The 72,089-nt window shown below is 35.5% G+C and overlaps 5 protein-coding genes across 6 annotated transcripts; 2 read left to right on the forward strand and 3 right to left on the reverse strand.

The window, feature by feature from the left end:
• The first annotated feature begins 21,280 nt into the window (after positions 1–21,280).
• Positions 21,281–29,615, forward strand: LOC142553944 (uncharacterized). Its single transcript, XM_075664510.1, has 13 exons — positions 21,281–21,523; positions 21,891–22,112; positions 23,477–23,606; positions 23,686–23,788; positions 24,300–24,423; positions 25,105–25,170; positions 25,852–25,890; positions 26,296–26,376; positions 26,505–26,552; positions 27,866–27,916; positions 28,037–28,105; positions 28,541–28,786; positions 28,951–29,615. Exons 2-13 carry the CDS (start codon positions 21,963–21,965, stop codon positions 29,200–29,202), a joined length of 1,359 nt encoding a protein of 452 aa, XP_075520625.1. The 5' UTR covers positions 21,281–21,523; positions 21,891–21,962; the 3' UTR covers positions 29,203–29,615.
• Positions 29,616–31,350: 1,735 nt separating this feature from the next.
• LOC142553945 (uncharacterized) lies at positions 31,351–35,715 on the reverse strand. Its single transcript, XM_075664511.1, has 5 exons — positions 35,469–35,715; positions 33,320–33,594; positions 32,229–32,465; positions 31,884–32,101; positions 31,351–31,746 (listed from the first exon to the last, which is right to left on the reverse strand). The coding sequence occupies exons 2-5, from the start codon at positions 33,575–33,577 to the stop codon at positions 31,503–31,505; spliced, it is 957 nt and encodes a 318-aa protein (XP_075520626.1). The 5' UTR covers positions 33,578–33,594; positions 35,469–35,715; the 3' UTR covers positions 31,351–31,502.
• Positions 35,716–55,344: 19,629 nt separating this feature from the next.
• On the forward strand, positions 55,345–58,584 carry LOC142553947 (glutathione S-transferase 2-like). 2 transcript variants are annotated; one of them, XM_075664514.1, is made up of 11 exons: positions 55,345–55,458; positions 55,539–55,629; positions 55,723–55,779; positions 56,010–56,095; positions 56,191–56,262; positions 56,673–56,726; positions 56,839–56,914; positions 57,704–57,765; positions 57,873–57,932; positions 58,191–58,304; positions 58,535–58,584. In XM_075664514.1, the coding sequence occupies exons 1-10, from the start codon at positions 55,456–55,458 to the stop codon at positions 58,299–58,301; spliced, it is 672 nt and encodes a 223-aa protein (XP_075520629.1). In that variant the 5' UTR covers positions 55,345–55,455; the 3' UTR covers positions 58,302–58,304; positions 58,535–58,584. The 2 variants fall into 2 exon arrangements, with proteins under 2 accessions (XP_075520629.1, XP_075520628.1); XM_075664513.1 differs by having other exon boundaries at positions 58,191–58,302; positions 58,532–58,584.
• A 130-nt stretch (positions 58,585–58,714) lies between these two features.
• On the reverse strand, positions 58,715–61,457 carry LOC142553946 (uncharacterized). Its single transcript, XM_075664512.1, has 5 exons — positions 61,097–61,457; positions 60,561–60,724; positions 59,361–60,108; positions 59,176–59,267; positions 58,715–59,082 (listed from the first exon to the last, which is right to left on the reverse strand). Exons 1-5 carry the CDS (start codon positions 61,400–61,402, stop codon positions 58,944–58,946), a joined length of 1,449 nt encoding a protein of 482 aa, XP_075520627.1. The 5' UTR covers positions 61,403–61,457; the 3' UTR covers positions 58,715–58,943.
• An 8,269-nt stretch (positions 61,458–69,726) lies between these two features.
• Positions 69,727–71,820, reverse strand: LOC142553949 (uncharacterized). The gene is made up of 5 exons (XM_075664517.1): positions 71,805–71,820; positions 71,610–71,732; positions 71,227–71,520; positions 71,018–71,119; positions 69,727–70,946 (listed from the first exon to the last, which is right to left on the reverse strand). Exon 5 carries the CDS (start codon positions 70,938–70,940, stop codon positions 70,377–70,379), a length of 564 nt encoding a protein of 187 aa, XP_075520632.1. The 5' UTR covers positions 70,941–70,946; positions 71,018–71,119; positions 71,227–71,520; positions 71,610–71,732; positions 71,805–71,820; the 3' UTR covers positions 69,727–70,376.
• Between the last annotated feature and the right edge of the window lie 269 nt (positions 71,821–72,089).

A 72,089-nucleotide genomic window follows, 5' to 3' on the forward strand; every position in this document is an offset into this window, starting at 1 on the left:
TAGAAGCAAAGAATCAAGGTGGTAAAGCACCCCAATTTAATGAAGTTCAGAAAAAATTGAGGTCAGATGTAGTTCATAAATTTGCAAGGTGGGTGTATGAAGCAGGGATCGAAAACAATGCGGTCAAATATGATAGCTTCAAGCCAATGATCGAAGCAATTGGACAATATGGTGAAGGGATGAAACCACCTAGTTACCCTGAGGTGAGAGAACCTCTTTTAAAGGAGGAGATCAACCATAAAAAGCTGATGTTGAAACAAAATGAACAGGAGATGGCAAATAATGGTTGTACTTTAATAGCTGATGAGTGGAGAGATAGAAAGGGGAGATCACTTATCAATTTCTTGGTGAATATCCCAAAAGGAGCATGTTTTTTGAATCAGTTGATGCATGTAACTATTCTCACACTGGTGAGAAAGATGTTTGAGTTGCTTGACAAGTTTGTGCAAAATTTTGGGTTGAATAATATTGTTCAAGTGGTCATCGACAGTGCATCAAATAATGTTTATGCCGGTTAGAAAATCTAACATACTAAGTTACAACGTCTTTTAACTTTCGTTAATTAGTTTCATTAACTATATTTTTATTCTCTTATTCTTTGCAGAATAGAAGTTGATGGATAAATATCCAAACTTGCATTGGGCCCGTGTGCAGCACATTGTTTGGATTTGATGTTTGACAACATATTAAAAATGCCAGATTTGAAGAGGGCACTTGAGCAGAAAATTAGTGTTAACGGATATATTTACAGTGGAACTATGTTGTTGAACATGATGAGAGAGTTTAACGGCCAAAGAGACCCTATCAGACCAGCTAAAACTCGTTTTGCCATTGCTTTCTTGACTATGAGAAGCTTTCGGCAGCATAAACAACATTTGAGAAAGATGTTTACCTCAGAAAATTGAAGTAGAAGCAAATTTGCAAAGGAACATACTGGTAAGCAAGCACAAAAAATGATTTTGATGCCTTCATTTTGGAATTCCATCATTTATGCTATGAAAGTTGGTGGCCCATTATTGGAGATACTTCGGTTGGTGGATGGGGAGAATAATCCTGTCATGGGTTATTTATACGAGGCAATGGATAGGGCTAAGGAGAAAATAGCAAAAGCTTTTGATAATAAAGATGATAAGTACAAAGATGTTTTTGAGATAATTGACAATAGGTGGCAGTTGCAACTCCATCAAGATTTGCATGCAGCGGGTTATTTCTTGAACACTCAGTTCTTTTACTCAAATTCTAGTGTAGAACAAGATGAGGAAGTGGTTACGAGGTTGTACAATGCAATCAGTAGGTTGAATTTTGATATTGAGACAGAGAGAAAAATACATTACAAAGTTGTTAAAATATAAACAAGCCGAAGGTCTTTTTGGGAAGGAAGTTGCAATCAAAATGAGAAAGGTTGTATTACCAGGTATGAAAATATGTTTCAATGACAACTTTTTCCTTATTTTTTAAAATAAATTCATTGAGAAATATTAATATAACTATTGTTATTAACTAGCTGCATGGTGGAACTCATATGGAGCTTCGACACCAAAGTTACAAAGACTTGCCCAAAAGATACTCAGTCTCACTTGTAACTCCTTTTGTTGTGATCGAAATTGGAGTGTGTTTGAACATGTAAGCTTTTTATAATATTACAAATTTTATTTTTCATTACTGTGAAGTTTTAAGAATTTGTTTTCGTGTCACGTGCCTTGATAAACATATATAAATAAACGCAGCTTCATTCCAAGAAAATGAATAGATTGGAGCAAAAACACCTGAATGATTTGGTGTTCATCAAATATTGATTAAAGTGGATTATGAAAATGAATGGCTGCTAGGAAGACTGGAGAATGAAGAGCCTGACTTTGATCATGATGGTGATGATTTGACTTGGCAAGATGTTGCAAATGTTGTTGGAGTATATGAAGCTCATTATACATTGAGGTCCTTGAAAGTGACCCCTACATCTATGCAGGCCCAAAGGCTTTGAGCCTTTGAGGCCACGTCTACATCTATAGGAAGCTCAAAAGTGACCACATCTAAGTCTAGAGGGAAAAGACCAATAGGAACATCTACTACACTTAATTTTGTAGATGAGGATGAGTTTGACTTTGATGAAGAAAGTGAAGAAGATAATGGCGCCGAACGTTATGCAATTCCAAATGAAGAAGATGGTCTCGATCTTGATGGATAAGATGAAGATGAATTTTAAGTTACGTTTTTCTAGTTTTAGAATGAAGGTTTTATACGCTTTGAACTTATATATTTGTTTAAGAATGAATGGTTGAATTGATGTTAGTATATGCTATATATTATATATTTATATGCTTGTGGCGCTTTAATTTCAAATAATCATCACTACGCGATTCGCTATGGGCTATAGCCACGGGCCACCTCTGCGCTATGGGGCGCTACACGCGATTGACAACTATGGATCTGTGTTTGACAACCGATCAGAAAATCTCTTGATATTCAATTCTTCCTATTAGGAGAATCTCTTTGTCTTCCTATTAGGAGAATCTCTTTGTCACTAGTCTAGACTTGAACTGAGGTTTCTCAATACCAGGGATGCCTTCTTTCCTCTTGAATATTCATTTTGAGCCAACCACTCTATGATTCTTTGGTTTGGGAACCAATTCCCATGCATTTGTTTGAGTGTAATGACTCGAGCTCTTCTTTTATGGCATTAACCATAGGTCCTTGTGTTTCGAGTTCGAGATTAGTCATCTTCAATTCAAAAGCCACTAAACATGAATAAGCCAATACATCAGCATATCTAAACCTTTGTGTAGGTCTTATAGTTCTTCTCTGTATGTCTTGAGCAAGTAAATAGTCTCTAGGTGGTACTGGTTCATTCCTAACTTGCATATGAACCATATTATCATTCAATTCATCATCACAGTCTCCACGGAGTGTAGGAAGCTCCACCTCAACTGACATATTTTCCTTGGAGCTAGCACTTTGTTCCAATATCTTTTATGAATCAACTTGCTAAATTCGGTTTTTTAAATGGTAACATATCTTCTTATGATTGATGTTTTTAGTATTTCCAGGTTCAATGCATCTCAACTTGTAACCTTTTATTCCATTCAGATAACCAAAAAATACACAATTTACTGCTTTAGGCTCTAATTTTCCTTGTTTGACGTGAGCATGTGCAGTGCAACCAAATATTCTAAGTCATTCTAATGATAGTGGATGTCCTGACCATTTTTACATAGGACTAAGAAGACCAATGGGCACATAAGGTGATCTGTTAATCAAATAACAAGTTGTTAATGCAGCTTATGCCCATAAAGACTAGGATAGTCCCAAGTGAGATAATCTTACTCTATCTAGAATCATTCGATTCATTCTTTCTGCTAACTCGTTCTGTTGAGATGTATATGACACTATTAGAAGTTTAAAATTCCAGTCAGATTACACTAATCCTTGAATTCCTTTGTACATAATTCCAGCCCATTGTCAGTTTTAATACTTTAGGCTTCTTCTCGATTTGGTTCTCTTGCAGCACTCGCCATGTCTTGAATTTTTATTGTACTTTATTCTATATAGCCACAATTTCTTGGAAAATCATATATTATTGTCAAAAAATAATGTGCTCCACCATTCAAAGGAACTTTAGATGCTCCCCAAAGGTCGGAGTGAATGTAATCTAATGGTGTTTTTTGTCACATGAAGTCTTTGTGCAAATCTTTCACTTGCAGCTTTCCCTTATACACAATATTCATAAAAGTTAAGCTTTGTAAATGGTTCCTTCCCTAGAAACTCTTGTTTGTGCATTCACCGTAGACCTTTCTCAATATATAAGCCAATCTTAGGTGTCACTTCCATGTGAGACATTCATCTCTTTCAACTAGTGAGGTAAAACCTACAGTTTTCTTGATTGGGAGAATGTATAAGCCATTTGATCTAACTAATGTCACAATTTTTAGGACTTTTTTTTTACCGCCGATGAGCCTTTCTCAGCTTTAAAGGTGCAACCCTCTTGATCCAGGAGACCAAACGATTTTTTTTCCAACTCTAGAAAAATTCTAACATTGGAAAGGGTAATTTCAGTTCCATTATCAAGTTTAATCTTAACTGGAACCTATTCCTCGAACCTAACGTCTTATCATTTCCAAGCAAAACTTGACATCCATTAGTTTTCTCAGGTTTTATGAACTAATTATTATGACATGTCGTATGAAAGAACAACTACTATCTAACATCCAACACTGATCAGTCTTAAATTCAGTGACCCGTAGTAGCTCAACACTCTCATATCCATAAATGGAAACGTCCACTTCACCCTGATCCTTGCACTTTTCATTTTGTTTCTTCCTTTCAGGACAATCATTTATCTGGTTTGGCAGTGAAAACATTTCTCTTTATTTGTTTTATATTTGATCTACTCTTGTTCTGGGCTCCTTTATATTCTATTTTTTTTTTGTTCTTCCTCTGATGTCTTATACCAAATTACGCGATTCTTCGACCACGAAAATCAAACGCGCTCAAAAACAGAGTCACACCCTCAATTAGATGAAACAATGAATCTGTTGTGTTGTCCCGATCTTTTTGAACAAGTAAGGTTGTAATATTTACATCTAAATTACGAAAAATTTAGCAACAAATATCAACGAGGTAAACAATTGAAATTAAAGCGAACCTTCAAAGAACTCGTCTTTGACAATCCGAGTGAAGAACAATCGACAAACGCCACAAAGTATTAAACTTTGATAAGTTTGATTTGAGAAACACACAAAGGTGTATACAAAGTCAAGCTTTGAAATTTGAGAGAAACTTTCACCATCATGGCTATTAAAATTTTCACCATTGTTTCGTTTTCCTTTGACTTCAAGGCTTTATGAACATCTTCATAATATAGAATGACCCTTGCATAATTCATGGTGTTAACAAAGGTTGAATAGGATTTCAGGAGTGCATTCAAAACAATGATCGTTTTATTCCCATCGTCTATTTCAATTCCAATATTCGAGAGATCAAGAATCAATTTATTGAATTCATCAGTGCTCTCTCTTACTGATATGGACTCATTCATCTTGAAACTAAATAACATTCCTTTAAGATAAATCATATCTTGCAGCGATTTGGTCACACAGAGTTGTTCGAATTTAACCCAAATACTTGTCGTATCTTCAAAGAAAACTTCTCAAAGGACTTTATCATCAAGATGAAAGATGAGAGTGCTGAAATCCATACCCAGCATGTCTTCCTTTGCATCAGTCGTGTCGTGTGGGATTCAGGAAGTTTCTTTTCTCATGTGAGAGCTTTGACCACTTTCTATTGTACCATGATAGCATACATCCCCCGACGCCACAACCCAAATTTGCCTTTCCCATTAAATCTTTCTACTTTTATTTTGATAGCCATGATTCTTGAATCTTTCACGCATCAAACCTGACTCTGATGCCAATTGTCGTAATTATTCGATTTTCTTTGGCAGAGATTGTGAACTGATGATCGCAATCTTGATCTATTTTTTCTGTTCATAATCAAACAATCCAAAATCCAATGCGTATGAATAAACGCTTCAATGTAATAGTATGTGAGTGTAAACTATACAAGAACACGCAATTTAAGTGGTTCTGCCAAAACAGCCTACATCCATGAGAGGCACTAATATTTGTTGATCAATTTGTTCAGAGACACAAGAATATTTACAATCACCATTCACACTTGTTCTCTCCACTCATCTACCGAAAGAAAGAACACTATTGAATATGAACTTGTTCTTCTCCATCTCTATCTCTCAACTTGAGCAAATCTTTGTGCTATCATTCTCTATGATTTTTTTGAAATGAAGTGTTGTCAATAACTTTGAACCCGTATTAAATATGCCAAGACTTTCAAGAGTTTATAGCCTCTTCCCAGTTGCCAACCGGCGGAACAACTAACTGATTTGAACTAATACTTATCTGTTAGTTACTTAGTTGAAGCCTTGCAAGTGATTCCAATTGGATTTTGAGACACCCCATCACAACTACACGTAAATTGAGTGAATATTTTTATAAATTTGGAAAATCGTAACTGTGTAGGGAAGTAACTGTGTAAGGAAGTTCAAGTGAGTGATAGAATATCCCTTAGCTGGTGTTGTAGCACCAAGAAATATATTGCAGAATTGTGGGGAAATTATTATGTAAGAAAGTAAAGCCTCCTCACATATTTAAAATAGATTGTATACATGTAATTCATTTATCATATTATCATAAAGTTCACACACATTACATTTTAATTTAACCCAAATGATTTTACTTCTTCATCCTCTGACTTAAGCGCCATAGTTGTCGAGAAATAGCCTTATAATGGATTTGTTTAATGTCCTAAAATCACCATGTATGGCTTAGGGCTGGCAAAACCGCCAAAAATCCAGACCCATCCCAAATTCAATCCCATTCTTGGCCCGAAAATATCTCGACCCGCGCTATTCCCGACCCGGATTATCGGGATTTTTCTCGTCCTGATCAATGTCGAGAGAGGGATCAAGTGTATAATATATTCCTGATGGGATTTTCGTCCCGAACCGATTATATTAATAATAATTTTTAATTTTTTTTAAAAATGTTATAATATTATTAACATATCGAGTTGGGGATTATCATTCTAAATAAAATATTATTAAGCCAAATCTAGTACAGAAATTGACTAACACATTTAAAAGGGATAATCCCATAGATGTTAATTTTATCAATTAAATCTAATTTTTAACTAATTCATCCAAATAAAAAAATCATATAGACAAATATTATAATTATAATATAAATAAGATTATACAAAATAAAATAGAGTTTATCATCATATTATCCAATTCAGCTTAAATCTAGAAGAGCGAAGGGAACACATTATTGTGGTCAAAAGGACTTGGCATATTGATGAGAAATTATAAGTTTCGGAGTTTGACAAACCAACCAGTAGATGAACTGAAGATCAGAACTGAACAGTGACCGAACTGAAAACACAAAACTGATACTAGAACTGAAAAAAATTATCGGACTGAATTATGATTAAGCAGAACTGAATTTAATAAACTAAAGTTCTCAAAACCTTTAATAAGTCTCAAAACTGATGAACAGAAAATATTCAGAGATTGACAAACTGACCGATACCATAACTGAATGAGAACTGGTATATCTCAACTAAAATACTCAAACTGAAGCTAATGGAGCTTTTATAACTGAAAGACATAAGTTATAATTAATTACCAAACTTGACCGGTGTAACTGGTTAGTCGATTATTTTGATTCATGATCAGTTGGCTATGTCATCAGTTGTAGTTTGAATTACAGCAGACAAACTAACAGTCTGTACATGAGCAAATCAGTCGGCGCACAACAGTCTGATACCTCGTATTATTGTCAGAAGAATGTCTACATGGACAAAAAGACGATTCAACGGATACCATTCTTAAATGCATTCAAGGTTACCATTGGAATCGAAGACTATAAATAGGTAAGGTATAACGTACCGTACTTTTACTACTAAAAGTAATTTGCGGAAAAATTTAAAATTTTCTTAAACATAAAATCCCCTTTCAAATTGTTATCAGATCCAAAGTTTGCTAAAGAAATTACTTGTTCAAAGCATCATAAATCAAGACATAAAATCAGAGTTTTTGATCATTTCATAAAAATTTCAAAACGTGGGCGGTCCTCGGGTTTAGCCTCCCGCTCAGTCCAAGCCTGCTCCTTGGTCCCCACCTCCAGCCTCCTCATAAACATCCTCACCTGCATCGATCAAGTCTAGTGAGTCTAAAGACTCAACACGTATAAACTGGGAATAACGAATAATACATAGTAAAATCACATGCAGCTTAAAAATAGAACATACATACTTGAAACTTGAACTTGAAGTAACCTTGAACATTCATACATAACATAGACGTGTCATAACGTAAAAACTTTCATAAACATGATTGCATACTTGTACATACATAAACATACATGAACTTCATTATTTTGCGTAGAGATATGTTTCAATACAAGTGACTCATAACATAATCGTGTGATCAGACTAAACCACAATACTGGGATGACAGGGGCGAACCCACTGCCACATACATGAGATCCACGTTCATGCTTTAACGGGTGGATTGATCCCCGTTCATGCTTTAACGCTTTCCAATCCTGATCTAAACCCGTTCATACTTTAACGGGGTGGGTTGGTCCCCATTCATTAACGCTTTCCAACCCCATACATACATTGGCCACAAGACATTTCGCATACCTCAAAAACTTGAAAAATATTTTCTTTGCACGTCAAACATACTTACTTGGCATTGAGGGATTCGTTGGACTTCGATTGGGGCCGTTGCTGCACAAACTAACTGAATTTAAAATACTTAACTTGCATTGCTTAGACGTAGGTACTCATGCTCACCACCAAACTCCATAAATAACTTAAGATGCTCTAAAACACTCGGGAATTGACCTCATTTAAATCAATGTACTAAACCCTCACACGAAATCCCAAAGCAAACAATTAAGTTTTCCCAAAACATTAAGTGCACGGGCCCCGGGACTGGGTCCGTATATGGGTCCGTGTGTGTGCGCAAAGAAAGTACCAACAAAAGAAGGGGACACGGACCCCGTGCCCAGGTCCGGCTCCGGGTCCGTGTAGACTCGGTAAAATCTGTCGTGCAGAAGGAGAAAGGCACGGACCCCGTGCCAAGGTCCGTGTGGGGGTCCGTGTAGGCTCGCAAAAATGGCACCAAGGATAAAACGAAGGCACGGACCCCGTGCCAAGGTCCGTGTACCTGCGGGAAGTGCAAACTCACGAAATTTCAATACATGCTATGCTTACCATTATAGACTCGATCGTACGGACCATGAACCGACACCCCGAGACCCATCCTAGCATGCCATAACATCGACCCAACTTCGTAAAAGCACCCAAAGCAACGATTTCCACCCTACGACACATACAATTCAAAAACGTGGCAATTGGCACCAACTTGTTTCCTACTACTTCTAATGCATTCGCGTACCTATCGACACTAAACGGCATATCAAATAATATCCCAAAATCATACTACGCATACCTAGACGCAGCAACGATCACCCGTCGATCTCCAACAATAAAATCTCAAGAACCCATCAATACATAATTTTCCGAAAAACGAAGTTTGAGCAGTCCCACGAAAAACGTCATATCTCACACAATTTTCATCCAAAAATTTCAAATTTACTGTCAAATCGAAGGTATCAAAAATTTCTAAAATTTTTGTGTTGAAAATTTTCTCAAAAACGCGACCGAAAAATCGCAGTATTTAAAAATACAGCAAAAAACAAAATTTTAGATCTAAAAATGGTTTCAAAAGTGTTCTAAACATAATTGCTCAAACTTCTACGCATCGCACATGTATTTTTACACATAAATAACAACACACGCATAATATGACGAGATCGATGCAGCAATAACAGAATATACGTCCCTTTTGATGATTTGAAATACCGTAACGACGATACCGAAGCGGAGATGGCGTGGGGGTTGATCCGGGACGAACGTGGCGCTAAAATCTTTGAAGAAACTCAACAAAACTTGCTGGAAATTTAGAGGGGGCGGCTGCACTAGTTCTCCAATAACCCTAGCGTTTTCTCTCTTTTAAAAAAATCTGAAAATAAGATGTGTAGGGTGTGTTGTGTGTTTTAGTGTGTGTAAAAATGTGTAAGTGTGTGTGAGTGTGTGTAACGTGTGTGGGTTTTTAATTAGGAGAAATTAGTGCTAAATTAACTAATTAAAATACTAATTAAAGGTTAACACACACTAATTTAGTCAAACTCCTCAATTAAAATAATTACATACTAATTTTGAAAGTTTTAAACTCTTAAATTACTAACTACATAAATAAGGCTTTTTAAAAAAAAATACTAAAAACTTAATAAATTATTTAAAATGCCCCATAACCAACTTAAAATAAAATAACACGTTTTAAAATTACCAAAAATCGTCCCCGGTCTCATCTCGTCGATCCCGCCTCGAATAATCGCCTGAAACCTGAACTCGAAAAATATTTTAACATGCATCACAAAAACATGAATAATTTAAAAATAATGCATTTAAATAAATCATGCATGGTTAAAACTCAATTTAAACTTAAATAAATGCTCTAATAATTAAATAAATGCATGAGTTATACGTGTATTGAATTCGGGCACTACATAAGGAGTTCAGTTGTGGATAAGAGACTACTTCACGAGAATATCAGTTACATAACCACTCAAAAACACTCAGTTATCAAGTCAGTTGCGATTCATTTTAAAGTTCACGCTCAGTTTGCAAATCACAAATTAAAGATCACACTTCATTGATTTATTCGTAGCAATCAGGTTACCATTTGAGCAATTTAGTTATTAACTGATAAGTTTAGAGAAAAACTAAGAGTTTCGATTTGGAAGTGTTTAAGTCCAAATTGAAGTGAGTTATTACATTGATACTCACGAAAAATTTAGGATCCGATTCCAGCAACTGTCACTAGTCCAGACGCAAGTTTCGAATTTGCCCTGAGTCTGAAATCACAAAGAAGACCGTTAGAAGGGGTCCGGGAGGGTGTCCCGACGTAGCCCCTCTGATGCTCAATTCAGAGACTCGGGATATATGAGGGAGCAGCTAAGGGTGCTGCCGAAAAACAATATATTAAATTCATAATTAGATACCCAAACCTCGTATTTATAGGAGAATACATGGTCCTTTGATGGGTCTGTCTTCCATTTGGGCTAGGGATTGGCCAGGGATAATGGGCCCATCCATGGGGTATCACCAGTCTCCCTCTTCCCAGTCGAACTGAATCACAGGTTCGAAGTTCGATTAGTTGTGTAGAGCCCAAAATCAGTACACGTAAAACACATGCATTTATTTAATTGTTAAATCATTTATTTAAATTTAAAATGATTTTTAGTGATGCGTGATTTATTAAATTGCATTATTTTAAATTATTTTTATGATTATGTGATGCACGTTAAAATATTTCACGAGTTTCATGTTTCAGGCGATTATTCGATGCGGGATCGAGGAAAAGAGACCGGTGACGATTTTGGCAATTTTAAAATGGGTTATTTTATTTTAAGTTAAGGATGAGCATTTTAAATAATTTATTTAGTTGTAGCATTTTAAAAGCCTAATTTGGTTATTAGGTGATTCTAAAATTTCAGAATTTTAAAAGGTATACCTATTGTGTATTTTATTTCAATTTTTAAGATGATAGTATTTTGTGAGGAGTTAGTATTATAGTTAGTGTTTAATTAACTTTTAATTAGGGGTTAATTTTTAATTAAACAATATTAATCACCTAATTTGACTACATACACACCAAGACACACACATACATGTTTTAACACACACAACACACACACACGTATCAATTCAGATTTTTCATTTTTTTTTAGAGAAGAAAACTAGGGTTCCTTGAATCAATAACATCTGCCTCTCTCCTTTTAATTCTCCAGCAAATTTTCGTGAGTTTTATTTCAAGAAAATCGTTGCACGATCGTCCCGGATCAACCCTCGCTTCCTTCCCGCGTCGGAGTCGTCCTTCGGTAACGTTAAATATTTAAAGGCATGTATATTCTGTTTTTCCTGCATCGATCTAGTCATATTATGTGTTGCAATGCTTTTATGCGAGAAAATCCATGTGTGATGTAAATGGTTTGAGCAGAAAATTTTTTTGATCAATCTATGCAACGTTTTTAGATCTTAGATTTTCGTTTTTACTATATTTTGAATTACTGCGAGTTTTCGGTCAAGATTTTGGGAAAACTTTCAACATATAAAACGTAGAACTTTTTGATACCTTCGATTTGATATAAAATTCAAAATATTTGGATAAAAATTGAGTGAGTTATGGTTTTTTTTGTGGGACTGCTCAAACTGCGTTTTCTGAAAATTACGTTATTGATGCATTTTTGAAGTTTTATGGTCGCAGGCTTCGTTGAGGATCGACGGGTGATCGCTGCTGTGTTTAGGTATATCGTTATTGATGTTGGGATGGTTATTGATGTTTCGTTTTGCGTCGTTAGGCACTTGGGGGATTGAGTAGCCGTCAAAATCGTTTTGTTGTCAAAAGTCGTGTTCACGGGTTTATCGTGTCACTAGTGATGTGTGGGTGTTTTGGGACAATTGAATAGGCTCGAGTCAGTGTTATAGTATACTAGAATGGGTCTCGAGGTGTCGATTCATGGTCGGGAGGATCGAGTTAGGGAGATTGAATCACAAGCACAGAATTTTCGTTGGTTCGCATCAACAGTGGGTACACGGACCCGTACACGGGCCGTGACACGGGGTCCGTGCCCTTGTTTCTTCCGAAGTGTCTTTTTATAGAGTCTACACGGACCCTTAGACGGACCCTGACACGGGGTTCGTGTCCTTCTTTTCTTCGAGTATACAGATACAGTACCTACACGGACCCGGACCCAGAGGGGTGCACGGGGTCCGTGTACTCCAGTTTTTGGGAAATATTTTATTGATTTGTTTTGGGGTTTTATGCCGTGATTTAGTACGATGATTAAACGAGGTCAAGTCCAGAGCGAACTAGAATGTCATAAGCTACTTATTCACTTTGGTAGTGAGCTCGAGTACCTACGTCTAAGTATGCAAGTTAAGTGTTGAAATTCATGTGAGTATGTGCAGCAGTGGCCCCAAGCGAGATCCAACGAATCCCTCAACGCCAAGTAAGTATGTTCGACGTGCAAAAGAAAATATTTCAAGTTTTTTAGGTATGTTAAATGTCTTGTGACCAAATTATGTATGGGATTGGAAAGCGGTAAAGTATGACCAAGGACCAATCTACCTCGTTAAATTATGAACGGGTTTAGATCTGGATTGGAAAGCGGTAAAGTATGACCAGGGACCAATCCACCCGTTAAATTATGAACGAGGATCTCATGTATGTGGCAGTGGATCTTCCCTGTCAGTTCAGTACTATGGTTTAGTCTGATCAGGCGTATTTATGTATGGGTCACTTGCTTTGAAACATGCCTCTATGCAAAATGATGAAGTTTAAGTATGTTCAAGTATGTACGAAGTAAGCATGTTTAAGAAAAGTTTTATATTGATGGCACGTCTATGTATGTATGTATGTATGCTCAATCTTATTTATGCAAGTTCAAGTTCCAGTATGTACGTTCTATTTTAAAGTTGCTTGTGATCTTATTACGTATTACTTGTTACTTCCAGTTTATACATGTTGAGTCTTTACACTCACTAGACTTGATCGATGCAGGTGATGATGAATTTGAGGAGAAGAGGGGTGAGGACCAGTGAGCTGGCTTGGACTGAGCGGGAGGCTAAACCCGAGGACCGCCATATTTTAAGTTTTATGAAATGTTCAAAATACTCTGATTTTACGTTTTGATTACAATGTTTAAACAAGTATTTTTTTTCTTTAGCAAATTTTATGGGCGATCTCTTTTAACGCAAATATGTTTGGACGAGATATTAATTTATGATCAATTTGAAAGTTTATTTTATATTTAAGAAAATTTTTATTTTCCGCAAATTTCAAGTAGTTCAAAATACGGTACGTTACAAGTTCTGTGGTCCTCGGGTTACCGAGTGCGAGTTGTGCATTCTTCCCTTTTTCATTATCACTTCTCCCCCACAATTCCTCGCTCTCTCTCATACATCGACTCGCCCGTACGCTGGCTCGCACCTCGCCAACCGAGCCCTCGCCCTCGCCCTGCACCAGCCTCGCCGCTCGCCCGACACCGCCGAGCCCTCTCCCTATCGCCCTGCACACCAGCCTTGCCGCTTGCCCCCTGCAGCCCTGCCCTCGGCCTTTCTCCCCTCGTCCCTCGCCCCACGCCGCTGAGCCTTCGCTGCTCGCCCCACGCAACCAAGCTCTCACCCTACGCCGCCTAGCCCTCGCCCCCTTGCTGCTCGTCGCTCGCCTTGCGCTCCCTAGCCCAACGCCCAAGCGCCTCACACGCTCACTCCTCGCCTTGCGCCCCCGCGCCCAGCGCCTCGCACGCTCACCTCGCCCAGGACACATGCACGATCATCCCTCGCCTTGCGCGCCTGCACGCTCGCCCGCTCTACTGCTCGCCCTTTGCTTGGCGCTCACCCCAGCGCGCACCACGCTCGCCCGGCGTGCACCACGCTTTGCACGAGTGCTTGGCCTAGCGCATCACGCTCGCCCGCACACACACGCCATCACACCAGCTCGCCCTCGTCCTCACACACGCATGCTCGCACCCTCGCCCACTCACTCCTTGCCCCAGCGCGCATCACCTCGCATGCTCGCCATGCCTTCTGCTCGGCCAGCACGTCTCTTGCTCGCTCAATCACTACCACGCTCGTCCAGCACGCCCCTTGCTTTCTGAAGAGCTTTTGGGGGCGTTGCCCCCAAACCCCCACGACCTGACCGGGCAGGTCGATCCTTGCGACCTGACCAGGGTGTTCGAATCCCCGTAATTTTCACAACGACAAACATCGTTCGTTAAAGACAAACCAAATGAAATTTTCTAACATAGTATGCCCTCGTCGCCCCCATCTTCAAGGTCCTCTGCTAAGCTTTTGAAGGAAAATAATTCCCACTTCCCCGTGCCCTTGACTCTTCTGCTAAAATAGTCCTTAGCAGGAAAAATAAAACTTCAACATCCTCACCCTCTAACTCCACTGCTAGGCGATGCCTTAGCAGAAAAATAAAACTCTCACCTCATCATCTCGTAACTCCTCTGGTAAGCCGGGCCTTAGCAGGAAAATAAAAATTATCCACCCTCACACTCTAACTCCTCTGCTAGGCGACGCCTTAGCAGGAAAATAAAAATTCTCCACCTTCACCCTCTAAATCCTCTGCTAGACGACGCCTTAGCAGGAAAATAAAATTCTCCACCCTCACCCTCTAACTCCTCTGTTAGGCGACGCCATAGCAGGAAAATAAATTTTTCTCCTCCCAAACTCCGCTCCTCTGATAGGCGATGCCTTAGCAGGAAAATAAATTCTTCTCCTCCCCAACTCTGCTCATCTGCTAGGCGATGCCTTAGCAGGAAAATAAACTTTTCTCGTCCCAAACTCTGCTACTGTGCTAGGCGGTGCCTTAGCAGGAAAATAAAATTCTTCTCCTCCCCAACTCTGCTCCTCTGTTAGGCGGTGCCTTAGCAGGAAAATAAAATTGTTTCCTCCCCATTTCTGTTCCTCTGCTAGGCGGTGCCTTAGCAGGAAAATAAAATTCTTCTCCTCCCCAACTCTGCATCTCTGCTAAGCGGTGCCTTAGCAGGTAAATATAATTTTTTCCTCCCCAACTCTGCTCCTCTGCTAGGCGGTGCCTTAGCAGGAAAATAAATTTTTTTCCTCCCCAACTCTGCTCCTCTGCTAGGCGGTGCCTTAGGGGGAAAATAAAAATTTTTCCTCCCCAACTTTGCTCCTCTGCTAGGTGATGCCTTAGCAGGAAAATAAATTTTTTCTCCTCCCCACGGAAAATAAAATTTTTTCCTCCCAAACTCTGCTCCTCTGCTAGGCGATGCCTTAGCAGGAAAATAAATTTTTTCTCCTCCCCAACTCAGCTCCTCTGCTAGGCGATGCCTTAGCGGAAAAATAAAATTTTTCTCCTCCCCAACTCTGCTTCCTCTGCTAGGCGATGCCTTAGCGGGAACATAAAATTTTTCCTCCCCAACTCTGCTCTTCTGCTAGGCGGCGCCTTTGCAGGAAAATAAAATTCTTCTCCTCCCCAACTCTGCTCCTCTGCTAGGCGGTGTCTTAGCAGGAAAATAAAATTCTTCTCTTCCCCAACTCTGCTCCTCGGCTAGACGATGCCTTAATAGGAAAATAAAGTTTTCTCACTTTCATAATACAACAACATTCATGAAATGAAAAGAGGAACTTGATTTTATTGAATTCCAACTGTTTATAGGAGAAAATTCAAAGATGAAATGCATCAACGATAAATTCCAGAATGATATTTCCTAAGGTGGTAAGCATTCCAGAGCCTCTTTAAAGTCTTGCTGTGGGGACCCAAACCTAATTCGTCTTCTTAATCATTATTAGGACCATTTAATTAATCTGGGTCTAAATTTTTTTTTTAAAATACATAAGTGCGGAACATAATGAAATCAGTCTGATATAAATATCAACAGTAAAGTACAAATCCTATACAAAGTACATTTATTTCAACTAATGTTCAGTCACTACATCAAGTACTGAAAACCCATCTACTCTAAGTCCGGATCTCCACACTAATCTTGAATCTCTCATCCTCTTCGTGACCCTGATCCTGTCCCACATGTTGTCATGCACACATACAAACACAACAACAGCCGGATAACTTCGGTGAGAATATAATCCCAGTATAAACAACGTACACATGCAATCATATAAACAAATATAAAAGCATGAAACAAATATCAATAACATGTATCAAATCTGAACGACATGAATCGATATAAAACTGTAAATCAAACTCTGACTCCTCATCTCAGACTCGACTCATCTCTAATGTAGGGATCCCGGTTCCTGGACATTGGCACAATATACCGAATCTCAGCGATAGAAGTTGATCCGCTCCTAAGCAAACATCGATATAAACCAACATCCAGTGTCTTGGCACCTCCGCCAAAGACTTGGCACCTCCGCCAATGACTAGGCACATCCGCCCATGACTCGACACATGCTTTGCTATAAATCAATAGACTAAGCATATCAATCTCATAATTGCAAATATCAATGCAATAAAATAAAGTATGTGATTTTGGGAAACTCAAGTCAAATTAAACTCGAGCCGTATCCTCCCAGTTCAACATTGATTTATACCTTTCTCTTGTCGATCTAACGAAGTCGAAGTCTCGAATTCGAACCTGTCAATACTCAATCTGGCAATGAAAATATCGAGGAGTACAATATCAATATACCACTCAAATCAATACTGGATATAATCAGAACTCAATCAAATTCTGTTTCAACGGCTTAACCGCACAATCTCAATATACTCAGCAATACAGATATTAACAAATATCAATCTCAATTGGTAATCGATAACAAACTCAATCTGATATCAAATCTGAATAATCTCAATCAATTCAATTCTGAAAAAGATAACAATTTCATACGGTATCCGTTCTTCAATCTGATTTCGATTATACAATGCCAACAATATCAGGAACAGATAATAACAGTCATATCATGATTCCTCTCATATCAGATTTTTAAATCATATCAAAACATAAGAAAACTTACGTCCAGTTGAAGTCTTTGTCGATAGGAACACGGTATCGAAGTCGGATTGAAAATCGGACAGTTGGATTTAACACAAATCAAATTCTGGAATCAAAGACTTGAAGCTTTTCCAGGGAGAATTCTTGTTCCTTTTCTTCTTTCATATGAAGGAAATGAAACTTTATATATATCAAGTTGCATGCCAAAGATAGGTGGCTTCCTCTTGGTGCAGCACGTCTCGCGCATATGCGAACCCTCCTCGGCGCATATGCGCGAGACATTCTGTCTCGATGCGTGTCTTCTCGGCAGCTCGCGCATATGTGCGCCCTCTCCCGGCGCATATGCGCGAGGTTCTCTGCCATATTTGCGCATATGCGCGGGTCCTGGTCGCGCATATGCGCGAGGTTCTCTGCCTACCTCGCGCATATGCGCCCGGCTGGGTCGCGCATATGCGCGAGGCTCATTCCTCGCACATACTTCAATTCTTCTTTCGTCTTTCTCGGTCCGATCCGTTTCGTCTATAATCGCCTCAATTATCAACAAATCATTTCCGATTACAATAATCAAAATCTCGGGCATTACACTTGCCTTGAGCATTCTCCAAGTAATAAGCTCCAAAATTAAATTTCTCAATCACTTTAAAAAGACCCTCCCACTCTGGGTTCATCTTTCCCCTCTGCTCTTCTTGTACCTTCAACAAGGCCAAGTCACTCACTTCTTCCTTTCCTAATCATGTTAACCTTCATACGCGCCATTTTTCCCTCCTCCCTCACTACCCCTTCACAACACCGATGCGCGATTTTTTGGTCCCTGCACAAGACTCCAACTCCTTTTCCCACAGAAAACTTAATCTTCTGATGATAAATGAAATCTACGGCTTTAAAATCCTTCAGGGCTGGCTGTCCTAGAATTCCATTATACGCTGACGAGGTATCCACCACGGTGAAGGCTATCATTTTTGTTATCCGCCGAGGATCAGTCCCCAAGGATATGGGAAGAACAATCTGACCCAAAGGTAGGATGGCGTGTCCTACAAAACCATACAGCGGGGTGGAGACCGGCTCAAACTCAAATCCTTCCACCTTTATTTGATCCAACGTGCTCTTGAACAAAACGTTTACGGAGTTTTCATTATCAATAAATATCATCGCAACATCATAATTGGCAATGGTGATCGTCACCACCAAGGCATCGTTATGTGGAGTCAAAACGCCTCGGAGGTCTTTCGTCCCAAAGCTGATGACGGGGTCTTGTGGTTAGTCTGCACCCCTAGATATCTCAAAGTTCTCCAACCTTCTCCCATATGCCTTCCGATATCGTCCAGAGTCTCCATCAGTAGCACCCCCCGAGATCATGTGAATCATTCATCTCGTAGGGTGGTTATCCTCATTCATTCCCATCCTCGGTTCGACGGGCCCCTGAGGGACATCTTGATCTTGACCTTCTCCTCTCGGCTCCTCGACCCTCTGATTTGTCCACGGAGGGCCTTGACCATGCCTATGTGACGGACGAGATCTCTGTCGACTCCCGGATGAGGAACCTTCTCGTCTATCCCGCGAAGGCAATCTAGCACTGCTCTTAACCTTTTGCGGCTTCTCCCACCTCCCCTCGGGCTCCCTCACATCCATCACCTTGTCACGACTCCTATCCAGAGGAACATGGAATGAGAATTCTCCTCTGCCCCTAGCTTTATCCTCCTCCCTCTTGCCCGCACCTCTTTTCCTACCTCCTCTTTCCGCTCCCTCAACTCTACTTCCCCCAGGCCGCTGCTCCATCCTCTTACGCCGCTGGGCATCTTCTAGATTTACATATTTTTCCGTATGAGATAGCAGATCATCATAACTTGATGGAGGTTTCTTGACCAACGATTTAAAGAACTCTCCTCCTCTCAGTCCCTGGGTAAAGGCACTTATCATGATGTCAGGGATAGCTGCTGGTATCTCCAGCGCTGCACCATTGAAACGCTGGATAAATTCTCGCAAGGTTTCAGATTCTTGTTGTTTCATCACGAACAAGCTCAGATAATTTTTCTGGTGCGTTTTGCTGCTAGTGAATCTGTGCAAGAAAGCAGCGGAAAAATCCTCGAAAGATTGTATGGAATTGGGTTGCAAGGTGTTAAACCATTGTTGAGCTAACCTCACCAGCGTACCCAGAAACACTCTGCACCTGACCCCATCTGAATATCGATGTAACAAGGATGCATTCTCAAACCTCCTCAAGTGTTCCTCGGGGTCAGTATGTCCATCGTACTCTCCCACATTTGAGTGTCGGAAATTTGGAGGAAGCCCTTCTTCCAAGATGGCTGGTGAAAAAGGACTTCCTCTCTTGGGTACCAGCGCTCTGCTTCCTACCTGCTGCCTCAACATCCGTATCTCCTTCCACATCTCCTCCATCTCACTAATTTCCCCACTTTGGAGGGGTTGTGTCTCTTCAACCCGGCTCTGATGGTCCTCAACATTTTCCTCTCGCTTTTGGCGAGTGGCCTGTTCCTCGGCAAACAGAGATTCTTGGTTCCTCTTCATGGCCTCGTCCACTGTCCGGGTGATAAACTGGCCCAACTGTTCCAGGGTTAAGTTCCCCACATTCTCATTAGGATGGAGTGGCTCGACCCTTGTCTCATGACGAGGTTGCTTAACTCTTGTTTCCTGACGAGGTTGTTCTTGCCTCGTCTCAAGACGCTGTTGTTCCTGTCTTGTCTCAACACGAGATTGTTCAGGTCCCATCGGATGACGCGACGATGCTGTGTTAGTTCTTCTGCTCCCTCTCCTACCTGCCATCTCTACGTCTCAGCTTAAATTTTCCCACAGACGGCACCAAGTGATACTCACGGGAAATTTAGGGTCCGATTACAGCAAGTGTCACTAATCCAAACACAGGTTTCGAATTTGCCCTGAGCCTGAAATCACGAAGAAGATCGTTAGAAGGGGGCCGGGAGGGTGTCCCGGCATAGCCCCTCCGACGGTCAAGTCAGAGACTGAGGATATATGGGGGAGCAGCTAAGGATGCTGCCGAAAAATAATATATTGAATTCATAATTAGATACCCAAACATCGTATTTATAGAAGAATACATGGGTCTTTGATGGGTCTGTCTTCTATTTGGGCTAGGGATGTACCAAGGGTAATGGGCTCATCCATGGGGTATCATACATCTTATTCTATTAATCAAAGTCTTATAGTGAAAACCTATCTTTGAGATAGAAGGGATGACGTAGGAGCATTTGAAATCTCCGAACATTCAGAAAAATCCTTGTGTTCATTTTTCTTACCTTCAGTTTTTACTGTATCCTAGCCAAAATATTCAAATCTACCTCTCAGTTTATTTTCTCATTATTTTAGTTAATTAATTGATATTGATATACAAGATTTCGAGATAAGTTCCTCAAAGAACTGACTCACATTAGAAAAAGAACTCAAAAAGCCTGAGTGTTTATTCAACCCTCTTCTAAACACTTTACGTGAGTTAACCGATCCTAACACATATCATCGGAAGGAATACATATGATGAGTGATAATTAATGTCAAATGGTTTTTATTTATAAAATATTATTTGTTTATGATTTTTATATTTAATCATAAAATAATATTAGTGAATAAATAGAACTAGTAAACATTATTCAACTAGTAAAATATTGATTAATTCCAAATGGAGCTTGAGAAAGTTATGTAGTGGTTTAACGAGACAACGATTCGGTATGTTAATTTTTGTTTTGGATTTGCTTTGATTAATCAAGAAGTTCCAGTTTATTTGTAAAGTACCAAGAAGATGATTTATTTTTTAATGATTATGTACATTATATGTCGTATTCATACTCTTCAGAATTTAGAAATAGAATTGTCTTATCTATATATTCAATGAATGAAAAAAATTCATCTGCATATCCTCTCCCTACTCGACCGAATCTCGAACATTCAGGTCCTAACAATTTTCGAATATGAGATCGAGAGAAAAAAAGACTTATTTTTATCAGAGTATGAACTAGTGAGGATTACGGGACGGGTCTTACCCGATCCATAGTATCGGTATCATTGAAAAGTAATAATTTCAGGAATGAGCAAAACTCTTGACTCTAACACATCAAATCAATAATCAATAATTTAAACCGAATCAAAAGAATTCAAAATTTGAGGCTGATAAATGGGTCAGGCCCAAACAGTGTCTCGACCTTGGCCCAGTTTTGTTCTGAGCTCTCTCTTTCAAATCGCCTCTGCTAGCTGGAACCGGATCGGATTGTGCTAATCGGATCCGGAGCTCCCTGTTTCTCATTCCCATAGCACGCTCTTCTATCTACAGGGCCCAAACCCTAATCCCCATTTCCTTCTTTAATATTCCCGAAGCAATAAATTCTACGACTCTGGAGTAGTCCCAAATTGGATTCCTCGCTTTTTTGCTGGTATAATTTTTCTCCTTTTTTGTACTTTACATGCATCCGCCTGTATACGTATTACGTTTCAAATTGTGGTTGCGCATCAGCAGGCATATGGGGTTTTTAGGTGTGCGTGCGTACAGATGTTTGTGTATGTGTATTCTAGGGTTTTGCAATTTAGGGCGCGAATTTTAATTTTTAAAAACTGGGAACAGAAAAATTAGGGCTTGTGACGTGTACACTGCCCATTTGGTGTTCTACGTCCGGACTTTGGAGGGTGTGAATTGATAACTTCAATGATTCAAGATCATAAGCGCTAGTAAATTGGTTGCTGAAGTTTTGACTATTCTTTTTAGTGTTTTAGAATTTTTATATGTGGTATTTGCTGTGTAAGGAAACTGGCTACCTCGTGGTAAGGTGGCAGGTGGACAGACGAGCTCGGGGAACTGAGTGATAAGCTGATGCTATGAGTAGGCTGTCAATTAGGCCTCGACCCCTCGATATCCACAAGAAGATCCCTGTTGTAAAATCGGTTAAGGACTTCGAGGATGATGAAGCCCCAACGTCTACTCGTAACTATCAGATACTTCGACTTGCTGTGGAGACTGATAATGAGGTTTGATGTTTGCTTGAAAAATATCGTGAAGTGTGTGCTAACTGAATGCAGAATGTATTGTGAATATCCGCTTAGAAGAAGGCTGATTCTTTATTTTGTTGTACAGTGAATGTTCTGTTATGACATGAATTCTCTAAAGTCCCACTCCCAATGGCTCTCATACTTTTTAAATTTCCTTTTTTTAATGAAATGTCATCAAATTAATTCAATCATATTGCACAAGTTTAGAGTGTGTGGATCAAATGGGAGTTTCATTGGACCAATATATGGTTTAATCCGTGTTATAGTGAGGTTGTTCTATAGCATGATTTTTGCTTCTGAGATTCTCCCTTTTCTTATATTACCAACTATAAATAGTAGGGACCCTGTAACTTACCATTTGGAAGTTAACATCCTTGTACTCCTGGAACTCCTCTTTTAGAAATTCATGTTGGCTGGAATGTTCTGTTGATCTTGGACCCTGAAAAAGTTCCAATTTCTATTCTGAAGTTCCTTTATTTTTGTTTTACCTGATGATTTCCTTTGGGTGCCAAGAGCAATGATTCACGAATAGACAAGGTCTTGGGCACGGAATAATTGTCAGCATGATGAGTGCTACTTCAGTGAATTTCTCATAGGGGTGCAATCACCTTAACTGTGGTGCTACTTTTAAAACATATAACAAGCATCTATATAGGGGTGCATCAAGAATGCAAGACTAATTTAACTTAATGGCCCCTCTTTGTAGTAATAGCATGCTACCGCTTGCTACCAATAGCCATACTACATTACCAAATTTGAGGTTTTAAGATTAGAATTACCTAATTTACGTTGGTGCTTCGAACTTGGTTAGGGCCGAATTTCAGAGGTTAGACACTTGCATGAACTGATAATGGACACTAGATGTTAAAGGTGTCACAAACCGTGCACTTGTGCCTATCTATGTTGCTCTTAGATTTTCTTGTGTACGAAGATGAATGTAAGATGATTATTGGCATGTGATCAGATCAATTGAATGCAAACTCGATAGATGTCAAAAAAATTTTGTCTCTCATGCTAATTAAACAGTAATTAGGATGCCGGGTCCTCACAGTGTGTTTGCTGCAAATAGCAATACTGCAGCATCTGTTGAAACTGACTGTAGATATTAATTTTCATGGTAACAATAAATCTTTCGCTAAAGGACTAAAAGTTCTCGAGAGAATTTATTTAGAGTGTGCGATGATTAGCGCTATAAATAACTTTGAAATTATGGATATTTGCTTTTGTTCCGTCATAAAACTTGAATGTTGAAACTTGAGATACAATCCAATTGGTAAAAACCATTTGGTCCTAAAAAATGTCCATTCATAGATTAGCTAATGCCAGGGCTGTAAATTTTATAGGTGCAGCCAGTACCTGGAAAAAAAGTTGCTTCAGAAATACCAACTCCTGAGTTTGTGGTTGTGGATACATATGAACGGGACTATTCTCGTACTTTCTCTCAGCCCACATCTTATCTGCGTGCAAGGGGGGGTTAGTCAACGACATGGACTACTGATTGTTGTAATATTTGTTGCACAATTGTATAATACAACTTGTTATTCATTGACAGCTCGGGCAGAAATTGGAGAATTTGTTGAGTATGATCTCGACAACGAGGATGAAGATTGGCTTCAAGATTTCAACAGGGAAAGAAAGACTCTTGCAGCTGAAAAGTGAGAATCTTAATATCATGGACAATCTTGTATAGGACCTACTATGTCTTTTATTTCTCTTCTTTTGTTTCACTTCATTATATAATTATTAAGTGTCCACTGTATGTTGAATCAATTCACATTTTCAGTTCTGTAATTCTTTTCCTGGAAATTTTATCCAGCTTATATATCAGCTGCAGCAATGGCCAATTATATGATGATAAGTCTTTTAGGTGTTAATAGTCCCCTCTTTGAAGTCATACTGTTTTGTTTGAAATCCAAAGATAATTTTATGGCCACTTATTTTGCACCGTTATGGTTTTTCAAATATGAGTTTCTAGGTGTTTTTCTTCCTTGATCTATTGTATATTGCACAATTTTAAGGAAATCAATGCAGATGTGGCTGTAGTCTTTTATTTTTATTTTTATCAGATGGGTACAGGGGGGTGTTCGAAACTTATGCTGTACATGAGATTTGGATGTATTCCTATGTTCATCATACTCATTTCTTTTGACTTTTTTGGGTTTCCAGACTGGAGATAGTTATTTTTAAGTTAGAGGTTTTAGATCACAAGGCACGTGAAAGAGCAGGAATCATTACTCCAACGCTTGGCTTGCCCATTCCAGTGCTTTTAACTTTTGATGCTGCCGTTGAGGTGAAAATTGCACTTTTATTCAGTTTGCCAATCACCTTTCTGTATTTTTGCTCCTAGTTGTTTATAACTTGGTTTTCCTTTCCTTTTCTGATTGTAAAACCTAATATTTTGCTTATTGACTTGTTTTGCACTTGTTGACTTGCTTCATATAGCTATCTGCTAGACAAGAAGTTCAAAATGTATTGAGTATACTGTTATTGTTTTGGCAGAATATTTTTGCTCTTCTGTTTTTTTTTTTTTTTTGGTTTTTTAAAGTTTTGAACAATTTCATTTTGCATTACATAACATACTGTCTATAAGATTTGATGGTTCATAGTATTTTTATTTGGTTGTTGTCTTTAGTTGTGATTACATAATGGCAATGTAACACATTAGCAGCGTGGGATTGATGGTTATCTTGTAGATATTAAATCCTGACCTCTTTCTAGATGAGCTCAATTCATTCAATTCAGGCTGTTTCAATTTTATTCATTCTCTTCTTATGATAGTTGTCTTTGTAATTGCTCATCCCTTTCTTTTTGAGACGTTAGATGTTTGAGTAATGTAGTAGGTGCTTTTCTTTGTTTCTACTTGGAATGCATACTGTGCTTATGCTTGGCTTTTTACCGTTTTATTTTTCCCTGATCTGGGTCTTATTGTGCCTTCAAAAATTTCTTGATAGTTTGTCAATTCGCATGCCAGGCATTGCAATCTCTTTCTATCAAATATGGACCTTTCCAATCTATTTATAATTACTGGAAGGACAAGGTATGTGTAAGCTGCATTTGAAATATTTTATGATTTTGGCATAGTTTCCATGGATTTCATTGAATCAAAACAATTAAACGACTGATAATTCAAGTGTTCTCACTGGATTTTGTAACTTTAGCTGTTATTAATTCTGTTGTAATGTTTTTTCATCTACTGTCAGCTTGTTGAGTATTGTGTGCAAGTAAAATCTCTTTACAGATACATCCTTTGTTGTCGTTCTTATTAGCATCTATTTCACTTTGTCGGACTAGTTTATGCAAGTACTTGTAATTTTTTTATCATCTATTTTCAGTTTGTTTAGTGTATGCGAGTAAAATCTCTGTACCTGATTTCAACTAATGGCACCTCTGACGTAGCTATAAAATAATACAATATGCTATTCTTGTGAAAAATTATAGTTTGTGGTATGCTGTGTATGACTGTCTGTTCTGTTATGCATGAGGAAAGTTTTTGGCATGGGGAAAATATTTGATGGAGATATTTTCCTTTGAAGCGTCTACAAGTCAATATAGAATAAAATTTCGTTGTTAACATTAAGTTTACGAGCGATAAATTTCTTTTTCAGATAAGATTGCTGAATCACATCATGTCTTACTTTTTCTATGTATAATGATGCTTTGAAATTTTGAATTAATTTTCACCATAAAATTTTGCCTCCTTTCGTCTTTTCTTTGGTAGCGTGAACGATGGCAAAAACCTATCCTTCGACGTCTGCAGGTTAGTTGTCATATCTTGTGTCATTACTTTGGTTGATGTTGCTATTATGTAATGTTGTGAAGATGATATGAAAGAATTCAAAGCTTCCTTGATAAATAACCAGTTCAGCATTTCCAGTCCCATTCATTTATAGATATATACATGACAACAAACTTATTTTCCAGTAAATAGAATAATGCCTTGTTTTATTTGTCCTCTATCGTATAACCTTAATTGCTGATAAAGTGACTGCGAGTGTGAATAAGCTTTGACTTTTTTTTTCCCATTTCTCTCTCACCATTTAAGTCTTTTGAGTTGCACATGACAATTACATTAGCTTTGTATTCCCAATTCACATAAATAAGATTTTCTTCTGAGAGTGTCCTCTTTTAGCTGCTAAAACTGTTTCTTGCAATTATTTTACAGCCACCTCCACCGGTCAATGATACAAACCCATTCAATGTATTCAGGCCAAGGGAGAAAGCTCACAAGCTTCACACTAGGAGAGTATGTGGTTTATAAGTGCTATCATGTACCCTTTTAGTGGTAGATATTTTTCAAGGTTTATTATGAAACAAACTCCACGGTTATTACCTATTCATGGGTTTTGTTCCCCATTCTTTGCTTTTAAGCAGATGCAAAGAAGGGAAAACAACGTGCAATCGTTTGAAAAGCTTCGCCAGGTAAGCTCTAAAATCATTTCACCCCTTGAATGTCATTAGCTTCTCATTTTATTTTCTCAGTAGTGGAACCAAGTGGTTAACAGATTAGTGAGCACAATAGTATAGGAGAAACAATGTTTGGTTATTTGAAAATTTTGGCCAGGTAAGTTTACAACCATTTCAAGTGATTCTTTGTTTATAAAAGAAACCAGGAGTACTGTTGGTTAAATGATTCCATCTATTGTCGATATAAAGGCTGTCAAAACTCAAAAGGACAATTCAAAAGTTTTTACATATCACGTGTGCATAGTTCTCTTTGTAAGTTTAGATGACCCATGTGATTTATGGGCCAATAGGTGCAGCAGAGTTGTCTAAGCCTAATTTAGTTATCTTGATTGTGAAATTGCAATTATTGGTTTAAACATCGTGCCATTTTAGAACAAATTTTCTGGCCTTTTATATGAAGACTCACTTTGCCACTGACAAGATTTGTCTTTTACAAGGTTTACTTGTCAGAGACCATACTTAGAGCCTCTTTGGAAAAACTTATAAACTTTCAAGTTGTTTGACGAACTTATAAATATTAAAAAGATTTTGCTATTTTCTTTTTAAAAGAACTTATAAGACGCCACATATAAGCTGATTGCTGTTTTAGAAAAAAAACGAGTCAATCTAATATATTCTTAAGTTCTCATTTTAATATTTTAAAACACCAAAATCTTCCCACAGCTTTATTATTATATCTAAAAAATATCATCGTATACCATATTATATAAATTGATATTATGTCAATAATACTAATAATAGTAATGGGTGGTAATAAATATAATAATTATTATAATATTCACAATAATAATCTATAATAATTATTAATATTATAATATTAATAGTAATAATCGGTAATAATGATAATTATCCTAAAAATAATAGTAGTAATTATAATGACTAAAATAAAATTATCATTTAATCATAATAATATAATTATGGTTATATTTAATTTTTTAAAGAATAATAACAAATTTTTATGTGTAAAATATGTACAAAAATAACTATTGTATTTTTTTCATAGTCCCATCATTTTTTATAATTACCATAATAATAAATTTTATAACACCAAAATATCTGCATTTTTAGGCTCTATTATCTTATTTTACCCAAACATCTCCACGGCTTTTTTTAAAACAATATGATACAACTTATGAGTTTTTAAAACTAACTCATATGATATAAGAGCTTATAAATTTTTTTAAATGAGTTTATCAAACATTTTTGTTACTTCTGTTTGTATGAGTAATACATTTCACTTAATTTAGTGTTTAATTCATTTTCCTTAGGTCAGGCGGAACCTCGATCATGCAAAGATAATTCTCGAGGCTCTCATCAAGGTATTGATGTCTCTGTTTACAGATTTCTCAAGATGTTATCGACGGTCTTTCTGTTTCAATTGGCGATGCAAACTTTTACAGTGATCATTTGTACTAAATCCTTTATCCTGATTTCTGTAGAGAGAAGAGAAGAAACGAGAACTTGTGGAGAGTGAGGTCACCCTTCAAAGAATTCAAATGATGTACAAGGTCTGCATCTTTATCTTGTGCTACCTTGGATAGCTGAAATTCCTTGTGTTTTAATTGCTGGAGTATTTATGGACATCTCATGTATATTGCTTGTGAATTGCTGATCTCTGAATAAAGCTGAATATATGAGCCCCGTCCAAAATGAAAGCTGAATATGTTTAAATCTATTGAAAACAACAGCATTGTAGAAATAAAAGTTGGTGTGATGAGGACCTAGCTAGCATTCTTAAATAGAAAATGTAAAATATATTTTGGTAACCCAAATTTTTTTAGAAAAATGTAAAATATCATTTGATTTTTTTATGAACAATCGTGGTTTAATTTCATGTTGGTTGATTAGTTATTGTTACGCTGACTGTTTAAATTCTCTTGGCTTTTGCTGTTTTATGATCTCTTTTGTGTAACTCAGTACTTCATTATTATTGAATATTTCAGAATGAAACTGAGCTCCTTGAAGATTGTTTTGCCTTGCCTGGTATTCCAGCCTTTCCAAGCAAGGTAGCATCAAGTGAAGACGAATTCTTTGATTCTGATGATGTAGCTAACAGCCGTCCACATAGTAGACCTGCTATGATGCATAATCATCCTTTCTCAGAATCAAAGATGGTGACGGTTCCTGTAGGAGGAAACACAAGGCGAGATGTGAGAAGGCGCGTTCCTCAGAGTTGGCTTCGTAAACTGGTACATATTATTTACTTTTTCCTATTGAAACGACGACGTGAAAATTCTTATAAAACCATTTTTCACTGATAAGTGAGTCTCTCCAAACAGGAGAGACGTAGATACTCTTTGTGAAGGATCCATTATATAATAATATTCTAACTCGGCACTCCATAATTGTGCAGGATCCGAATGAGCCAGTTTTGCTGTTTACAAAGCCTCTACATCCAGATAAATTAGCAGCTGCCGGAATCATACCTCCATCAGATCCTTCGACCCCTAATGGCACATCAGCTCGTTCATATAATTTCCACGGAAGAATCGGCCGAGGTGGCAGAATAGTATTTGATAGATGGAACCCTTTAATGCATACACCAATTGAATATGGTGACACTTTATATGCACCACCAAAGCCCCGCCATTCAACACATATTTGATGCAGTACTATGTTTTCTGAATTTGTCGTGAACAAATTCTTTAGAATCGATTCAGAAACTGGTCATTGTTTGTATGGAGGCAGGCATAATAAAGTTTAAAGGTGGCGACATATTTAGGCTTTACATCAGTGATCAAGTGATGGGAAAGTGTCCGACACAAGATTGGTGCAGGTGATGGCCGAGCCTTAGTTGGGCAAACCGGGGATGTAGGAGTTCAGCGAGTTCTTTGCTTTAGCTGTTGTATGATTATTTGTTTTGTCCCTTTGTTAGACAGAAAAAACCAGCCGGGTTTACGCTAGGATCGTCGATTGCAACTTTGTAGTAAGTTGAAGGGCAAAATTAGTAGCCACTTTCAGCGCATACTCTGTATTTGTAAATGGAACTTGTTCAATGAACGACTCTTCTTCAATGGACTGACTGCTGTAAAAAGGAAGAACTTTAGTTGCTTTTCTTGGCCTAATTTGACTGGCTTTGTGAAACCGTTCTCGGTCTTCGATCACCTGATGGCTCGCCGGATGAATCCAAAGAGTTCCGGTCAAGGCCTCAGCCACGGGTGTGATGAATGCGCTCATTCTTTGGTTATTGGGTCTCGCTTTAAACTTTAAATTTTAACTATACATGTGTTTGATGAAAAATAGACTTGGTTAAAATATTTTTATTTTAGAGATGTGATAAGCGTGACGCTCAAAAACAGATATAAATGAGATAATTTCAAATCAGAATATTCATATATTATTAATTATTTCTTCTCTTATATATTAAGTTGTGCATAATAGCGATTTTAAATTTGAGCATAATGATAAATTAATTTTATGTCAATTTTTTTATTAAAAAAACTCATTAAAATAAGAAAATTTTAAATTTTAATTTTAATAATACAAATTTAATTTCTAATTTTTTGAACAAGAGTATTTATATTAAAAAAAATCATTTTTTTGCAGAGCATTAGTATATGTGGAAGAATTAATATATAGTTCTAAACTTTTAGTACTCCAGAATAAGGTTGATAAGATTTCTTGGACAGTTTTTGTTTGGTATGTTCTCGTACAGAGAGGTCCTAATTTTTTTAGGGTCAAAGGTAATTTTTTTTTTTTTTTACACAAATTGAAGCGTTCAAGGATGCCTAAATCATAATTTATAAGGATTACAAATCTTAAATTCGAAATTGTAAAAGTTACCCGGTTCTTGTCTTTGATATCATTTAAGTTTTACCGATTTATTTTGTCAGACAGACTAATTAGCAAATTCCAGCAGTTGTCCACACAATGGTGAAATTTTTTGTCGTCTAAATTTAAGTGTAAGTTCTTTGACAATTCGGGATTAACCATATGGAGACTTGCTTTTAAATCTTCAACGGTATGATTAAACGTGTGTTAAGTTTGTTAAATTGAAACTTTCTCTGCGATCTTCGATTCACACAAATGTTTTTACACTTCTTGGACTCATAATTATTTTTTTGGATTAAATTCGATACAAAATTTGGAAATCATATTATAGAACAAATTGTTTTAAATCTGATAAAAAAGATAAAAGCTTGAGTATAAAATTTGAATAACTATATTGATATCAATACTTACTACACTTGTTTGTGTGCTCAAATATCATATATTAGTACCCGATTTGAAAGAGTTTATACTTAAATGTCATATATTAGTACCACATATTTAATATTTTGTACTAATTTGTTATATATGTTTGCGTACTCAAACATCATATATTAATGTCAGATCTGAAACATTGAATATTCAAATATCATATATTAATATCAGATTTTCAATATTTTGTACCGAATTTTGATCCAAAAAAGACGTATAATTAATATCAAAATTTGTTATACGTGTTTAGGTATTCAAAAATATTATATTAGTGTCAAATCTAAATATTTAGTTCTGAAATATCATATATTTGTTTTATATTTTCAATGTTTTGTATCAAATTTCATCCGAAAAAACACATGTAAACTCAAATAGTACTGAAATATTTTTTGGGTTAGTCAAATACTGAAGAAAAAGAATCAATATGACACATATTAAACACACATTTACCTATTAGGATTGAAATTTATTGATAATTTGCTCTAAAAAATATGAGTTTTGTAATAAAAATAAGTTTTATAATATTTAATCGCCCTGCAATAAATATAATTCGAAAGAACTGCTGATGGAAGAACATCAAAAAATTTCTTTGGCAGCAATCGTGGGAATGGTACGAGTTCATTATCATCAATCTTCCATTCACACCACAACCTGATATACTATCATACTGAAATCATTTACAGAAAACATCTAAACAATACAAAACTAAGGATTGTGTTTTTCAAGTGGAAGCATATTGAGCTCAATTTTGTGATCGTCTATGGCAGCAATGTCACCATCGTTGCCCTCAGCTGTTTCAAGATCGTTCAATGTCCTCTTCGCATACATGGTGAAGGCTACAATAGTGATAATCGCGACTATGAATGAAATAACGTTGTAAACGATCTCCACAAGAGTTAGGTGATGGTTCCCATATTTTACGTCTGCTAAAGTCCTTATCAGTCGACCACTGCAAGAAACAAGCCCAGAAAGAGATGGAGAAAACCCATGTCATTGATGAATATACGAAGACAGGAAATGGCCTTAAAGAATTTGTGGAAAAGATGATGAAACAAAACAAGAGAGAGAGGGAGAGAGGAGACTGACCTGTAGATGTAAATGAAGGCTTCTGGAATCATTCCTGCAACCGATCCACATAAATACGGCCAGAATCTCATACTTGTTACCACTACTGCATAGTTGAATATTGTGTATGGAAATGGAGATATCCTAAAAAGGGCAACCATTTTACACTGATGGAACCAGCTTCCTTCTCCGGCTAACCTTATCATAGCAGCGTTTCGAGGCCATCTTTTCAACCATTGCTTCGGATTAAAAAATGGAGAATTGAGTCAAATACAACATGATGAAGGAAAATGGTCAATAGTAGAAGCCTTTCTGATACAGATACAAGAATGAAAAAGAAGCTTAAATGGAATTTGTTTGTCTTACATGAATTCTGTCACGAAAAAGTAAACCGATTAAGTATGGCAAGATCATTCCAATTGTTGTTCCAACCATGATTATAACGAAGCCCAAGCCATATCCAAAAATCATACCAGCTAGCCACATGGAAGGACCGGAAGGAATAAGAAATGTGGGAAATAAAGCCAAAGAAGCTACAAGAACAACTGCAAGAACTGGACGACCAAATGCAGTTGCTTCCCATTGCAAGATTGGAAAAAGAACCTATCAGTCATTGAATAGCATATCAGAAAATTTAAATTTTGTACAAGGATTAAATAACTGCTGATTAAATAGAAGTAAATATAGCGATTGAAAGGATATGGGCAATAATGTCTTAAGATATATGTGCCATTTGAAAAGCAGTTTAGGCTGTATTTAGAATTTCATGTTATTAATAACATGTTACCATGATACAATATATTAACAAGAACAAGTTAACACTCAGGAATACATCTCATATATAGCTGGTCATGATAATATTTAATAGAGGTATCATTTCAAGGACAAAAAAGCAACATTTGCAGAAGGACATCGACATACATGCATGTTTACATAAAAAAAATTTGAACTTGCAAACTCAAAGGTTAATGATTGCCATCTTTGCGAAAAAATGGACTCTAAGTATATTTGCAAACATATTTTACAATAAGATCATAATATTGATGTCATAAATGCAAGTGTCAATCAAGACTTGAACAAAACGGCAATACAAGGGAACACCTACCTTCTGCTAATCCTCACCTGTTTCAAATCCTATACAAATATTCAAATCACAGATGAAGTTTTTATAAAAAGAGGAAAGGAAAAGGTCCATAACAGCTTTTTCACAAGAAAAGAAAAAGGAAAAAAAACATTTATTTGCCCCGTGTGCAGCTTGAAAATGCTGATATCGCATTCACACTCCAGGCTTAAGATTTAGCTAAATACAGAGCCCTAAGCATATCAAAATATGTAGAATAATTTTTGTGGTGCAAGTAATTAACCAAAATAAATTTAACTTCACGTCAAATTTTAAGCAAAAGAAATAACAAGAAAAAAGATATGCACCAAGAAAAAATGTGATGAAATTGAAGTACCTTTTGTACAAGAAAGGGGATTCCCCATTTGACGAAACAAAGGAGGATAATTATGGAGATCAAACACCCAATTATGGCCTTGATCCACCATAAAAGTAATCTTTTTCTTGCAAGTGCTTGAGATTGTAAAGCATCTGCGTCAGGTGTTCTTGGCTCATTTGGTATAACCAATCTCACATACTCACTATCTTCTTGTACTTGACCCTCGCTGGCAACAAGTTTTTTCTCCAACCGTTTAGTTGAATCTGGAATTTTCATAGAGACACTAGATATATCTGCCAAATAGGACAGGATATAATCATTAAATAAGATGGCATAAGGCAGAAATATCATCACATGCACATAATGGCATGATACATACTCATCAAACGAGAAGAATGGAAAATTCACCTAAAATATTATCCCAACGTATGAAACTGCCACGATGCAGCATAGATTAAGATACAGAAATCTTAACCACATCAAGTAATCCACAAATATGGAACAAATTTATTAACCATGGGACATTAAGCGAATGAGAGGATGCAACACAATGCAGATTATCAAATTTAGAAGAATGGAGGAGGAATTTCATGGTGATTATTAATTTATTTTCTTTAATGATGTTTACTGCGCGTTTTTAGATGTAAGAATTTTAAAGTTAGTCCCTAAAAACTATTGTTAAAGCTTATTTTAGTTATGCTATGCACAAGTAAATAGAGTGAATTTGTAAATATCATATGTTCTGGATTTTCACGGAAATTGGAAAAAATGCTTTTAAACCATTCAACCTGGCTCCCTACATGAATCATTATCCTCAACTCATTGATGTGATCAGGTATTTTGTTCGTGGATAAATTACGCCAGCAGGTCAGTAGACTTTGTGTTACTGAAACTACTCGAGTTAGCTACCAGTCAATGCACGTGATTATCGGTGTATTCAAGAGATAAACTACCATTATGAAATACTTGATGCTAAATTATTCTAACATGTCATACAATATTATAAGCAAATATGCTAACTATATATCATAGCTAAATGAAAATAACAAGAGATATAAGCAATTTTTTTCTAAACTAAGTATCAAACTCTAATTTACCACGACAAGCCCAAAAAAAAGAAATTGAAATCTACGATGCTTGGTCTTGCTAAACAAAATATTAATACAACATTTTGATACATCCACATCAATCTCCATGTCAGAGAACATAAACCAGAACAAAAATGACTTCAGCATTTTATACATCTCATTTCAGCCAGAATTCTACGAGCACATGTAGATGAAACTGATATAATCTAAAGCTTTATATAGGTAATTGTTTGGTGGGCATCAAGGACAAACACTCTACAAGTTCAGACGTCGAAAATTGGGCCCTCTCTCGTGGAACCATAAGCAACAAATCAAACAAGAGAACATAAGTATATTTTGAAATTAAAAGCAACTGTACACTTCAATCCTATATCGATCAAAACAGAACAAGATAGACTCGTCATTTTGGCAAATGGAACACCAGTTCTTTCGCGGGAATATAGTAGTTAATAGTTATTCCCACGCGCACATCAACTATAACAAACACCTTCAACTTTCACTAGCTTCTTTTATTAAAGAACTATTGTCCCCAAAAATTTCTCCGACTTTGTCAATAAATGATAACAATCTGGTAAAAACTATACGAGCTCTTAATTTTTGAGCCACCTCAAAAAACATCAGCCTTATTGAGAAATGAGAACAATCTGTCAAAACATATGAGCTCTTGATTTTCTAGCCACCTCAGAAAACATCAGCCCACCAATTGCAATCTGGATAGTATCAGCTCCATCTTCTGGTCAACCAAAGCAAGGAAAACAATATCTTTTTCCAGCTCAAGATTATTCAATCAATCACAAAAGTTCCCATTTCCGCATCTTCAGGCTCGCAAAATAACTGTCACTGCTTAAAACTCAGATCACATGAAAACCCACAAATCTAACCAAAATAAACGTAACCGCACACATTCACAAAAAAAGGCCAGTTATATCACGAGGAAATGACAAAAAATAATAGCTTTACACTTCAACCAAACAAAAAAGGAAAAAATGTCCGAAAAAATACCAATCTTTAAACCTCAAGAAAAATAAAAACCCCAAAAGAAAATAGATTACGTGCTCAAAGCGAATCAGAAAACTCACTTGATCGCCGCCCAGTTCTTTCTTTTCAAGTCTTCCAGGTATCTTTCTGCTGGGTCTTTTATTTTCTTTATGCTTTTTCTCAAGGGTGTTGATTAAATTCAAACCTCTGAAAAGCAGCAGGAGGGCGGCGGCGGCGGCAGAGCTGTTGGTGGAGGAGGGGAATCGCGTGTTTCCTTGGATTTCACTTCATGTATTTTGTTCTTTATATTCAATTCTTCTCAAAATTCAAAAAACAACATCGCGTCCGCCTCCCTTCCTTCTAGACTTCTACCAACTAACATTTAATATTATAACATATAATATTTGATTTCTTGTAATCGTGGCACTTGTCAACTAAAAATTATATTTGAGTAAAATATTTTTTACAATTTAAAGTAAATTTAAATAATTTACTTTATCTAGAAATTTAACATGCTTGAATTTATATAAATAAAAAAAATTTGACATCGCGTCAATACTTCAATAAAATAAAATAATAAATTGTCCTACCAGTCAAAAATTGAAATTTAACTGATTAGAAAGCTAAATCTAATAAACCTTATAATCACGCAGTTGTGTGGGTATCGATAAGATGACACTTACTTATAGGATATATAATTTTTCTATGTTTTATCTTATTCAACAGATGAATGTCACATCATCGGTATTCATGTAAGTGTGCACTTTCTTAAATTGACAGACTTGAATTTATGTGTTTCAAACTCATTTGTTTTAATTTCATTTTATCGTTAAGATCAATTCATGTTTGGTGAATTTAAAATTTAACACTTGCTAATCTATGTAGATGTAATGATAATTATGATAAAATATGAAATATAGTATATCTATATCATTTAGAATCCTCTCCATATCAAGTTATTTATTTCAAGTTAAATCATCTCCTCCAATTGCCAATTTAAATTCATAAATAAAATATATAACTTAAAATAAATGGTAGTACCATAAAATTCATCAAAATAAAACGTCGTAAATCAATGAGGAAACATAATAATTCACCAGTGCTTAGTACACATGTGTGCTCATAAAGATGATTTTTGTTGATAATTATTTTTCGAGTTTAGTTAATTTTTGTATAAAACTAGAAACAATTATTGATAGGGGTCGTATTTGTATATTTTATTGTGTTAATTTTAGTTTAATTTATGTATGAGTTTGTTTGTTGGTCCATTTTTTTTTTCCAAGTTTTGAGTTTTTTATTTATAAATAGGGTAACTTTTCATGAATGTTAGTTTAGTTGTAGACGAAAAATATGGAAGTTGACGAAGATTAATGAAAGGGGACAGAAGAGGTTGCGTTAGGGCGGTCATTCTCAACTGCCCCAGCTTAAATGCTTGAGGATCGAGATGTTGAACATTGTAGATCGTACTAGGACGACACTTTATGACTGCCCCAGCACGCCTGAAGGAAAATCAAAAAGCTCGAACATAACATCTCTTGTTGGGGCGATAATTTTCGATCGTCCTTGCGCGACTCAATATGAAAAAAAATTATTTGGACGATTTATTTCTTTCCGTGATGGATTTTGGAGATAATAAAGGGTGATAACCCTAATACATGAAAGAAAATCATCAGATTGGAGACAAGACATCTGTCACAAGCAAGGAACGAGATAGAAGAATAGAGAGAGCAAAAGATCAAGAACAATGATATAACATTGTTTTTCTCCTTTTTATTTAAGCTAGGATTTAGAAGATCATACCACAAACATTTATGTCGTGCATTCTTTCTAAGATCAAATTTTGTTTATAAGCAATACTTTACTATGTTATTGTGTTTATTGCATCTTTATAGCACAATCAACTTCGAAGTGATTTTATATGTTATAATTGAAACAGAAAAGAGATTTTATCACATGATAAAGTAACATAATCTATAGATCTACAAACTTCATAGACATATGAGATTGAGTACATATTGATAGTCATAGTCCAATAGGTTAAAATCTAGAGGATTCCACGGTTCGTTAATGCGATTGTGATTGTTAAATAACACAATGACACTTGATTACTGCATTTTGTTTATTAGATTAATATAGCTCAATGGATTTTATTGATATATTAGGGAATCCAGTCAAAAGCATGCTTTATGAATTCAAATTGAATCAGTAGAAAATAGTTTGAGGTAGGTGTGTCAAGATCCTAAAAATTGTTTGGTCATTATTCATATTTTGTTTGTTTGAATCCTTTTAATTTATTTTATATTTTTTTCCAGTTATTGTTTAATTAACTAAATAATTATGTTTGAAGTAAATTTGTCTAATCAATATCTGTAGGAACGATATTCGTACTTTGTACACTATATTATAATTTGTCTCGTGCATTTACGATTTATTTGAGCTTAAAAGATTTATTTTTATTGGGGATTTTCAATACAAAAAAATTTCGATCAATTATATTTAAATTTTTTGTGATTGTTTGTTATAATACATACTTATTATTTTGATAACTTGGTATAGCTATATTAAATATATCACAAAAACTTATGTGAGACGATCTCATGAGCCATTTTTGTGAGATATGTCTTCTATTTAGGTCATCGATAAAAAAATGTTTCTTTTTATTCCAAAAGTGTTAATTATTATTATAAATATGTGTATACAAATAAAGATTGGTGAGAACGTCTGTAATGTCCGAGATTTGAGGTGTTGTTAATCTAAAATGATTCGTTAATTAATTTATGAGAGTATAGACGAAACGGATCAGATTAGGATATCCGAAAAGGAGATTGAATTATGGATTGAGAATGATATGACATGGAAGAGGACATGAGATAGCATGAACAAAGGTTGAAAACCAGTAGGCATCACGCACATGCGCGGAGAAAGGCGCGCATATGCCCGAAAGATCCTTCGCGAGGACAGAACACCTCGCGCATATGCGCGAGAACGGGCGCGCATATGCGCGAGGCAAGTATTTGGGGTGATTGCCGAAACAGTAAGTCTCGCGCATATGCGCGAGACATGACGCGCATATGCGCGAGCAGGTGTATTCAGGAATGCTGAGTCCAGAGAGTTGGGCGCATATGCGCGGAAATGTGTCGCGCATATGCGCCAGCAGTTGGGAAGACACGCGCCGAGACTTAAGGTCTCGCGCATATGCGCCGGTTGATGTCGCGCATATGCGCGAGACGTGTTGCGTAAAGGATGAGCCACTCGTCCTCTTGCATGTACGTGGATGTATATATATATATATATACACGAATCCTTCCCCCTTCAGAAGAGAAGAATCGAGAAAAAGGGTTGAAAATCCTTACGCCTTTTGTGAGAAATCCGTCTATCCGATTTTGAATCCGACTTCGGTATTGAGTTCCTATCGACGTAGGCTACAACTGGACGTAAGTTTTGCTACGTTTTGATATGTTTTGAAATTATGGTATTTTCAGAATCTGATAGGATTCATATATGATGTTCTTGACATGTTAGACATCGTATAATCGAAACCGGACTGAAGAATAAATACCATATGTAATTGTTATGATTTCGGAGTTGTTTTGGAATCGATTTGATATCAGAATTGAATTATTACCGATTATGAGATGTTAGAATTGATATCTGACTGAGATGATATTGCTGGGTATATTGAGACTATGACGTTGTGTTGTTGAAACAGAATTTGATTGAATTCTGATTATATCCAGTGTTGTTTGAGTGGCGTATTGATACCGTACCCTCGATATTGTTATTGTCAGATTGAGTATTGACAGGCTTTGAGTTCGAGACTTCGACAGAGTCAGAGTATCAGAAAGAAAGGTATAAATTAATGTTGAGTTGGGATTGCACAACTCGAGTGAGTTTTGACTCGAGTCTCCCTAAATCACATACTTAGTTTATTACATTGATATTTGTAATTGATGAGATTGATGTTTATAGTCTATTGATTTATAGCCACTGCATGTATTGACTACTGATTCGTTTAGTCATTGGCTGATTCGCCTAGTCACCGGCTGATTCGTCTGGTTATTGGCTGATTCGTCTAGTTATCGACTGATTCGTCTAAACTTTGGCTGATTCGCTTAATTACTGACTGATTCGTCTAATTATTGGCTGATTCGCTTAATTCTTGACTGATTCGTCAATTCTGCGGCTGTTTCGCCCAGATACTGGATATATGAATTATATCGATGTCGTTTAGGGTTGATTCATTCCTATCGACTGAGATTCGATATAACTATCAATATCCAGCCATTGGGATCCCTAGGTTAGAATTGAGTCGAATCTGAGACGACGCGTTGTTTGAGTCGAGTCTGTGATGACTAGTTGATTTACAGTGTTATATCATTCATGTTTGTTGATTGGCTGCATGTGAATGATATTTGTTATATGCTTTTGTATATGTTTTTATATGATTGCATGTTTACATTGTTTATACTGGGATTTATTCTCACCAGAGTTATCCGGCATTTGTCTTGTTTTGTATGTGTGCATGACAACAGGTGGGACAAGGTCCAGGGTCGAGGAGATGAGGAAAGATCGTGATTAGAGTGGAGGCTCCGGACTTGGATTAGAGATAGGGTTGGACACTTGATATTAGCTGTTAAACCTTAGTTGAATAAATGTATGTAGTACATGACTTGTACTTTTATACTGAGATGTATATATATTTTATTTCAATACGTTCCGCATTTTAAAAAAAATTTAGACCCTGTTTTATAATTGATTAATTAGTCTCAATTATGATTAAGAACATGATTAGCGTCCGAGTCCCTAAAACGTCTCACAAGAGACCTATTATAAACATATTTGTATAGATAATGTATGATTGTATGAACATTTGAATTTTTAAAAATTGACTAATATAACAACTTGATCGTTGCATTTTTCAAAGAAAAATAAGAAAATTTGATTGGCTGAATATGTGCCATGTTTCATTCTAGAAGCATTGGAATATTGCTTCATGGTTGACATAATCTCTTTATAATATACAAGTATGATTTCTATTCTTCCAGAATTGTCCTATCACTATTATAACATAATAATAATAATAATAATAATAGTAATAATAATTGTTCTCACTGAGTTTTTTTAATCCCAATATGCCTCACATTGGGTAACAACTATTCAAAATTGGCTTCCAAGTTTCTTCTAGTGTAACATGTATATGAAATCAATAGTAGTTCTCTTATGAGAAGATTTCACGAATTTTTATCTGTGAGACGGGTCAACCCTACCGATATGCACAATAAAAAATAATACTCTTAGCATAAAAAATATTACTTTTTATGGATGACCCAAATAAGAGATTCGTCTCACAAAATATAACCCGTGAGACCGTCTCACACAAAATTTTCTCTGAAATCAATATCAAATTGAGCTCAAGTTAAAGTAAATGTATTGATAACAAACTGGCGATTTAAAGATCTTTACAAGGGGAAACAATGATTTAAAACTTTGAATATATATTTAGACCAAATGTATCGTGCTTAACTTGAGCCAAAATTAGTAAATTTATCGAGTTTCAAATTAGGATCAAGATTTGATCAAATTCGGATTAAAACATGAATTATCAAAGTTCATGATATTCAATTCAATTTCTTTACACTTCTTGTAATTTTCTTGGATTCTGGTTTGTATTAATTTTGTACGTAATTTAAAGTTGTTGCAACCTACCGTCAACTTTGGACCTAACGCAACGTTATTCTCAATAATTTTAATGATCGATTATCAATTTGGACCTATATGAAATAAATTTAGTCTAATTCAATTAACTTAATAATGCTGCCTAAGAAACAACCTCAACTCTATTTTTGGTCATTTAATTAATTATTTGGAATAATACACTATTTTATTTAAGTGGTTAGTCGTCAAAATTTATGGTATATTCTTAGATTTTATTATAATTGAAGAGAGCATATGCTTAGATATGATTCCATATGATATTCCCTTTCCTCTATTACTATTCGAATGCTTTTTTTTTTTTTTTGGTTAAAAGACGTTGAATTTACTTAAGAGTTAAGTTTAGATACAAAGGTATTTAGCTTTTAAAAAAAACCTTTATTGAATTGAAATTTTGTGGGAAAAATGGACGAATATTTTGTATACTTATACCAAAACTGGTGATACAATATGAACAATATTAAGTTTTAATATATTATGTTTTTTTATATTTTATTATTTATATATGATTAAAAATTATGAGAAACCCAATTTTAAAAATATTTAAATTTTCGCTTTTTAGATACAAAGTATTGCATTTGATTATTTTTAAAAATAAATGAAAATTTTATAATGAAAAAATATGATTAATGTCTTTTTGGTTCGTGTTATAAAATTATGTGTCGATTCAGGACATGTAGAATTGAGGGGGGAAAACCCCAATTTGATCCCAAATGTTTAGCTGCAGTCCAAATTTGATGCTCAATTTAGTCCTAAATCTTTTAAATTATGCCCAACTTGGTCCTTTAAACTAAAAAAACTTTCAAATACGCCCAAAATATCATTTTTTCATTATCGTTAGAAAATAATCACTGGACCATGAAAATGATATTCGAGCTTAGGTTTTTTTATTCAAAGCGTCCTCAATTGTTTTCTTGATGAGGAGGAAATTTTTCTTGTTTGAGATTTATTATTTACAGGATTTATTCTATTACATTGGAAGATTTGAAATAAGAAGATCTAATCAATTTTAGACATAATGAGCAATAAAGAACATATCAGAATCCTAAGGCAAATTTATAATTCAAAGTAATATGTTCCTAAATATAGTTTCGGATTCCTATAAACTCTCTCGAAACCTTATAACAACCCAAAAGACGGTACATAAATATACCAATCAACTATACTATGTATCACGTAAAATTGAAGAAATCCATGAAAAACAAGAAGAAATTCTTGGTATATTAAAATATATTCAAACAAGAACCCAAAATCTGAAACAACAACTAAGTTCTAGTAATAAAATTATGGGAGAAGGTTATCACTGTTTTTTGGCACTGAACCTCTATTACATCAAAGATAAAGGAACAGAGTGATGCATAAGCCTTTAACCAACAAAGTGAAAATGATCAATATTATCAAAACTATCTCAGAGAAAAAAATAATCTGATGACAACCATAAAAAGATTGGTCTAGAGGACTTTCGAGAAATTGCAGAGTCTTTTTCAAACCCCAACATCTTAGATCTGAAAATGAACGCAATTGGAGGAAGTAAACAACCCCTAATTAGTAGGGTACCTTATCATGAACTACCAAGAGAGAAAAGTGTGGGATCCTATGATACAAATATTGTAGGAATCGGAACAGACTTCCAAACAGGTGGAGAATCACACCCAGTTGAAACACAGTCAAGGAGACATCAAATTCTCTTGCACCTACCTTATGAGAAGACTGTTTTAGAACCAATATATCCTTACGTGTTTATGCTTAAACTTGATGTACTGAATTTAAAAAATAGAGAAGATCTCATAGATGATTGGATACCGGGTATGAGAATCGGAGCAGGAACACTTTATCTCAACAAAAAAAGATCTATTAAACTTGTAGAAATTAATCTGATTGGATCAGTCAAAATCGTCCGGGACATAACTTCAGCAGAAATCAAAGATCCAATTCTAACCAGAGAATCTCTTAGCGAGATATTCGGAAAATTGGCTACCCTATTCAAAGGATAATTTATAGGGGTAGCCTATTTTAAAAGTCAAGACACGGAGGAAAAATAAATATACTCAAGCTTTGTATAGTCTTGAATTACATGACATCTATTTAGTGGATGAATATGTTATGTGATTCACTAATTATATATAGAATTAATGAGTCGAATAAAATATAGAAATGCAACTTTTTTTCGCCAAAATGTCAAGTATCTGGAGAGAAATGCTAATAAAGGAATACATCCCTAGCAATCCAGATACAATGGCAATACAAGCCTCTTTTCTGAGAAGAAAGTTGGCATAATGGTGTTATATGACAACATTACAAAAGATTAAGATGTATTAACTATTGTACTCCTTTATGTTGTAAAAAAAATCTTCCAACAATCATTGAAAGTAAGTCATAAAGGCAAAAAATGAAGAGCTTTAAATCTCACCCTTATGTCAAAAGTGGAAGAAATGGAGAAAGTTCTTGGAAAATAAGAATAATATATTCTATACAGAAAGCCAGATCTTCTAAATCTGGACAAAGAAATGGACCATTAAGAAGTAGGATGTCATCCCAAACATCAAACTTATCTCAAAGCATAAGACAAACACCAACTAAGAAAACTTTCAGAAGAGCTCGCATAAGAGCTAATGAAAGTTTTAAAGACTATAATTGCTGGACATGTAGAGCAAAAGATCATATTTCAACCAACTGTCCAGAAAATGATATAAATGGAATAAGGCGCTTTGAATCAACTCCAGATATTGAAGAAACATTTTACTACCAAGATTTAATTCAAGTATACCAGTTTGAGGATATTCTTTCAGACGAGAGTATATATGAAGAAGAAGAAGTATTAAGTCAAGAAGAATCCGATGAAACAAATTCAGAATCTGATTGAAGAAAAAGTGTTTCGACACAAAAGACACGAAGATTTGTCTGATTTCTTTAGCCAGACAATTTTATCTTTTAACATGGTCCAAAAAATCATTAGAGAAAGCTTAAGTCTACAGGACAAGTAGAAAAATTCTTAGAAAATCTTGGCCTAAGAAACAAAAAGTATAATCTAATCTATAAAGTTTCCAGAAGAGAAACGACAATTCCTATGAAACTTACTGGAAATCATATGGATATGCAATTAATTCATTTTGAAGAAATAAAAGAGGAATTACAAAAACTCAAGCCAAAACTAGCACGAACCATGTCATAGATTCATATTGGTGCAGTCCAGATTAGAACTACTTTTAAAGAAGGAAAAGATTCACCCATTTATATTACTATATGTGATAAAATAATGGGCAATCTTCAAAATTCGAAACTCTGAACTATATCAGGAAATCTCCGTGCATAGAAAAGTGTAGAAGTAATTTATCCAAGAATTGCCTACAATCTTACATATCGAGATTTCAGCCGATCCTAGACGTTGCCTCAAAAAATTTTTAAAAAGGCTAATAAGATAAGGTAATAGATCATATTCTATTACCTATCAAATTTCATGTGCTCTGTCTAATACAAATCATTGAGAATTGATAATTAGAAATGAATTTATTTAATTCCATTGATATTCGGAAATTTTACTCGAGCAATTTATCCAGAAAGAATCAAGTTTTCTTTTATACACGAAATAAATATACATATCCAAGACAAAACAATTTTACATATAAATCAAAGTCTTAGACTGGAATCAAAGAAACTATCTTTTCAGTGAGATAAGATCACAAGTCACGGGTGGGTAAAAACACATGTACAAGAAATTCAACCAGTAACAAAAAGCTTTTCAACAATAGGAAATCTTAAATTTCCAGAAGGATTGAGGGAAGCCGAAATAGTATTCAATATTACAAGACAAATAAATCAATTTCCTTGTAATACCGTTTACTATTTGAAAAAACTTATGATTTGAACTTACCAAAGAATGATAAATACTTGTGAATTGGAAGTTTATGTAACAACCACAGGCTATCATGATCTTGAGCTCTCTCTAGGGCTTTCTCTCGTAAACGGGCTTTCTCTGGGGGCTTTCTACTTCATGGGATTTCCCATTCGCCATCACTCATAAAATATCCCATATCTGGAAAATGATTTCTTTCGTCTCCCCCAGCACTTCAACCTAGGACCTTCAGACTTAAATACTTAGATTCCTATAGTGTTACTATAGTACGTTCTTGCTCTCCAACTAAGAGATCAGTGACTTGATAATTCTTCTATATAGTTGTTTATAAAGAGTTATTATCAAATTATTCTCAATCGGCTAAGCCTCACATCCATGTTCCACCCTGCTCTCCTCTGTACTGTATTTTGTATTGCTTAATCGCCACGAAGGCTCACTGCATATTATCATATATGAAGATCGAGATAACCAACATGTTATAGTCTGATGCGACGATGGCTCCATACAGGATACATATCATACTGTAATGGTGTTTCTTTAGAAAACATAAGGAAGTTACTTTAGAGGGTTAATGGCCGCCCTTACCGTTCGGGCCCCGTACCCATGGGTTCTTGTTCTTGCTCATTTCCAATACTCTTTGAGAGAGAGTAGCTCCATTCTCTCAGTTATGCCCTTGCCCCTTCACAATTTTTGGGCACATGGGGACAGGGCTAAGACTCGAGAATGGAGCTCCACTCCCTTAGAAAAGAAGAAGAGCGGCCTATTGGGAGGAGCCAACACTTCAGGAATCTAGGTACTAAAGCTTGGGGATCCTAGATTCGAGTGTTGGAGAGGCGAAAGAAATCATTTTTCATGGTTGAGATATTCTATGAGTGACAGCACATGGGAAAGCCCGTGAAGAGAAAACCAGAGGTAGTCCATTTGAAACGTCTGCCCTTTTTATTGCTTAAAAAGTACTAGAAATTTTTTTTATAAGCATTCAATTTTCAGCCATACACATAAACCTCATGAATAAAATATTTTACCCTTTAAAATAAAACATCATCCAACTAGCATTTTAAAAATCAAGTGAAATAGTCATAAAAATGAAATCGTTGCATGTTTTACCAAACCTAAAAAGCAATAAATTTGAAAAGTATAGCCCATACTAAACCTCTCAAAAATCTCTCAAAGCATAAATAAAAAGTCTTAACATTTTTAGCATAAATCATAAGTCATAATCGTAAATGCGGAAAAATAGAAGCGCTGGTCCTCGGGTTGTGTGCACCTTCAGTCCAGTCAAATCACCCGTCAAGACCTTGCCTCAAACTCACCTGCATCCATCACACCTAGTAAGTCTAAAGACTCAACACACCATCATCTTTATAGCAAGTAATACGTAATACAGTCAACATATAACAGTGAAAAATATTTGTACTTAAAATATCGTTTTCATGAAGATGCATAAACTTCAAACATGAACATTTTCGTAAACCTTTTATGATGCATGAGCTTTAAATAGAAACATTTTCAAATTGATGCATCAACTTTAAGCATAAACATTTTCATGACATACATAACATAAAACTTAACCTTTTTCTTTTTTCCTCAACATGACATGACATAAAATATTTTTCATGATCATAAACATTTTTCATTTTTCCTTTGTTGAATTCAGATCGTTAATTGTGACTATTCTGACATGACATGAACATGAAAAATCGATGGATCCATCTACATAAAACCGCAGTACTAGGCGGCGGGGGACACCAGCAACACTCTCACCGATCAACTGGGCCCTGGCCTATCCTGATCAAATAGAAATACGATCGTCGGGGTTTCCTCGGGGGCCTTTTCCCATAAATGGGTTCCCTCTTAGGCCTTTTCCCCTCAAGATATTCTCATTCTTACCGTTACCACAAAATCGTTACCACATATTCGTAATGATGAAAATACGATCGTCGGGCTCCCACCGGGACCGTCACCCTCACGACATCCTCAACATTAACGAATTAGTCACAGTTACTTCACTTCCTTCAACATTTACATTCTCATCACTTTATAAAAATCATGCATAACATAACATTTTTGTTTTTAAAACCAAGCATGAAACATGTCTTTTAAATGTCTTCCTTAATTCATAAAAATCTCAATGGACATTTAAAAATCATAATTTAATCATGAACATTTCATAAACATTTTAACCTCAAAAAATTTAAAATAACATTTTGACATATTAAATCATGAACATATAAAATTCCCTAAATATTTAAAATATCATTTTAACATATAAAATCCCATAAACATTTAAAATATCATTTTAACATAAAAAAATTCCATAAACATCCATAACTATAGGAAATAATAATATTAGCACATAAAACAGCATTCAGGGCACTGCCATGACGTTTACTAATTTTTAGGTGTAAAAAGACCGTTTTACCCCTGGACGTAAAATTCCTCGTTTTTGACTTTTTCTTGAATTCAGTGACTCTAACATGTCCCAAATAATTATTTAAGCTTACTTGAATTTTCCCATATTTTTATTTGGCTTAAATCGATGACTTTTAAATTAATCTTTAAATATGACGTATTAATGCGTTTTAATCTCGAATTAAATCAAACCTTAATATAAAATTCCCAAATTAAAAACTTAGACTTCTAATAATTATTTAAGCTTAAATATAATTTTTCATAATTTTATAAAGCCTAAAACTAGGTGTTTCAATTAGCTCATTAATTAGCGTTTCGTACGGCGATTAAATCCCGAATAAATCCAAAACTCGTTATTTTGATCCCAAATTTTAACATAACGTTTTAATGATTTATTCTACCCTTTCAAGTTATGAGCTACACCCGTGGACCCATGGATTCAATTTTAGCTTTATTATTTTCGTTTTTGACACCTTATTGAACACACCGAGCCATCTCCTAATTTACCCGAGCCACGCCCGAGACACCTTGAGCCAAAACTTAGCCAACACATCTAGGGACCCTAATGTGTAAGCCCAGCCCGAAAAACCAGCCTTGGCCTGTTGGATCTGGTTTTCTGCACGCCCAAACGCAGCGGAAGTTTTAAAAATTTTATATCTTGACATTCAAGATGTGTTTTGCTTTGGACGCTCGTATGATTATAACTAAAACATACAAAGGAGGTTAGAATCGTTATACCTTTGGTGAATTAATCATTGGACACCAACCGATCCGATATTATAGATCTGGCTCTTGATGAATCCCAACGAACTTTCTTCAAGAGACTCCTTTCGTGTCGTCTAATCTGGTTCACGACTGAATTGATTGATCCTCTTTCAAATTGCACTAGAAATATTGGAAGAGATTTAACGTAGGAGAAGATTATTTGAGAGACGGCTCAAAAACCCTTCTCAAAAGAAGGTGGCCGATTATTTTCTTTCCTTGTGGTTGGGATTCTCGAAAATTTGGTGGTCTGGAGGCTAGGGTTTTGACTTCTCAATCCCTTTATATAATTATCCCATGACCTAATAACATAATTAATATTAATGGGCTTGATTTAATTAATTGAGCTAGTCCAACTAGTTTAATTAATTTAATCAAAGTCCATTAAAACTTTAATTATATGGTATGTTGGACTTTTACTCCTACAAGTCCATTAAACATACTTACCACCAATTTTAATTTAATATTTAATCAACTCAACTTTTGAGCTTAATTAATTAAATATATTATAAATTCAACAATTGAATTTATTATTTAAATTATGAATTCAACTACTTGAATTTTCATCACCTCCAAAATTTAATATTTAATAAACCCAACATTTGAGTTTAATAAATTAAATTCTCAAATTTTTATAAATTCAACTCCTTGAATTTATTCTCTCAAAATTTAATTATCATAAATTCAACTCCTTGAATTTACTATAAATTCAACTTCTTGAATTTATTCTCTCAACGAGAACAAACGATCCAGTGCTTGTGTGACCCTCAATGGTTCAGGGATACAGCTAGCCGTGGGTTCACAACTCTTTGTGATTCAGGATATAATCCTTTATTCGGGCTTACTCTAGTTAGCCCCATTATTTTCATCAACACCTTGATCAAGAATGTCAGAACTCATTTCTTATTGCACCCATCGGATCATGGTAAGAGCGTCTAGTAGCATCGCCCCATGATCCCCTAGGTATCACTGATAGTGTCTGCAAGAACCAGTCGATTATGATTAACGTACAGTACGGTCTCTTCATCTCATATATCCCGATCGAATCTGCAACCATTGGTTCATCGAGGGTTGCATATTAATTCGATCATAATGTGATAACTTTAATAGTGGCATCGCGTGTACTATTGGAGAACTCTTTCTCCAACGTACATCTCATACTCTGGCCAGAGATTCCATGCACTATTATTACATCATATCACATAGGATATCCACACCCGCAGGTGAGCGGTGAATCCCCGACTACAATGCACTGGCTCCTATATGTGTCGCAACTGTACCCAACCTCGTCACCTGATGACTCTCCTGGAGCCGGTAAACGAGTCAAAGCACAGCCCTAGCATATAGAGTCTCAGTGTTGTCCCGGGTCGTAAGGACTAATGGTGTACAATCATAACCACGGACTTATCATCTCGATGAATGATAACCACTTGGAAAGTCCGAGGGAGGTTTGTTCGGTATAATCATCATATGACTACCCATCTGCATGTTTGGACATCTCTATGCCCTTACCAAGAAACGCAGTACACAACATCACAGATGCTAGTCTCAAACTCAAGCGACCTTTATCCATGTTTTAGGCGGCTGAATCGACTAGGAACGAATTTAGATTATACAGTGTTTACAAACGAGTTTCAACATCGAATTACGATTCATTTGTATTAAAGTATAATCAAGGTATTTATCTATGTTTGATAACATGGGTATACAGATAAAGAAATAACAAACCATGAAATAATGAATTATATTAAAATAAAGATTGTTAATTACAACTGAATCAATAAAATCCCTAGTCAACAGTTGACTTGCAGGGCATCTACTGTAACATGGCCCACCCAAAACACTTCTGAAACTTGGCCCAAAAACCTGCATGTGTTGTGTGTGTGCTTCCTTGTATGTCTAGGACTCCTAACCCAACTAGGACTCTCCCAGCCGAGCCACCACCGAGCCCACACGACCCTGACCTTCCCTGGACCACGCCCAGACCATACCCAGACCTAGCCCAGCCCCTGAACCTAGTAGAGAACCACTGGACTACATGACAGCAACTTACGTGTGTTTATGGTGCTCCCTTGCTTCTCACGTTCCTCTCGAGCCAGTAGCAACCATAGCCGCCCCAGCCCCTGCCAGACCATCGTGCACCCTCTTATGACCCTAAGGACCTAACCTAGCCCAACCCCCAAGCCCCTGGCCGAGCCACTTATATCAACAACTCAGAATCCTGCTCGCGCGAGGAGTCCCTGCTGCATGGGACTCCTCCAAAGCTGCGCACCAGGGGTCCTAGCCATGCTAGTCCCCTTCCTGACCCTGAACCACATCCAGCACGAGCCCCCCCTCGAGACCTGGCCCAACCCCAAGCCCCCATGCAAAGAAACGAGCCATGAACCTCAACAAGCACACAAACAAACTTACGGTTTTTGTTCTGTATAATTCCTACGGTTCCAGCTCTATTCTATCATGTTGTGCAGTTCTTGGGTTGTGTTTCTAGGACTCTAACTCATGTAAAAACATGCTTGTTCAATCCCTAACTCATGGCAATCCCTTTTCCATCATACAAGCATGATTTTGAAACAATACCCAATTTTAAAAATCCATGTTCATGTAAAAACGAAAATAAATAAAAAGTCACTTATTTTTCATGCAAAATTCAATTAAATAAAATACTATGGTGTGAAAGATGAGAAAAAAAAGAAGTATGGCGTGCCTTTGCATATTTAACGCACGATTATTCGTCGACGATTTGCGAAGAACAGAGCAAGACCTTGGCTAGACTTTTCCTTGCAAAGTTATTGGTTTTCCTCTTGCTTTCTACGTGTGGTGTGAGTGCCGTGTGGTTGAAAGTTTTTGGGGAGAGTTTTCTGAAAAAAGAGGCGTGCCTTCAAGTAGGTTTTGGGGTGTTTAATTTATATTTTATACTAATTAAGTTACTAACAAGGCTTTAGACCTATTAAGCCACTAAATTAAGCCCATTAGTCTTAATTAGGTTTTAATAAAATATCAACAAGGTTTTTGTTTAAATAAATTTATGAATTTATTAGCCGGGTTGCCAAAAAGCTCGTATTTTTGTTGAAAAACCAACACCAATAAAATTTACGTCCCAGCGTATAAAATCACCTCAAAACCCCTTATTTTCAAAAATATGAAAAAAACATCAACTTCATTTTAAATAATTAAAAACAACTATTTAATAAAAACATTTTATATTTTTCAGCCCTCGGTCTCCGTTCCTCGATCGCAACTCGAATAACCTTTAAAAATACATTTTAATGCAATCATGTCGAAAAAATATATTTTAAACATGCAAATATGCACAACATAATTAATTTATGCAATTAAAATAATTAATTGAAACACACAAGGGATAATTTGCGCATGTAGTTCGCGTGATCCTTAAATTTTCGGGGCGTTACACCATTTATGGGAGAAAACCTGATTGAGCTTTTCTTGCACTAAAAATCCACAGTAAAAATTATTGAAAAATTCAAGTTTAAAGTGATCGCAAGTGCAAGATGCAAGTTATAGTATGTTATATAAAAATATGAATATCGTTCCACCGAGACTATATTACACGAATATTATATCCAATTATATATTGTTTAGCAAATGATACTTCAAATTGATTTGTAAACTACTACAATCTAAATAACTAAATTGTTCAAATGTTAAGTAAGCAATGTAAAATGATTATTTAAAATCAAACATGAAGTGAAATTGTTTGGAATCTCGGTTTACCTACTCCTCGTTATTTTCAATAGTTAATCTTGACTAATATTCATTACATTTGACAATATTCCATAAATAATTAACATACTTTCTCAAGCTATGTTAAACTAATTCGAAACGATGAATAATTAAATATCTTTAATTATTTATCAAAAGTGAATTGCATGCATGATCTATGGAATCTCTTAGATTTTGACCTATTAGACTATGACTATCAACGTGTATTCAATTTTATATGTCTACATAAATTGTAAATCCACATATTATATTACTTGTTCCTATTGCAACTTATTCTCCCGAACTCACTAGTAATATAAAATATTGTCAAAATTAGCTAGATTTAATAATTAAAGGAAAACAATAATATAATCAAGAACACAACACAAGTCAAATATTAAGTTAGTTCAAACAACCGTTCGGGGTAGGATCACCTTGAATCCCAACAAAAGACGAGTTTAGCTAATAAATTCATACTAAAATACGCAAAACAATAATTAAATGAAAGTTCTTAAACTAAAAATACTAGAATAATCGAAAAACTGAAGATACGCTGCTCGAAAATGCTGAATTCTTTATGTTTCCTCGACTCTGGTTCTTTTCTCCTTGCGTGCGGCTGCTCTTCTTTTCTGATAAAACTGATAAAATCCTCAAAAAAAAAAAAACTGTGTGCTAGGGTTTTCCATGTAGGCAACATCCAGACAAAATGGAAAGAAATCAACCAATATTTTTTCATTCTTAATCACGCTCGGGCGGCTGGAAATGCCCGCCTCAACACACTTGTCTAACAAATTGGATTGAATCTTTTCCTCGTGAATGCTAGGGCAGACAAAAATACCCGCCCCAGCGCCCATGGCTCCCAACTTTCTCGTTTTTCCTTCTCGGGTGCGCTAGGGCGGGCAAAAACCTCCGCCCCAATGCACCTATCTCGTATTTCTTAACTCGGGCACGCTAGAGCGAGCAAAAACCTTCGTCCTTGCGCGCCTGTCTTGTAGATTTCCTCTGGTTTATGCATTTCTGCACTGGGGCGGGAAATTTAACCCGTCCGAAGAGGCTAAAGCTAAGCAAAATGATCCTTCAGATGACACAGCTAATAGTCTTAATCGAACTTGAACCCTGCTTCGAACTCTAACAAATTTTTAAAATTTTTGAGTTTCAAATCGAATCCAAACTCAAATTATATATGTATATATATATTTACTTATATATTTCAAATCAAACTCGAACTTGCTTTTAAAATTTTCGAGTTCCGAATCGAGACCGAACTCAAATTCGAATATTATATATATTAGTACACAAACGCACGCTTAACGTGCTTGTACAATATTTTTTATAATTCATATGATTTATATTTAAACGAGGATCAAAATATAATTATAAAAAATAGTGAAGGGCTACACTATAATTTTGATATATGAATTAAAAAATAAATAGTAAAAGAAAGAGAAAAAAAATAGGAAAGTAGAAATTGTACCTAAAATATGGAATTTAGGATACAAAAGCTCTATCCGCTGAGATATATGTGACTTGTATCGAATTTTTAGCACTTTATTAGTGTATATAATTATTAAAATTAACCATGACACCAAAAATTAATTACTTCTCACATTTAATAATATAGTATAAATAATATATATATTACTACGTTAAAATGTTAAAGGATTCTCGAATTTTTTTAATCGAACTCGATCCTAATTCGAACTAGAATAATTTTTTTTAAATTTTTGAGTTCCGAATCGAGTTTGAAATCAAACTCGAATATATATATATACTAGGAATGATCACGTGCGATGCACGTGGGTGATTAATAATGAAAAATATAATAACGATATTTAGATAATTTTTAAAATCCTTTGAACATTTTGTTTATGAGTATTTATTAATCTAAATATATCATAACACAATAAATAAAAATACATCATGAAGATAAATCATATAAATTCACTTATTTATATAACATTTTTCAATTTGCATGATTCTATCAAATTAACAAAGATATTCTTCATCCAAATATAATTCACAATGGAAAAAAATAAAAATAAAATTAAGAGAATAGTAAATTTACTAAAACCAAAATCACAATGTATCTAAATAGAGTGCATATAGTGATTGTCAAATAAAATTCTCTTAATTAACTAAATTATCATACTGATGTTAAAATAAAACCCCTAAACTTGTTATTAAGTTAAATATCAATTGTGTTTTTGCTAATTTTTAACTCCTTGCAAATTTTGTTTAACTTTTTCCTTTTTTAGAATAGATATTATACATCAACTCAAATATTTTAAACGGTATAGTAGCTCAATCGTCATGATTCGATCGATGTATCCAACAATGACAATTATTGCACTCCAACAATATCAATAATTACACTAATTGCAATATATATAATCGATCTCATGACTTTGACTCTTATATATACCAATTGTAAGATCATGCATTTGTCGTTTTACCAAAAATTATAACCGAATAACGATGCAACATTAACTAAAATCTTTTTAAATCGTAAAACAACTCAAACGTCATATTTCGATTGTTATACCTTACATAAACAATTATTGCACCTAACAAATATGATATAGTTGTTATTTTACATTCTAGAAATTATTTTTCTAAATCAAATTTATCCTCACTAATCAAATAATTTCATCGAACACAAAGTAATTTTAATTACTAATAATAATTTAAACACAAATATTAATTGTTAGGGTGACCACTCTATGTCCTCACTTATGTTTCATTAAGTTGCAATCATAGAAATAATGCACAATGAATTAGTAAACATAACTTTTTTAGTTTAATAAGTGAGTAATATTAAATAATAATTTTGTTATTTTAAAATGTGAAAAATAGTTTTTATATATATAAATTCATCATATATAATGATAAATTAATTAATATGTAGAAAAGAGAAAAAAAAATTATTTTTTATGTATGTAATTTCATCATATACAATTAGAAATTAATTAATAGGTTAAAAAGAACAAACAAGATAACAAATTAATATATTTTATATGATGATTTCGTAATAGAATAATGATAATATAATCATACTTTATATTATGTTTAGAACGCAATTGAAAATTGATAACAAAATATATAATAATAGAAACTTTAATTTTAAAAACATTATTATTTAAAATATTATCATAAATAATGAATCATAGGTGAAATCACTAAATTATTGAGTAACTATTTATTTAATTATTACTTAAATCAATTTATAAAATAAAAGAAAAGAAAAGATATAATATTAAATATTCATTAGCAACCATGAAGAAATACACTAATTTTAATAACAAATTTTAGTTAGAAAAAAAAAATTATGGGTAAATTGATAAATTCAATATGCATTAATATCTAAAGGCATTTAAGATAGATATTAAATTATTAAAAGAACCCATCAAAAAAATTATTGATTTAATTTGCTATATTAAATGAATAAGGGTATATTGGAAAATTCACAATTAAAAGTCATATATTTATATGTATGTTAGATATATATATATATATATATATAACGATGACGCAAGAAGTGACGTCTTCTGTTGTGGCTCATTTGCATTGCGCAAGAATACAATTGTTATTTTCCTGATTGATTGTACTTCGCAGTCACACCGCATTTGATCATGGTAATCACTTCAAACACCATTAATCACCGTTTTCAAGCTGATTTTTCTCTAAAATTTTGTCATGAATGCTCGATTTTTAGGCATGTGAAGAGGGCTCGAAGAAGCTGAAACTTTACTCTTACTGGCGGAGCTCTTGTTCTTGCCGCGTGCGAGTTGCTCTCAAATTGAAAGGTCCGGAATTTCTTATCCTTTTTAGATTGATTCTTCATGTTTTGGTTAGTTTCTCAAGAACCCATGATTGCTTTTTGCCTCTTTAATCAACAGGATTGGATTATGATTACATAGCAATCAACCTGCTCAAAGGAGAACATAAATCTCCAGGTTTGGCTTTTTTTTTTGGACCCAGAAAAATTGGTAGCATGAAAACTGTAGGTTTCGACAAATTACATCTTGAGCTTGACCTTTTTTGGGGCGCATACATGATTCGTGCTTAGGTTAATGGGTTCTCCTCAACCTTCATGCTTTACTGAAATCATGTCAAACACTTTTTAATTTGATGAAATATTCTGCAATACTATGTGAAATGATTGTGGCTTTTGTTGGTATTGTAGAGTTTTTGAAGCTTAATCCTGTAGGACAAGTGCCACTATTGATTGATGGTGACATTGTAATTGCTGACTCATTTGCCATATTGATGGCAAGTCTCTTCATTTCAACAGATCAATTGTATGGATTGGATTCTAGGATTATGTTGTTTTGTTGAAGATGGTGACGATCTTTTGTAACGTGCAGTATTTAGAAAAGAAATATCCGCATCATCCATTGTTGCCACAGGATCCTCAGAAAGAAGCTGTGAATTACCAGGTCAAGAATTTGTCTTCTGTCTCCTTAGAGGGCTATCATCCCCTCCTCAATGTTAAACATTTAAAAGTTGATTTTCGATTTCTATAAAAATAAAATGTTTACCCCTAAATGCGTTGAGTCACCCCTCACCTGAATTTTTTGAAACTTCCATGTCTGTTATGCCGTTTGCATATTTACTTTTAAGAATCACGGTGAAAATTCTGGGTGTGTTTAAGTACAACATAGCTACGTTCTTGCGAGCTTGTGCTTTATGGTATACATGTTGGATAAGATTATAATCAGTGGCTGTTTCTCAGTTATGTTTGTTGCCAGTTTTGCCACGATTAGAACATCAATCAGCATTAGGCTTTCTCTTTTTGCACTATCACGTTGAGTGCTAACTGTGTTTCTGCTGCTCTTATGTATTGTAGGCAGCAAATATTGTTTGTGCAAACATACAGCCTTTTCAGAATATACCCGTCATTGTGAGTACATTTGAAAGCGTGTTTCTTTGATTAGAGAAGTACCAGTAAATAGATATGACTGTTGCACATACTTTTTATGAGAAGGCTGATAGTATTTGTTCTCCATTCTAAGGGATATATTAAAGAAAAACTTGGTGCTGATGAGATGCTTGCTTGGGTTCAGGGTCATATAAGGAAAGGATTCAGTGGTAAGCTTGGAGCTTGATACGTTGTGAATTTTATCGTCTATATTAAATATCATGAATAAACATTTTAAATTGAAAGTGATCTGGGAAGTCGCATTATGATACATTATTTTTAACTCTAGATACGAAGCCAAAAAATATTAAGAACTATTTGATATATTGGAGCTGAATGGATAATGGTTGCACAAATTTATGGATGACAAGACGTTAATGTCAAGTAATTGCTGCAAGTGTTTTAACAAATATTAGCTCCACAATAATCCGAAGGTGACGGGGGATAAGCTTTGTGGTATCTTTGTCAGGATATCCAGATATAATGCTCCCCCTCATAAACTAGCAAATTTATTTTCGAAGTCACTCAAATTTCAAGTAATCAATAACATGCATTTGCCTCTAATTTAACTATTATTTTGGAGACAAACTCAAAAAGAAGTGCAAACGAGTTAACTTCTTAGTCCTCAATCTAGATCATGAAGCCAAAATAAAATAATGGTGAACATTATATGTATATGAGTTCGATTCTTCATCAAATCGAAGTTTTGTGAAATCTTACTGTTATCTTATTTGAGAGTTAAAGAAAGAGCGCTCAAATTGTGATCATAAATCAAGTGATTAACAAAACAATGGTGAATATAGTATTACATCAATTCCAACTTATTCTTGATTAAGACAGTAAAAAAGATTCTTGGATGTGGTCATTCTCTGAATTCCTAGTAAACTCGTGTTGCTGCATTGAAATTTTTTGTTTTCTGGAGATCATTGTTCTCATTTGATTCCAAGTAAAATATGCAGCTCTGGAAAAGCTGTTGGATACTTACGCTGGAAAGTATGCCACGGGGAATGAAATTTATTTGGTGCATCTCTTTCCTGATACATATACTTCAAACAATGTCCCTTTCCTATAGGTTGATTATCTTAATCTCTTTTATTTCATTTTATTCATGTTATTATCAACTTGCAGGCTGATTTGTTTTTGGCACCTCAGATTGACGGTGCAATCCGAAGATTCAATCTTGACATGGTAGACCCACCTTTGGTATCCCATCATGTATTTGCAAGCTTATCATTTCTTGAAAATTCAGTTAAACAGTCATATGCACTTTTTCAAGTTTTATGTTGACATTTCATGTCTCATCTTCAGCATGAAGCTGTGTTTCTGCTAGTTTGGATGGTTCTGTAGCTAAAATTTATATAAAAATAGTTTATTTTTCCATATCAATTGGTAATTGTTTTAACTCGAGGATAATTATAAGTTTGGGTTGCATTGTATGGTGGGCAGGATGAATTCCCTCTTTTGTCCAGAATCAACGAGTCATACAAGGGGCACCCTGCTTTTCAAGATGCTATGCCTGGAAAGCAACCCGATACACCACCTGAGGCGAGGGACTGAGGTGATTACCTCTTATATGGTCACCATGTCGCAATTTTCATTCTAATTTCCTCCTGATTTTTTACAAAGCCTGTAAAATTTATCCCATTCCGCTTCATCAACCAATCTTGTCTGGTTTTTTTTGTCTTAATACTTGTATGAGAGATCATAAAAAGTTTTAATATTACTTGTCCTATTGTACAATAAAGTTGCCTGCTTCACCCTGAATTTTATACTGTCCATGCTTGCAGGTGGCACCGATTCACGCAACTGCGTCATTTATTTCCATCCATGAATAAAAGACGACATCCATCTCAAATGGAGAACAAGATGATTATAGCAAAATTTAGTTCAAATTTCATAACTCTGTTACTCATAAAATGCACAAAATTTTAACGCTTTCAGTCTTCAAAATACTGCAGCAAGTCGGCAACTAATGAACTCCCAAGAGTCAAAGCTCTTGAAAGAAAATTGGCATTCCAATGTCGGTATAATAACAAGAAAATTGGCATTCCAATGTCGGTATAATAACAAGATTGGCATTGGATGTGTGGTAATAATTTATATACACAGGATGACACGGACCTCAGACATTAATACATGATAACAAAGCGAAAATCGTGCCTCAATTGATTCTTTCTGCTGAACCGTCACGTGTACATGCTATTCTAATTTCTGCTTCTTGCTTCTTCCATTTTTTGCCTTTGGTCGCATATTTGCAGCAGTGATAAGTTTATAACTAGACCGTGGCATTTCACCAAGATTTCCAAACCATTCCTCGTAGAAATGCCACACTTCTGACCTGTTCAAAGTACAGCCCCTCAAGAGAATTTAATTCCCAGAAAAACTGCAAAAGATCATTTGAACAGCGAGATTATAAACCATAACTACACACCAGTATGCCAGGAACTGAAATGGAGCGTATTTTCCATATATGAGCTCAAGTTTCCTTTCAACAGTCTGAATTGTACAGCTTTTCGCGTGAACCTGGGACATTGTATGAATAATATTGTGCTTAATTTTTGGAAAGATGAACATGAATGAGTTGAAGGATAATGTGAAAGTTTCAGAAAAGTAGACCTGTTTTAGATGCCTGATAGTTTCTGAATCAGTTGGAATGATATGGTAAAATCCCATGCACATCAGCACATTAGCACACGTAAAAGGTCCAAATCCTTTAATCACTTTCAGCTTCTCAGCAATCTTATCACAGTCAGCCAAGCTTAAAGTACCGCAGTCATCTTCCAGTTCGGTCAGTTGAATCTTCCCTTCAACTATTTCCTGCGCAAGTTTTATTATACGATCTGCTCTGTAGCCAAGCTTGCAGCGCTGCACCAAAAACTTCTCATCAAGGCCAGCTAGTTCTCTTGGGGATGGAAAATTTCCACTCCTAGTACAATGGTTAACTAATGTCTCTTCTGAAGACTGAAAACTAGAAGGATAAAAAACGGCATTACAAGTGGTGGTCAAATTCTGCTCAGAATCACAATGCTCTACATCTGATGATGGTAAGTATGGACTCGGTTTCCCTTTCTCATGAGAGGCGTTTGACATTTCTTCACGACTAATTTTAAGGTCAATATAACCTTCCGATGTTTTATACTCTGCATAGCTGTTCACTAAAGTTTTTGAACATCTATCAACTTTCCATGTTCTTTTGGGTTCCTTCACCGAAGGTGTTTTTGGAATAATGTGCTCAATTTCTGATGTTTGACAACTTGAAATGTTTCCATTTTCAGAAATTATAAATGATGCAGCTGATTCGGGATGCTGCAATTCCCACTGAAGGTCACAAAGTGCCTGTGCCATGCTCAAAGTCCTCGACCACCTGCAAAAGTACAGCCGACAAAAACATAATCCCGGATGTATTGCTTTCTTGCTGAAGTCTTGAATGGTTTATGGCTAATTATTTGCAAAGGAACCAAGGCCAGACAACAGTGATCCAAACCAGGAACAAGCTAATGACAAAAGTTTCAACAAAATATAAAGACGACCAGAAATTTATAGATTAAAACACATACTGCTAAGGCATTCTAAGGTCTTCCTCCAAATTTTTGTGCTTGCATAGCTAAAATAACCAATAACCATTTCCTCTCCGATGGCTCCTTCACCCTATTCTTTTCCTCTTTTCTTTTCCCTAAATACCCCCTTTCTTTTCCCTTTCTATTTCTTCGAAATACAGAGGTAGCATATGAATCTTTAAGCCTGAGTATTTGAGAATGATTTGATTTAAGTCAATCAAAGAACCATGTCACATGAAAATATTTTAGAGTCACTTACTGGCAATTGCATAAGAGAATACACTTGACCATATCCTCAAACAAAGTGGGAGACCGAAATACTCTCCCAAAATTCCCTTCTTTTGCTTTTTCGTGTGCTTCTTGGAACTCCCTCACCCTCCTATCTTCTTCCTCAGATAGTCGCAGCATTCTGCTCACTTGTCTCTACGAAATTAACTGGACATTAAAGTTGTAACTCTCGGACACAAATGAAAAGAAATGTACAACTCACGTAATAAAAATGGAAATACTCTCTTGAAAGCTCAATGATTCGAGTCATTTGGTTTGTGAAAAAACAAACAATTCTCATAAAATACACACATACAAACAAACACTTGGAAAACCATATACAAGAAGGAACTTACATATTGGACAAGTTGCAGAAATTTAAGAGAAATTGGACATTGATGCACAATGCATCATGATTTTCACCAACAGCAACATTAATATGTCAGTGGCAGTTGCCACTTCCTGTCAGCAATTAATTTCATTTGAATTTAGAACAAAAACGAAAAAGGTAACAGAAAAAGTTCCGACCAGCAAGGAGTGTCGCTGCTGAGGGCAGAGAGACCGAGCGCCTAACACTAGAATGTGAAGCTCTTGAGGAAACATAGAAGGATGAGAAACGCGAACAATGAACGAGGTTTCGTGATCGTCGAGGCCGAGGCGAAGTGGGCGTTGGAGGGTCTTGGATCGAGGGTCCCAATGGTTGGGAGCCATCATGAACAGGCCGTGGCTGCAAACTGCTTTCTCTAGATTGAACGTAGCTGCCGCCCCGCCCAGCTCAAGCTTCACCAACACGCCACCGTCAACGGCCGCAGCCATCTTGTCTCCGCCGTGCATTACCTGAAACTCGACAACTTAAAACGTGTGATTTTAATAAATCTATCTATAATAATAATAATAATAATAAATAATAAATCTCAAAAGCATACTTTTATTTGCAATTCTTTGTAAATTTGGGGGGACATTTTTGGATGAAAATCGATTAAAAAAAAATGAAAATATCATGTTAATATATTATATTTGAATATAAAAAATTGTAGATCAAAAGTTATACATACGATATTAATATATGATTTTTGAGTATCCAAACATATATAACAAATATTAATATGAATTATCTATGTTTTTTTCGGATGAAAATTGGGTACACAGGACTGCAAATTGTTTTTGTAGATCGAACATAGTTGCCGCCCCGCCCAGATCAAGCTTCACCAACACGCCACCGTCAACTGTCACTACTATCTTGTTTCCGTCGTGCATTATTTGAAACACGACGACTTAAATGTGATTTTAATAAATCTATCTATAATTAAAAAAAATCTAAGTTAAAAAATTAAATTTTAATCTTTTAATTTCAATACGCCTGATAAAATCAATGAGTTGTTATTATTACTAGTGTTTTTACGCACTTATTTTGTACTTGTACCGTCATTTTTATAATAAATTTGATTTTATTATATATAAAATAATATTGAAATATGAAATTTATAAAAGTTATTACAGACCAACTTGTCGGTCTTGGGCCATGAGGCTTAACAATAATAAAAGATAAGAAGATTATTATTGTTACATAAATCAATCAGATATTATTATTATTATCATTTGTTATATTGAAAATATATTTGTTTTCATGATAACAAAACAGGGTCGAGTTGTTTCAAAGTCTAGCTACTATTTTAAAATATTTACAAGTTTCTAATTGGACACCATGAAAACAAACAGGACAACCTAATCTTCAAAAACTTGTCGGACTGAATAAATCACATAGTCATACTACATTTCTATCAAGTTGCTTCCAAGACTCTGACCGGATTGCATTAGAAAGCTCAAGCTGCAGTTTAATTTCTAGCGGTTGTGTATGTCAATCCTTGTAAATACCATCTCGACACATCAGAAGATCATTTGACCATTCAATGCACATAATAGACATCTCTAGTAATTCAAGAATGTATTCTAATAAGACAAAGATACATGGATGCTTTTCTCTCACATATATCAACTCTTCAGAAGTTGTTTATTGCGATATTTGGATACATGTCAAGGTGCATTATTTGATGTGTACTACGAAGGGAAAGAAGATAAAAGACAACTTGTTTTTGTGTCATATCAGTACAAGTATCCATTTGGTGAAGATCTAACCATTGAAGTAGTTCATCTATATAAAATCATGATTCAAGATTGAAGAAGACTACTGAAACTCTCACAATCTACCTTAAAAAGATCTCAAGCACTCTTCATTGATATATCTTCAAGCTGCTCTATAGCACACACATATATAGTCCATATATAATCATTTGGAATCAATATGTGTTGTCTTATCAACTCTCGTTGTTCGAGCTATCTAATTGAATAGTTGTATTTGTGTCTGTCTGAACCTAGGGTTAAATAGATAGTTTTAGTTTGTGTTGTGTAAAAGTTACTAAGAGTTTCAATTTAGGCATTGAATAAGATCTAACTGAAGTGAGCTTGTACAAGGAGCTATATCAAATGTTTTAGTAGATTCTTTTCTTGAGTGGAAGAAGAAGAGACGTAAAATAATATTGCATTTGAACTTCCATATACCTTTGGGTTCTTTATTTTCATTCATTTAACTTCTGTACTTTTCCATACATATATATCTGGTATTTGTGTTAAAAGAATGTTTAATTGAATATATATATCATATCATTTGTCCCGTCAGAACCTTCTGTATTTGAAATACCATTTTCAGTGTCTAGCTAGCCAGTCTAGAATCAGATATTAACTGCTAATAAATGTTAAGGTTAGCTCAAGTTTTAAGTATTTTTAAAGAGTTTATTCAGTCATTTTAAACTCTATCTTCGATCCTAACAAGTAGTATCAGAGAGATATTTTCTCGATCTCTGATATATAACAAGTGCAAAGAAAGGAACTTAACAAGATTCAAATATTTTCTAAAGAACATTATGATAATTGGAAAATTTGTATGCGTTGACATCTAGTTGCCCAAGCCGATGATATGTGGTATGCTTTCACTGATGGTCTTATGAAGATCTTGAAATAAAATACTGCTATAGCTATCTTTAAGGGTGCACTTCAATTAGTTAAAAATCACCGGTCATAGTGGGCCACCGAAGATAAGAATAAAGCCAACCTCGACAATGTGGCTAAAAATATTTTTACAAAACTTTAGATAAGAGTATTTTCAATAATATTAAAATGTTCACAATTTCTAAACAAATATTAGAAAATTAACTCAATAATGCACATAAAATTAACAAAATAAGGAGAATAAACTTATTGTTGCACTTAAAAAATTTGATAATGCCAAAGATGAAACTCAAAGAGATATTCAATGAATTTGATGAACATTAATTCAGTAGAATTGCTATTGATCATGTCTCTCTTGGCCAAGAATATTCTAAATGTGAACTTGCTTTATAAGCTACGAGAGCATTACCCAGGGAAGAGATGAGAATGGTTATGAGAGAGTCAAAAGACCTCAACAAGTTCGAGCTGCGTGATTTATTTGCAGATCTAAAAGTATATGAGTTCGAGCTGAGGATATGAACCGAAGAAAAATATTTCACCCCTCAACCAACCAAAGCTCTAGCTGTTACTGCTTACACATCAACTTCAATTGAAAAACCATCTAGCAGAAAATCTGCTGACCAGATAAACAATGAGACTATGTCTTTGTTTGTTAAGAAATTTAGCAAATTATTGAGAAAGAATCAACCTAAATTTAATTCTTATCATAAAAATGATCAAGCTGATGATAGTCAAGCTTGTTTTAACTGTGGAAAGAGGGATTAGTTATTGCAAAATATAATAAGCATAAGAAAGATGAAAAGAAACCATTTGAGAAGAGAAGGTCAAGAGACGATAATTGATCATTAATAAGAAAAAATATCAGAAGACACTTCTTGTTGATGAAAAAAATGCAAATGGGCATATTTAGATTTAGATCCACCCAGCTTGGAAACATCAACCAAAGAGAGTGATGAAGAGGAAGACCAATGTCTGATGACTGACATTGAACTTGAAACTACAGAAGTTGAGCTTAATACTGCTGATGACATGATATTTGACTTTATCTCTAATGAATTAGTACTACATGAAATGGTGGATGAGTTCAAAAGTCTTTAACAATAATTTGAGGAAGTAAAGACAGAAAAAGAAAAGTATAACCGATAAGTCTAATGACTTTAGCTGCATGCAAAAAGAGAACTTGAAAGCCTGAGGGTAAAACCCAACTTTCTATGTACCGAGAATGATGATTTACGAAAAGTGTTTCAAGTAACTAATAATGAGATTAACCGATGGACACAATAAGTCAATTGTTGGAACAAGTATTCCACTTCTATTGGGAAAGTGCATGAGATGAAAAACCAGCTCGTGACAATACTGCTTAGGGTTTAACAACAAATGAATGCTATTTTTCTGAAGCAATTACTCAACCGTGTCTAGAAAAAAAAACAAGTCTAAAATGCTACACTTTGTTTGGTTTAACATGATATATGAATATGATGATCCTAGAGTCCAAACCAGTCGGACTGTATCTATGAGAACTAGGCTAAGTATAGAGGACTTGACTATGTTGACCCTGAGAGTTCAAAGTCCAGTTGGACATGTTTCAAGTGCATACAAGGCTCAGCTGGTCGTCTTCATGACACCAGCTCGAGATGGTCTCACAAGAAGACTAGACCAGCCAGACATAATTCTATGAATGGTAAATATATTCGGTACTATAACTCCAATACAGTTCAAAATCGATATGTAATAAATGATAAATATTAAAGGCCTAAAAACATATGATGAGACCGAGGACACGCCACACTACTACACATGATTATGCACAGTCTAACACTTTTTTTGGATAAACACACGAGTAGGCTAATTAGACTAATTCTAGTGTGGGTCTTGAAAGGGTTAATACATTCAGGACCCAACAAGATTTGGGTACCAAATGTTTATCTCGAAGATAGCAAGTACGAAGAATAATCTAGTTAAAAAATCATCTAGTATTTGGACAATGGCTGCTTTAGACATATGGCTGGAAATGTCAAGTTTTTTTCAGAAGTCATTGAATGCAAAGGACGAAGAATCACTTTTGGAGATGATTTTAAGGGTAAAACTGTGGGTAATAGTAAGATTATCTATGACAAAGATATCATTAGAAATTTTCTAATAGTTGAAAATCTTTGTTATACCTTGATTAACATTAGCCAATTTCTGATGAGTTTTATAACCACACCTGCACTATGTATCGTGCTAATTGGATTAAGAGTAAAAAAAATACTTACAAATTTAGATGGAATGATGAAGAACTACTTGCTGCTCCTACATGCTTTATTTCTTCAAATGGTTATAAGAACTTGTTGTGCACAAACAGTTTGCAGTCTGAGTAAGAAAGAGTCAGTTACTAGATTTCCTACTGTCGATTTCATCAAAGATAATATAAGTATCGCGTGCCAACTTGGTAAGAAAGTTATCTACTTTTAAAAATAAGGGTATAACTCATCAACTAAATCATTGGATTTGCTGCATATGAATCTGTTTGGTCCTATACCATGAAAAACCTTAGGGATAATGTATATACTCTAGATATTGTAGATTATTATTCCAGGTTTACTTGACTGATATTTCTGCCATCAAAAGATCCAGAAAGTGTCCAGCTTGTCAAGATTTTAAAATATCAAAATGAGAAATCCACCGTGATAGATAGGATAATAAGTGATACATGCACTGGATTTTTGAACAAAACCCTCTCGTCCTGTCTAGATAAACCAATGAATCAAATATGAGTTCTCCAATGTTAGATCAACTCATAAAAATGATGTTGTTGAGAAAAAAATGTACATTAAATGAAGCAGATAGAACAATGATAGCTGATTATGGGATATTAAAGGTTTTGGGCCGAAACAGTTAATATAGCTTGTTACACTCATAATATATCAATGATCAACAAGAAACATGATAAAACTTCATATGAGATATGAAATGACTCTATACCTAGCACATCTTATTTCAAAGTATTTGTCTACAAATGATATATTCATAATAAGGTGAAACACATTTAACTGCCTTTGATACTAAATATGACGTTGGAGTGTTTCTAGGATATTAATATGATAGAAAAACATATAGGGCTTACAATAATAGAACTTTATATGTTGAATATGCACACATTTTATTTGATGAATCTTCTATGTCAAAATGATAAAAATGACTAGCATGCATGATCTAAGTAATAGATTAGATGTACTAATCTGGATTCTAACAGTGATTATGAATAGATTTGAGAAGATCTGTAAGGTTTAGGAAATTTGAACTACGTAAGCTGACGACATGCAATCTAGGGATTTTATTACAACATGTGTTTAATTATTTTAATGCATTAAACGCATGTTTATTGCATGAATATGTGGTTTAGTCCATGGTTTATTTAAAGTTTCATGCATTAGGGCTTTAAGTTGCATTTCGCGCTTGAACGAGGAATAGAGACCGGGGATAATCATGAAAAATATTTTTGTTAAATAATTATTTTTAATTATTTAATTTATGGTGTATTTAAGGGAAAATTTCGAAAATGGGCCTTAGTGAAGTATTTTTACTCGTCGGGTCATATTTTAAAATGTACACAAATTCTAGCGAGTCGGGGAACTTTTTGAGGGTTCGGACAATATTTTCAAAAACGTACCTAAACGAAATATTTTTTGGAGTGTTATTGGGCTTGATATGTTTATTCTATTGCTTAATGGACTCAAAACCCTTTTAACTCCTTTAATTATTATCATCGGCACATTAAGGTATAATTAAATTGAATAACACACTAATCAAACCCTAAACCCCTCCCATATCCATATCACACGGCCACCCCTCCCCCATAGCAGCAGCTGCCATTAAAAATTTTCCTTCAGCAAACTACCGAAATTCTCCAAGGTTTTCAAGAAAGCTCCTTCCCCGCCTCTCCGGTGCAAGTTCTACACGTATATCTCAAGGTTTTCAAGCGTAATAATGCAAAGGTACGCCCAAAATCTCATTTTATCATCATTCACATCAAAATAGGCTGGTTTGAGTGTTTATGTATGATAAATATTTTGATCTATCATGTGGTATGAGTTTTGCATAGTTTTGACATAAATTATACTTACACTTTGATGCAACTCACATTTTCTTGATTTCTCGTGTAAGGGGCTGGTATGGCTAAGGACTTAAGGGCTGTATATGTTGGGAGTGATGGTGTCAAGGGACTGGAGTCACGGGTTGGTCATGTTTTGAGTGAGGGCTGATGGTCATCTTGTAGGACTAGGGTTTTCGGTTGGTCGAGTGAAAGGAAGGGTAGGCACGACCAAGGAGGACTGAATCAGGCCATGGTGCTGTCTAGAGGGTCCAAACCAAGGCCTAGGGGAGGTCCATACGTGGCTGGTCTCGGGTAAAAGGGAGTTTCGAGAGCTAGGAGTCGATTTGGGACGAAACAGTGGCTAGATAGGGTGTTTCCTTGAGGAACCGTGGGGTAATCGAGCATGAGCAAAGGGCAGTGCCTAGGGTGGTCAATGAGGGTCCAAAGGTGGGCTAGGAAGATTAGGTTCAGGTCTACTACTTGTCGGTTCGGGCTAGGGTCGAGATCTAGGAAGGTAGATGCTTAGGGCTTTGCGGTGCTTGGGTGCTGAATAAGTCATGGTTAAAATTTGGAAAAGATTGGTTAAGTTTCGTATTGATTCGGGTTAAATCGGAATCCCGGTCTTAAAACGAATTGTATAAGTTACAGAACGAGCTCAAGGTTACGTCTAGGAAATGCTTTTAAATATTGTTTGAGATGTTTTAAGGTGTTTTATTTGCTTTGGGTCGAAATTTTGAGGTTCAGGGGTAAAACAGTCCATTAGGATTTCCAGGGACAAAATGGTCATTTTGCACCATGATCGAGTTAGCAGTCCTGGCAGCGCCTTGATCACAATTTGAAATTTTTTAAATGTTATGTTACCACGCACATGAATTTTTATGGAAATACGAAAAAAACGTTGCATTCTTGATTTTAAGGAAATTTACATATATGCTTGATTTTTATAAGTGACGAATACGATGATATGTTTTTGGAGGAAGGGTGGTTGTGACTAATATGATGATACGCTAATACGATGACATGTAATGCCAAAGCTCAATGGATGTGCAATATTATTGTTGATGTCCCGCCACCGGGTACCGCGGTTATACGTAGATGGATCCATCGACAAATACGATGATACGAAAGTCACAATTAATGAACGAAATTCAAATAAAGAAATTGAACACGTATATGTTGATATGTTGAGACATGTTTTGGACACTTTATGATTTGACTCGATATGTTTAAGTTCATGCTTTTAAGATCATGAAATGTATGTTGATTACAGTACTTTTTAATGTTGCATGTTATGTATATGTACTTGTTATAGCGATTCAGGTGTGTTGAGTCTTTAGACTCACTAGGTGTGAATGATGCATGTGAGCATATGGATGAGAAGATTGGAGGCGCCGAAGACTGAGTAGGCGGGACTGGATATGCGCACGCTAACCCGAGGACCATACTTTTTCCGCACATTATGATTATGAGTTAGGAGTGAACATGGACATATTCATACACTTTCGTTTTTTTATATGTTGATGGTTTGACATGATTTTTGCATGTTTCTCATTTGAGTTATTTTGAAACGACAGTCTAGGGTTTGACGAATTCTCTTATTTTTAACTGCAGTATTTTTACCAGTAGCTGAATAATTTTTTTTTTAAAATGTATGATCGTCAGCTTTTATCGCATGCATGCATTTAAATGTATTTTCGAGTTTTAGTCCAATTTTTTTTTCTAATAGTATTTTAAGTAGTAGACGTTTCATTTTGCGACGGTTTTGTATTTTTACCAGTAGCTGAATATTTTTTTTTTTAAAATGTGTGATCGTCAGCTTTTATCGCATGCATGCATTTAAATGTATTTTCGAGTTTTAGTCTAATTTTTTTTTCTTAAAATCGCTATTTAGCGACGGTTTACATGCGTTCCGTCGCTAATATTTTAGGTAAAATAAAAAAAATTTAAGAATTTAATAAATATGTGTTGTGAATTGGTACAATCGTATAAGAGATAAAAAAATTTAAGTGTCGTGAAGTGATAAAATCATGTAAGAGATAAAAATTTTAATTGTTTTGAAGTGGTAAAAAAATCGTGTAAGAGATAAAAATTTTAAGTGTTGTGAAGTAGTAAAATCGTGTAAAAGATAAAAATTTTAAGTGTTGTGAGGTTGTAAAATCGTGTAAGTGAGAAAAATTTTAAGTGTTGTGAAGTGGAAGAAAATGGAGCGAATTTACAGGTATTTATAGAGAGTGGAAGAAGAAAATGAAGGGAATGTTAAGCGAGAACGAATTTTTGAAATTTGCGACGGTTTTCGTTCAACCGTCGCAAATAGCAGCAACGGTTTTATCGAAACCGTCGCTAAAATTAGCGACGGTTGTACATGATACTGTTGCTAACTTTAGCGACGGTTCAAATTAAACCGTCGCTAATTTGAAATTAGCGACAGTTTAGATAACACTGTCGCTAACATTAGCGACAGTTTTATGAAAATCGTCGCTAAATAACGTTGTGTTTTATTCTAAACACACCCTAATCGACAACAGTTTTCTAAAACCGTTGTCGATTGTCCAAAAAAACACGCTAATAGACAACGGTTCATGAAACCGTTGTCATAAACGTTCAAAGACAACGGTTTTACAGAACCGTTGTTATTGACCCTAAAAACCGTTGTCTTTGACCCTCAAAAGACAACGGTTTTATAAAAACCGCTGTCTTTTGCTTAAAAAATGATCTACGACAACGATTTTAACTAAAACCGTCGTCGTCGCTGTCGTCCTCGTCCCCGTACCCTTGCGTCGGAGGAATATAACTCTGTGATAATCTGTGGATATGAGATGAAGAACCAACTGCTGCGTCACAGGATCGACCCCTGTGAGAAGTGCCTGATCCAGGCAGCGTGCGGCCTGATGTATGCGCAGTGGCTCCCTGTGACATGCCTGCAACCAGGACTCGGACATGCTCCTCTAGTGACGTCATGCGATCTCTCAGCATGACGTTCTCCGCCTCTGTAGCTCGCATCCTCTCGCAAAGCTCATCGTTACGACGTAACGATGAGTCTAGAATCTGGCGCATGTCTGCCATCTGCTGGGACTCAGACGACGGACCGACATCCGATGACCCACCACGTCGACCAGGAGCCATCTCATCGGGATAGAAGGTGCTGGCCATGGACCCACACCCGTACATCCTTCCCTTCTTCTTCCCCCCAACCATATTCTTGAACATGCTGTTTACCGACTGTGGGCTGGGGACATCAGGCTCTGATCCATCCTCTGCGGGAGTTATCGACTGAGCCATGTAGCGCTCCATGTTCTCCTGTGATGTTGATAAAAAATGAATTTTCTTAATGAAACGTTAATGCGAATAACTAAATTTAATAAACTTACGTGGATCAGGCGGGATCGCGTGTCAACGAAAGATCCATCTCCATGTCGATGTGTGTGAACGTATAGCTCCCATGACGTTGGATCTCTGCCATGTCGTGCTCGCTAAAATAAATTTAATAATTGTAAAACATTATCATTTATAAGTGTAATGAAAAATATATATATATATGTTAAAGTACAACTGAAAACTATTAAACTGGAAGAAATACCAGATCCTGCCCGTGAGCGCTGTATGTCTTCGCACCTGCAATGTGCTTCGACGTCCCTGTACCTACCCCTGCAGGCTCGCTATTCCTGTTCGACTTGTTCTTGGCAGCTCTGTCCTGCCAATCCTGCTGCTGCCATGCAGCAGTCCAAGCAGCCCATCTCTCAAGCGTGACTGTCTGTGGATGCTGGTCCCTGCTCCTCCAGCCATGAATGGTCCGGCGGTATAGGGTAGCAGTGTTACGTAACCACAACTCTCGTACCTGAGTATCAATGTCAGCTGCCCATCTATACCTCAACTGCAATATTTAATATTTAAGTAAGTTAATAGTTTAATAAAAATTGAAACATGTTATTGTAAAAATTGATTGTTTTAATAAAGACTTACACAGAACTTCTCCCAGTACCACTGCCGCTGGTCAGGTGTCACATACCTCCACGACCAGCCGGGATCACATGTCTGCAGTTTGAACTCTCTCGATATGTATCTCGATACACTGCTATTATCTGCCTAAAAATATTAAATAAGTAGAGCGAAATTTTGTCAAACAATTACTTTAAGATTAAAAAAAAATTTACTTACATCCCATCCAAGATGGTAAGCTCAAGCCTGTGATCAGGCGGTGGAGGAGGCGGATGTCCAGACATATTATGTAAACTGCAAACTCAAAAATTTTGTTATTACAAATGTCTCAACACCAACACAAAATTCACCACTTAAGAACCTATTTTCCAACATACGATACATCCAACTTCTATTTCATGTGTTATATTTTGAAGCCTACAAGTGCTTAAATATTTATATTTAATTAAATTATATTATCAAAAACTATACAACGAAAAATTAAATAAGTATCTAAAATTGTAA

The sequence above is a fragment of the Primulina tabacum genome, chromosome 8, assembly GCF_025594145.1.
Source record: "Primulina tabacum isolate GXHZ01 chromosome 8, ASM2559414v2, whole genome shotgun sequence".
NCBI lineage: Eukaryota > Viridiplantae > Streptophyta > Magnoliopsida > Lamiales > Gesneriaceae > Primulina > Primulina tabacum.

Bases quoted from the DNA above. Each gene is read 5' to 3' on its own strand.
- LOC142553946 (XM_075664512.1), bottom strand. From the start codon at position 61,402: ATGCACGGCGGAGACAAGATGGCTGCGGCCGTTGACGGTGGCGTGTTG. The intron at 60,725-61,096 runs GTCGGAACTTTT...TTAATTTCGTAG, and splicing joins AGCAGCGACACTCCTTGCTG to AGACAAGTGAGCAGAATGCT. The intron at 59,268-59,360 runs GTCTACTTTTCT...ACAATGTCCCAG, and splicing joins CTATCAGGCATCTAAAACAG to GTTCACGCGAAAAGCTGTAC.
- LOC142553947 (XM_075664514.1), top strand. The intron at 55,780-56,009 runs GTTTGGCTTTTT...TTGGTATTGTAG, and splicing joins AGGAGAACATAAATCTCCAG to AGTTTTTGAAGCTTAATCCT. The intron at 56,263-56,672 runs GTCAAGAATTTG...TATGTATTGTAG, and splicing joins AAGAAGCTGTGAATTACCAG to GCAGCAAATATTGTTTGTGC.
- LOC142553944 (XM_075664510.1), top strand. From the start codon at position 21,963: ATGAGTAGGCTGTCAATTAGGCCTCGACCCCTCGATATCCACAAGAAG. The intron at 24,424-25,104 runs GTGAAAATTGCA...TTCGCATGCCAG, and splicing joins CTTTTGATGCTGCCGTTGAG to GCATTGCAATCTCTTTCTAT. The intron at 26,377-26,504 runs GTATGTGGTTTA...GCTTTTAAGCAG, and splicing joins ACAAGCTTCACACTAGGAGA to ATGCAAAGAAGGGAAAACAA.
- LOC142553945 (XM_075664511.1), bottom strand. From the start codon at position 33,577: ATGAAAATTCCAGATTCAACTAAACGGTTGGAGAAAAAACTTGTTGCC. The intron at 32,466-33,319 runs GTACTTCAATTT...AATGACTGATAG, and splicing joins TCCCCTTTCTTGTACAAAAG to GTTCTTTTTCCAATCTTGCA. The intron at 31,747-31,883 runs GTCAGTCTCCTC...TGTTTCTTGCAG, and splicing joins GCCTTCATTTACATCTACAG to TGGTCGACTGATAAGGACTT.
- LOC142553949 (XM_075664517.1), bottom strand. From the start codon at position 70,940: ATGGAGCGCTACATGGCTCAGTCGATAACTCCCGCAGAGGATGGATCA.